Consider the following 61,251-nt stretch of genomic DNA (forward strand, 5'->3'; position numbering starts at 1 on the left):
AAGATAAACCAACGTTTTGAAACGCTTCGGTTTAAAATGCCAAGCTCTTCTCTTTCTCTTCAACTGACTCCATTGGAAAAAAAAAAAAAAGTTCTTTTAAAAAAAATGTAGCGGCAGTTCTCTAGTTGTGGAGCCAGAAGTAGTGGCGTGTGTGGGCAGAGAGGCCTCGCTGCTCTTCCATCAGTCGTTCCTGCCTTCTCTCTGCGGACTGTAAAATTAGAAAGGCTCCGACGTCCGTTTAGTCTGATTGTCTGGGTAATGTGGGCTGTCGAAATCAAGAGAAGCTCTTTGTGAATTAGCCGCCATGCCGCTCGTGGCTTGCTCAGCCTGTGGGTTCTGGCCTCTGGTGTATAATTGAGGAAAGTAATTGTGCTTTGAGAAGACTTAAATCTATTACTCAGGTGTGTGCTTGTCCCCTGGGCAGATGTCAGGGTGTGTGAGCTTTCTTTTGCTGCTAGCAAGGGATCTGTGCCCTGATGGCCATAGGCTACAGTTTGAAAGTTGCAGCATCTTAAACTTTCAGGAGCCGTCCCTGTGAGATCCTGAGGCTCTCTGTCCTTTTCCTCCCCTGGGAATTGCCCAGGTGACCTGCCTCCTCCCCCAGCTCCTTGCCTGTCCCAGGAGCTTTCATCTTTTTCAATCAGTTCACTGTTCAGGAAGACTTTATTTGTTGCATCTTTCCTGAATTTGGTTTTTTCGCACAGTGACAAGCCTGGCCATGGAGACACTGGTCTGTGGTGAGGGAGGGAGAGCCAAGAACAGCTAGAACTGGGTATAATTGAAAACTGTCAACTTTGCAGTGAAGGAGGATGTTCAAAGCATGTGGCTATCTACTGAGGCTTGAGGCTCCTTGGATAACACTGAGTGGAGATTTGGATCTTGCAGTTATAAACAGTCTTTGAGGAGAATGTGTCAGAAGGTCTCCTGAGTGTCCAAACACTGGGAAGTTATCTCGGCTGGAGCGCGAAGGTGAAATGGCAGCAGGACTGGGTGATTTTTCTCTAGAGATGCTACTTGCTGCAGCAGTTCTGCACCGTCTGATGTAGTTGCTGTTGTCCTGAAGATGTCCTAAAGGGACTTCAAAATGGTTGAAATGTTCAAGAACCGGTGTCTCGGAGTGCTCTGTTTGTTCCGGGTTTCCTGCCCTTCCCTTCGAGGTGACTCTTTCCTGGGGAGTTTGCCTGCAGTGGGGGTCTGTGCCCTGGGGGGACCAGCGGTGTCCAGTGAGAAGGCTTTTGGGTAACAGTAATAGCCTGGAGCCCCTGCTGATGGGAGACCGGTGCGGAGAGCAGCATGCCCACCCAGGTGATGCACTCGGGAAACAGTGCAGCCGTGCTCTGAAACTCTCCCTGTGGCAAGCCAGGGCCCCTGGGACGCTCTCGGCTGGGCTGAGACAGCACGGCACGGTTAGGGGCCTGGGACAGGCTTGGGCATCTGGGAGGAGAGAGTAATTGGGGAAAGAGGCAGATCTAACAGGGACCAAATGCCCACCGCAGTGGTAAACAGCATGGACAGAATAGCTGCTTCTGCCCGGCACGCCCTGGCTGGATCAACTTTAGGCAGTTTCTTTATGAGCCCGTGGGTTAAATTCACTGTTCAATTCCCCAAATGTCCTGCCATCCCCTTGGGCCGTTTGTATCTGCTGGTGTTTGCCAGACATTGCCTGAGCTGCTCTTAAACTGCAGCTGTTTTTGCAGGTTCCCAGTTACTGCACAGTTGTTCTTACTGTGTTTATTTTAGTGGTTATAAACTGATTTTTAAAAAGGAGTTGGAACTTGAGCCGGAAAAATCTCCTTTTTCTTCTTCCCCTTCACAATTTGGTTGAGAAGCTGCACCAGAGGGGTAGCAGCTGAGCCCTTCAATATTGCCCCCCCCCTTATGCTTTGAATTTTCTGAGATGTGGTTTCCCAGGGATTTGGGGGTGGTTGTCCTGTACCTTGATTTTAGTAGCTGACATATGTTTGGGGGGTGTCTGCTCTTAATCTTGTAAAATTAGGAACTTGGCTAGGGGGTAAAAAGCTTCAAGGAGACTTTTCTCATAACATTTTGTTTAGCCTGAATGTTTGCAGTCAATAGAGCTATGTGTTTCTTAAAGACACAGAGAGCAAAAAGCTTCTTTAGGGCAGTATTTCAAATTGCTGTGAAGTTCAGAGTCACTTTTGGAGCTAGAAGGTGCCACTGTTGACCAAAACAGTTTCACCATCCTGCATTGTATGGGGCAGGGTCCCTCATGATGATTCTAATCGCGGTTTCAACAACTATGGGTTGAGTTGTAGGTAATCTTTTCAAGAAGTAGTAAGTAGCTTTAGAAGAGACAAATTGAGGGAGAACCCAGTGCGGTTAACTTGATCCTCTGCTCTCATGGTAATAAATGTGTGTTGCCTTTCCACTCTGATCTCTGTTTCCTTCTGTTTGTTCATAAAAGTTACTTTTGCAAGTTGAACTGAAAATAGGTGCTGAAAGTGGTGAATAATCACTTCCCTGGGAATAATCCGCGGCTGGGAAGAGCCAAGGGTTCAGTCCTCCTGCTCTCTTTTGTTAGAGACAGGCTAGCTTTTTTTTTTCTTTTTTTCCTCCCTCCTGTGTGCTGTGTCGAACACTGAACAGTGATTTCTATGCAAGAATTCTAAGGAGAGTCTTTCAAAGTACTCGAATGACCAACTAGGGGCAGCTGAGAAAGGGTTGCCCGGGAGATGCCGTTGAGAGCAGCTAATGCATGGTGCGACAGCTTGCATGGAAGAAAGTGAAGAAAGGCAGGATGGTGATCTGATCTTCCCTGCCTCCCCTTTGGGGTGCAAGAGTGGTGGTCCTTCTTCTGAAAGCTCAGGGGATGCAGATGTGACTGAGATGGCGGGCACAACAGTCACGCTGCTTCTTTTACTCACCACAATGCTCCTTCTAAAGGAACAAGGTGCCGCTGGCCCTGCAAAGTCAAAGTGATAGTGTAATCTGGGCATCAAAGGCTGCACATCATTTCCTACACTCTTTGCAGTGCTCGTGCTTCCCCAAGGTTTTCACCGGGAAAGAAAAGATGTTGCCTTGTGGGGATGTAGCACGGGGGGGAGCGTAGGGCTTCTGGATGCTCCTGCAGCATCACCTGGAATTTAGGTAAAATTCTGTTACATCACTTTAAGCAATCTCAGGGTAAAGCTGGCTTTCCAGGGAGCTTAGTGTTTGTTCCCTTACTCCTCTTCAGAGCTCCCACTTACTGGTTATTCCTCTCTTTGGGTGCATGTCTAGGACCCAAGTGATAATTGTGGGGAAATGCTGAAATACATATCCAGAAATTAAGAAAATAATCTGTCTTAACGCATTCAGGTCACCAGCGTTGCATGTTTAATGGATTGCTTTTCCGGACGCTACTCAACGCGCAGCTCTGAGTTTGTTCTTGCACTCTTCCAGCGCCTGCTTAAATGAGTTTGTGTGAAAATGTGAGTGCTTTCAGGCTGGTGGAGAATGAAAACATGATGCTCCAGTTAGGTGTTGGCAAACTGTCCTGCTGTCTGGAGTTGTGTGGGAGGAGAAATGGTTTCTTGGTTGTGTGACCCCAATGGGGAGAAGAGCAGCTGGGGTTTAACAAACTGGTTAAAATTATATAGGCCCCCAAATTCTCCAGAGACATCTCTCCTTTCCTAGAAGCTTCCTTTAACAAGCTGATTTCTCAGGCTGATTGCTTGCAGATGAGATCATGCAGTGTGTTTTGCAGGGAAAGAATCTGAACTTAGACTGGTGAGCCAGAAAGTTTTAACACACAAGTCACATGCCCAGTGTCCTCATGGCACATACAAAACTAGAGACTGCGAAAGCATCCGTCTTCAGGGTGTCTTTGTGCTCCAACAAGAGCTTTCTGAGTATAAAGAATACCAAGGGATGTTCTCAAGTGCTGGGTTCTGTTGCTTGGACAGCAACAGGAGATAGCAAGGAAGTATTTCATCTTTCCTTAGCTCTGTTTCTCTCTTTAGTGTGTGTGGTGTTGGGATAAGCCCAAGTGAGGGAAGGCTCTCATCTGCCTTAATTCCACAGACATTTTTGTGCTGGCTTCAGCAAAGGAATTTATGTAGAATTGATGATATTTTTGCTGTTAATGCATGAGAACATTCTGAGCAGGGCAGACTTGATGCTAATGTTCTGCTGCAGAGGATCCCACCAATCTCTGGTCCCGCTCATAAGGGATGCTGTTTTCCATTTCTCTTGATGGCAGCTGACTTAAGGTGTCCTTAATAGAAGGGCCTCTTCTTCCAAAATAATCACAGCCGTCGCTTAAGAATGTTGAAAATTAAGCAAAGCTGTTCTAAGGTGATGTTGGGTGGTGTTCCCAGCGTAGGGGAGCAAGCTAAAAAGTTTTGTTGCCAGTAGCTTTAAAGTACAACCCGTTCTCAAGGGCAAGGTAAAAGGCACTTTTCTGATGCCAGGGCCTCTTTGTGCCTAAAATTACTACTACTTCCAAATTAAGAAGGCATTAGTTACACAAAAATAGGTTGGGGGGGGAAGTTTTAATATTGATTATGGAAATAGGAGCCATTTGTTCCCAACTTCTCCTTAAAAATATAAAAATAAAAGGTGGAGTCAGACTGGGTGGGGAAAATTTCAAATCCCAAACATGAAATCTGCCAACATTTTATGCAACTTGAAGACAGGAATGTATAAGGCAAGATGCGTTAAAACCTCCTACCACTCCACTTCAATGTTCTTCTGCCCATAGGGGAGTCTCATTCTGTGGGTCGCTCCTGTGAGCTTGCTTTCTGAAACAAATAGTTGAAAGTAAATCTTACGGCTGAGCACTGACTTGGTGGTATTTTTTTTTCCTGTCACTGAAGCATGTCTGCTCCATGTTTCAGAAGCTCTTCCAATGCATGACTTCACACAGGTATTTTATAGAGGTGGAAAGCCAAGCACATGGAAGTGGAAAACACCTATATGCAGGCTCGTCAAACTTCGTTTGGCGTCCTTGTGAGTGTGTAGTACAATGCAAATTAAAATATCTACTTTCTGTGTCGTATTATTTTATTCCCTAGATCAAATAGTTGTGAACATAAGTTGCTTTGATTCCATGCCCTTGCTGGCTAATAATCCCAGGATCCTTCTTTTAATGAAAAGGACTGGTAAAACACTTGCTGCTCTGATGGATTGCCATGAGGTTGTATATTTTTCGTAGCAGCTCAACCATCTCATTCTTAGCACTGCTTCTGGATGGGATCCGGAGGGGCTGGGTCTGTTCACAGGCTGTCCATCCACCTGGAGACTGGCTGATGATCGCCCTGGGGCCACCGGCTGGGTCGAGCAATGCGTACACATGGGAGGTGACGATCTGTACCCTGAAGAGTGCTGCTTAAACCTTGTTTTGTCCATGAAGCTTCAAGTATGGAGCTGTTAAAACACCAGCCCACTCGGAACTAATGCTTGCAGAATGCGTGAGCAAGGAATTAAACTGGGTGGAGTTGTTCCAAAATTTGGATTTGGGGCCTGTCTGCTCCTAATGCAGCAGCTCTCTGGGTGTTTGCTTGGAAGGGCTCCCAGCATGGATGATGCTCTCCTGACCTGATTTGACTTTCCTTTCTTGATGCTTGGGTACTGTGCCCAAATCTGTCTGCAGAGCTCTGCAGTGCAGAGCTCCTGTGCCTGATGAACCTGAAACAAGTCAGCTCCTGTCAAGAGATGGTAGGGAGATGATCAGCTCATATGTGCCGTGGGGGATGGAGGAGAGGGTGAGAGGACTAGAGGAGGGACAGACAAACAAAGTAAACAGTTGTGTTTCTTCCCCAGGACTGTTGTACATCCTGAGTCTGCCAGCTGCAATTTGCAGGCCAGAAGAATAGGGTGGGGTATTTTCTTCCAACCAGATGAATTTATGCAGTGAAAATGAGAAGTTAGTTCAGTTTCTCTGGGAATAGCATTTAAGGTGTAAAAGTCGTCCCACCCATCAATAACGAAGAGCTGCTGAAGAATGAGCAAATACAGAGACGGAGCCTGCAGAGCACACTGCGTTCGCAGCTCTCTTAACTTTGAAGGATGAGAATCTGGGCATGGTTTTGTTGTATGTATCATTCGGTGGTGGTATCAGTCATTCATGTTGCCTTCTTATGGAGAGCTAAACTAGCAGAGTGTCAGGTTTTGTTGTCTGTCTGTATTACTAGGATGTTATTTCACTTATGCTTGTTTGTTTCTGCCTGTCAAAAAGTAGAAAAAAAAACAAAACAAAAAAACCCCAAAACAAAAAAAATCCAACCAACCAAACCTGTAGCAGAAATAGCTGGAGTACTAGTATTCTCCAATATGAAAATGTCAACCTATAAATGAGTGCTTTTCACTAAGCTCAGGGCTGTTTCTACTGTTCCTGACAAGCGGTCATGTCTTCATGCTGGGTAATGCGATCTTCCAGGAATGTTTATCTTTCATTTCTGCATTTATAGTGGAGCTGAGCTGGGGGTGCTTGTGAGAACATGTGCAGTGTGAGCCTCCAATGCCATGTTACTGTTTGGGATGAGGTGTTGGCCATGCGGGCTATGATTCAGCTGCTGAAGAGAACAAATCAGACTAGCAGAGCTAGCCATGCAGTGAGCTCCCTTGCTGTTTCTCTGGACAAGGGTCCCAACGCTGTAAATTACTCTCATGGACTTTGTTTTTAAGTGCATGTGTTTTGCATTTGTCTGGATTGCGATGGATATTATTCAAATAACCCAACTTCCCAAAGTGTCCTTCCTTTTTCCGTGAGTTTGATGTCATCCATCTACATACGCAGCTAGCAGCAATCTTATATTTTCTCTCATGCTTTGGGATGACCTGGATGGGGCTTTATCCTGAGAAAATGAGCTTTGCTGGCCAGTGCCATGTGCAGATACGATGGGTCGATCCTGGCAGTGCCATGGGCAGACATCTGGGAGGAACGGCACTGATGGCAGTTTCTCTGGTGGCCGATGACCCTCTCTCATCTCGGTGCCTGCTGCTGCTTCCCCATCACCCTCCAGACAGAGCACCTCGTGTAGACATGCTGCCTTCTTCCCGCGGACTGAACCCACCAGTGATTAGATGTGGTTCAGTCTCTGCTACGGCATTTTTTGGCCTCACCCCAGCACTGGAAGGACACCAAATAGCAGCAGTGCTTCTGAGACCTCCCTAGAGTAAAGACTCATAGTGGGAAATGATTTTTCTAGTTGCTTCTAACGTCTTGAGAGCTATTGGCTGTCTTGCGTTTAACCTGTATTCTTGGAATTATTGCAAGCTTTTGTATTTGAATACATAGCTGAAGTTAAATGCCAAAAAGAAATCTCTTACGGCGGGTGTTAATTTGTGCAAGGACAGTCTGACGCAGTGTACTGACCCTGTTTGAGACCTGTGCAATACATCAGGGCACGGATACTGGTATTCCAGTATCCCTGCCAGTACAGAATTAGCCCTGATTGTGTCAGTGCCGACATCTTTGTTAACCAAGCTTTTAATATAATCTAGAAAGATGTCTTCAGAGAAACTTGATGCAAGTCTTTCATAGAACTGTTGGCAATAATTATTCTGCCTCTTATTATTTGCTATCACAGAGTGATGGAAATACTGGTTGGAAAGGACATCTGGAGGTCTTCAGCCTGACCTCCTGCTTGAAGTGGGACTGTCTCCAGCATGTGATTGATTCAGCCGTGGCTTTGTCTGGCCAAGTCTTCAAAACGTCCAGGGATGGAGCAGTGTGCCATGCCGGATCAGCTTTTGTTTGCTTTTGCTTAAGAGTTGTACCTAGTGAACCACCTTAGAATGTGGGTTATGCATTTAGGTTTGAATTACCTCATCCTGCAGGTTTAAAAACATTTAAGTGAACTGTTAGGAAATGTCCCAGTAGGGCTAGTAGTGTAATGTATCTGAATCCTTCTGTCTTTTCCATGCTAGTATGGGAAATGTGAGCAGACCCTAGTGCTGTTTCTGCAGGAAAAGGCAGGGATCCTGTTAGGTGTTTTTCTCATGTTTGCACGGGGTATTACAGGTGAAGCAGTGCTTGTAGGACGTGTCCCGTTGTTGGAATGAGCACATGGGTGTTTTCCCCACCATATTAGCCCTGGTGTTTGCCCAGATAGGAGCTAGGCTTGTCAGGAGATGCAGCATGAGCAGTGCGAGCATCCCTTGCCCTGAGGCCGAGTGGGGGATTGGTGCCGGCCAGCTGTGCGTCCAGGCTGAGGCCACACATACACAAGGCGTGTAGTTGCCTTTTATCTACCCTCCTCAGCCCCTCGCAATGGGAGGAGAGGGTTTTCCCCAGAGCCTGCTGCATTTATTTCAGAAAAAATACAAGGTCATGAGATGAGCGTGCCTGTTTGAGTGCACATCTAAGTTACCCATCGTGGCCCTGAGTATTAATGGGAGCAGAACAGCTCTCTACATCTGAGAAGCAAACTTGCCTTCAGAAATGCCACAAGCTTCTGGACACAGTGGGTGTCCATGAATGGCATGTAGTCAGGCCAGACCAGAGGCCTGCTGCTGTGTCTGGGCTGGGCTGGATTTCTTCAGACAAAACTGCGGATTGCAACACCCTTATGCTTATTTAGGCCAGGAGGCCTTGCTTGGAAGGGAAATGGCTGAGATGCTTCCACCTTCCCAGCGGTTCCCGCTTCTCTAGCGAGGACCTCATGGCTAGACTCTAATCTGGCTGCATCCCTGGACTCTGCATCCCCTTGTGTAACGGGGAGATTCAGAAATGATGTGCGTGCTTCACTGGCACTGAAAATGAGAGCTCCCGTGGGCTGGTTGAGATCTTGTTTGGCATTGCCTTCTGCTCTGGAGATCGATGTTGTATTCCTGTTAGAGTGCAAACCAGCTGTTGTGTCAGATGAGTCTGGTGGTGTGGAGCGAGCAACAGTGTCCTTGGGTGGGTTACGAGTTCTCACTCACGCCGTGCAGAGGGGCCCTTTGGTATCTGCCCGTCTGAACTGTGCACCTGAGAGCACGCTCTTGCCTTTTGTTTCTATACCAGAGCCAGCAAAAAGGGCTGGGAGCGTGGGCTTCTGCAGTCTTCTGGTTATTTGGAGATGATAGTCCTTGCTGAGGAATTGCAGAAATGTGGTGACCACTGTTGTCAGCTGCTCTCTGCGTGCTGGCTTCGGACGAAAGTGCAGAGGTCAGGTTTGGGGTCATACGGCCGGAGGGTCCTGGAGCAACAGCTGTAGAGGACTTCAGGGGTGTCAGCTGGAGCCTGCCGTCGGCTGACAGCTCTTGTTTCCCCCCCAGTTCTTCCACGCACTGCTTATTTTTGCAGGGGTCTGTCTTTGTGCATTGCAGGCGGAGGAGCTGTAACAGCATCGCTGCCCTAAGCTGAGCTCTGCCCACTCGGTGTTCAGTTGGTTTGGTGTCCCTTGTTTTTTGGGAGAAGCAAATGGCCAGTGCTGAGTCTCTCCCTTCCCACGTGCTGCTCCTCCTTGCTGAAGCTTATAGCCAGTGCTTATGGTTTGCTTTGGCTTTCTGCTCATATTCTCCATATATCTGGAATAAAATCTCCAGTGAAGGAAGCTTCGCTCTGAGCTGGACTTGGAATTAATACTCAGACATTGGTCGTCTTAGGTTCCCACAGCTTGTATTTTTTGAGGTGAAATATGTCAACACAGATTCACCTGGGAAACTTCTGGGAGAGAGGAACAGACTTGGGGAAGTATCACCGCAGGTGAGATAGCAGGGCTCTGTCCCCAGCAGTCCTGGGACCTGTGGAGCTCTGCTTGTCAGAACTCTCCTTACGCCGCCTTCCTTGCTCCAAACTCGTTACAACGATGGAGGGCAGAAGGAGCTGGCCAGCTGCAGTGGTGGGGGAGGAATAAGTGAAGGACAATGCTCAGGACATTGGATACTATCTAGTGCTTCAAGAAGAAAGGTCAGCTTGAAAGAGGCGTTGTGCCTGCTGAATATATCGACTGCTTCTAGGGATTAGCTGTCAGAAGCCCAGGGCAGAGGCTTACTAGCTCATGGGAGTTGAGCCCCTCCTTGGAGTGGCAGTGCTTCTCATCTGCAGCACTCGCTGTTGCAGGACACCAGAGGGTACTTGGCTCATTGTGCAGGCGAGAGCAAGGCAGAGAGGCTGGAGGCGTCCTGCTTACGCTGGTCCCGGTGTCCAGGGATAGGGAGGGATGTCTGTTTGCAGATAATGGTTTTCTCTGCCCCTTTCTCACAGTTGCGCCAGCAAAGATAGCCAGGGAGAGTGTTTACAAGTGTGTCCTTGCTGAGCACTTCTCTATGCCAGGAGTTTACTTGTCTGGATGATGTGTTCACTGGGGCTTTGTCAATACAACAACTAAAGCTAGATTGGTCTCGCTCTACTTGTTCTGACCTGGGGGTGTAAGTACTGCTTCCCTTCTCTCCACTCTCATCCCCATCTTTGAGGCAGCCCATGGTGTAGTACCTGGGGACTGTGTTGTTTAAAAGACAGGGCAAATGGGAGGCTGCTGCTGTTTGGATCTTTCCTGGTAGTATTAAAGCTCTGAGTGAGATTTTGGGGGGGCTGGGGAGGAGTTGTCATTCCTCTGTTGCCACCTCCCCAACCATTCTCATCCCTGGGCGAGGGAGGCATGGTGGCAAAGCGGTGCTGAGGCCTCCTCTGCTCCCATGTCCCAGCAGGACAGGGCTTCACTGAGTAAATGCCTGTGCACCCAGAAACAAGCAGCTTGGCTCAGCTGCAGAACTTTATCTGTTGGGGCCTAAGGATGTATCTATCCCATGGCTGGACCAGAGGTTGTGCTTGTTTTAGTGATTTAGGAAGTCATTGAGGGGCAAAGGAGACACCAGACTGCTGTGATGTTTGCCGTCTTGAGGACTCTTGTCATCTTTCTTCAGAGCAGGAAAGGCTTCCCCAACGTGGGGTGGGAGGTGTGTGGTGGAGGGTGAGCGCTTCCCTTGCTCCCCGTTGTCTCTTATACTGCTTGGGGAGGGTCTGTCCCACATCAGGTGTCTGTATACATCACCGCATGTGCTATCACGTCATCTCTGAGCCGTCTTCCGTTATCCTGCAGTGCAGCTTTAGTCACACCTTGTATATAAGGGTGATTTGTCAGTATTTCTCGGAGGACGTCACACAAGTCCCAAACTTGCCCTCTCTGCCATGCCAAGCTGTGCCCTGCTTTCCTCTTTTCCCAGGTTTACAGCTGGAAGTAGATTTCTTTGCAGTGGAAGGACTAGCAGAGCTAGGCTGAGCAGATGTGTCAGCTGGGGTAGGGTGGGAGTGAATGTGCTCTCACACTACAGGTAAGCACAGAAGTGGACTGTGGGGTGGAAACAAAGCACTTCTACAGCAGGCTTCTGTGTTGCATCAAAAGTTCCTGGAAAGTGAAGGTTGGAGCTGGCTTTCACAGTCTTTCACTGAAAGAATAAAAAAGCTTGAATGTGTACAGGTCCAGCCTCCTTAGTGGGACTGTCCCATGCTCTTCAACTCCTTTGTCCCTGCTTAGCTGGAGACTGCTCAGGTGAGGTCCTGGTCCTGTCTGAGGCATTGGTGCTTACTGGGGTCACTGGGCCTGCTGTGGCCTTCTCTGGTAAAGGCACGTAGAGGTCCTGCTGTAGCTGGGCTAGGCAGGCGACTGAAAGGTAAGGAGGGTAAAGACCATGGAGTAGAGTCACTGTAGAAGGATGGATGGTCTGGCAATATCGTTGGAGCAGCCTGTTGTGCTGCTGCTACAGGAGAGGCATGTCAGAAAAGCTTTTAGGTGGTATTCTAGTTAGTGTTTTCCTTATTCTTACTTGGATATGTATTCCTGTGTTTCTGTTGGTAACTGTGGCAGCTCTCTGGCTACAAGTCACAGGTCTGGTTCATGTCTGTCTTGACATTCATTTCTACAATGTGATTATGTAGCTTTTATTCTACAAGAACTTTGTGCTCAGGACAGAGGAGGGGTCTGCTCAGGTGTTCAAGGCCGTCAGTCTGGCTTTAGCTGTTTGTCTAGTTGTCTTCACCTTAGCATCAACATGCTCGTTGGTGTTTGTTCATTTATTTCTCCCAGTGCCACCTGATCATGCAGAGACTCTGGGACAGCAAAAGGCAACTTCCTGATTTCAGTGTGAACAGCTCACCAGTTCATCACTCATGAATTTCAAGTTTCTGCTTTGCTGCTCGGCATTCCACGCTCTTAAGCACGGGAAGAAAACAAACTGTTTGTAAGCCCACTGAAACACTTTCAAGGCATTCTTTTCTGTTTTGTGAGACCACCTGTTACCTCTTCGTAGAACGCTTTTGAAATACTTCTGGGATTCATGATACCATATAGATACCTTAAAAACAGCCAAATTATCCTGCATCAGGATAAACAAGCTTTTGTGTCTAAATTTGTATATGGAATTCAGTATCTGCTAATGGGTCTTCATCTATTAATTGGTCTGATCTTTTCCAAAGCCAGATACAATCTGTTAGAGAAACTATACAAACCCAGCCCTGGCCTGAGCTGGTTCTGCTCCCTTGCTGTTTGCAAACCTGCTCATGCTGCAGAAAGCTGTTCTGTGCAAAACCAAAACAGGGTCTGTTGATGTTATTTCTAGTCCTTTGAGAAGATGACTTACTGGTCACATGTGCTGCTATGAGGTCATTAGGAAGTCTCTCAAATACACAATTTGAGAACCGATGATGCTATTGCAGAAGTATGCTCCCTCTGCGATGTGAGATGCAAAACTCTCTGAAGTACTTTAGTTTGTAATAGCTCTGAGTGGGATCTGTTATTGTACATATTTGGGCTCATTCCAGTGAAAAAAGGACTGTTTTCTGCTTTGCTTTATCCCTAGATTGATTAGTGAATGTATACCGCGGGATCAAGTTACATTTCAGAGGGTATCCAGCAGAGAGCCTATTTCTGTGTTGAAGTGCTGAAGGCAACAGTGAGTCTAAATGCAAGATCAGCAGTTTTCTAGCAGTGCTTTGTGCCTCCACGGCACTGTCCTTCCCCAGGGAAAGGAGCTCTTCAAATCCATTTGCAAGCTGGGCCATTGCTCTTCCTGGTGCCGTGGGGGAATGGGTAGCTTTCTCTGGACCCTTGCTGTTGCTTCTGTGACATGCATCTGCTTTGATGCTTTTATCGACGTACCTCCTGGACTCCCTGTTCCTGGATGTCCAGAGGTACCTTCTGCCACAAACTGCCCTGTGTCCTTCAAAGGGAATCCTTTTGATCGCAGCTTACCCCAGAGGCCTGTGATCCAGCTTGGTCCCCATGCATCATTCTGTTGACAGGGCAGGCATCCTTATTTTGGCAGGAGGTGCCTTGTAAGTGTGTTATCTGAATTAGTAACACCCTCTTGGAGTAGGGCTTCCCAAGCAGGGAGAGGTCTCATGTCTTTCCACCTCCACCCTTACTGCTGGTCATGTGTTTCTGTCCCAAACCATGTATGACCCTTAGGGATTGTCCCATCCCTCTGAGCTGACACTCAAACATGGAAAAATTACCCAAAGAGGGGGAAAAAAGTAAATAGTTTTCTGTTCTTGGTACAGAGGTGGATTGTGTGGCTGAGGTGGGGTAGGGAGGCAGGGAGGAAGATGGGAGCAAGGTGGCATCTGACTGCACATACCACCATGTCTTACAGCTCATAGCTGTATTTTCCAGTTGGGGCTTAGTGTGGGTGCAGTGTGGTTTGTGTCTGCTTCCCTTTATTCTTTTGAATACCCAAAATACCCCCTTCTTCTGTTGATGCTTTTCTGTGATTCCTGCTTGAGGCCAGGTGTAGCATATGGGAGCCTTTGAAGAATGGGCTGAATTGATGCCATTTCCGCTTCTCAGCCTCCTGCTGTGGAGTCCCCGTGAGCGTCACTCCTGTACAACACCGGCATCCACTTCCCACCCTGGCTCTGCTGTCGCAGCCCTGCATTGCTGGCCCCAGGAGGACACTTACCCCTGCCCGGGTGTCTGAATGGGACATCGCAGCCCTTCCCTTGTCGAGCAGCTTCCTTGCAGGAGGCAGGCCAGCACCTGCGTTTCCCAACGGGCAAGTCAGAAAGTACTTCTGCTCTTCAGTCTCCCTCTGCTGTCGTGGTCCTTGCTGCTCGTCCCCTAACTGGGGCCTTATACCAGTGACCACGGGTGACGTTCCTCTCAAATCCCAGTGGCCTTGTCACCCAGGTAAGCGTGGCCCCAGCCAGCTGCAGGCTGCCACACTCCAGGGCTCTCCCACAGCTGCAGCAGTAGCTTTGCAGCAGAGCCCGGCCGTGGGCAGGGGCGGCAGCCAGCGTTGGGGGTGGAAGGGCTTTTGCAGGGCTGTGCAGCCGCAGAGCGGTTTTGCAGCCCTGTGGCTGTGCCCTGTGGTGGTGCCTTACTGGCACGTGTGGGTGGTGTCCCCAGGGTGCCCACAGCCTGCTGGACCCCTGGCCATGTCAGTGGCTCCTGTGGCTCCATCTGCTGTGGTCCTGCTTGTCCTGCCACCATGGAGCCTTAGCAATGTCACCTGCCTGTGAGGTTCCCACTGTCACCCTTGGTAATTATGTTCCCCCAGGGGCCACATTCAGGTATTGAGATTTGTATTTTCCCTCTATTTCTATATTTTAAGTGAAAAGGAAATGAATGTGATGTCATGCAGCTGTCTGACAGCTGCAGTAGTGAACTTCACTCCTGTGGGACCCCAACCCGAAGAAAGCAAATGGGGTGAGCTTTTGCGATGAACAGGCGTTGAGCCCTCGTGTCACTGCTGGTTTCTCCCTCATCCAGGAACAACTTTGGAAGTCTGAACGACTGAGACGTGCCCCGCTCTGCTCTTTAGTTGCAATAATCCCGTTGGCTGGAATTGCTTAGTAAATGACTAGTTCTGGTTTTGGTTTTTACCTTTCCCCCATGGATGCCACAGGCTGGTGAAGAATGAACGTGAGGAGCCCGGCGTGGCGATGCCCTTGCCGGGATTTTTCCTGCGAGTGCAGGCAGCTGTGTTAAACAAGAAGGTGCAAGCTGGCTCTGCGGTGCCGTGCCGGGGCCTGGCTTGCCCCTGGGACTACACGGGCCCTGCTTCCTGAGCAGGAGAGCTGCTTTATGTTGTGGTTTTACTAAATGAATTCAAAGCTTGGCCTTCCTCCAGGCGAAGTCTGGGCCAAGTGCCAGCGGAGCAGCCCCTGGGGAGAGCACTGGAGCAAGGAGGGGCCAACAGCAGGGAAGAGCTGAGGAATCCAAGAAGGCAGATTTGCCTAGAAAACAGCTCTGTTTCCATCTGCTCGGTCAGGAGTTGCTATAGGAACTGGGATGATAGAGGCAGGGCCATCTCCTGGGCCTGTCTGTGTGTGCGGAGGGAGGGAGGAGTTAGTCAAGTTTGAACATATCATGTGTGCCGGTGGAAAGTTGCAAGGAATGTCGAAACTACAGCCTGGCTCAACCTATGGAGTTCAAAAGAGACATGGCAGTTGTTCCCTGTGCTCAGCAGGCCCCGGGCAAGGCAGGTAGGGTCCTTCCAGCTTAACTCGGCTCTCAGCTTGCAATCAGCTCTCCCCTCGCACGTTTCTGTCGTTGGCTAAAGCGCAAAAGCCTTTGGAGACTTGCTGGAAATGGAGGGGGGTTTGTAGAGGTGGCAGCACTGGGAGGTGAAGGCTTTCCTCCCTGGGCTGGTAGGGAGATGGTGGCTCTTTGTGCCCTGCTTTTCCTCCTGCAGCTGCCGGAGCGTTCACCGATCACGGGTATTCCCGCAGCGTTGCATGCCTGGGGCCCTCTGGGACCCGCAGGATCTTTTGTTGGGTAGAAATGTGAAGCTGGATGGTGTCGTTCTCCCAGACAGAAGTGGTTTCTGGGGCTGTGGCTCTCCAGGAAAGCCCGTGGTGTTTGAGCTCTCAATCAGACGTGCTCGCCTGAAATGATTCAGGGCTAGGGCTGAGACAGATATGCAAGAACTGGGGCTGGTAGCGAGTTGCTTCTGGACAGTGGGAAAGTGGGGGGAGACGCGCTCCCAGCCTCCGAGCCCTGACGGCTCCTGCCCTGTGCAAGTTCTGTGGCTGCACGTCGCTTGCGTTCACTCACCTCTTTTCCTGAGGACATGCAGACCTCCCTGTCCCCTCCTGATGCACCTACTGCAATTTTTGTCACCGTCAAACTTTCTCAAGACTCACATTTAGCCTAAAACACAGGAGTATGAATGTGCAGGAAGCTGCTCCAGAGGATCCTTGTTGTAGGGTTAACCGTGGGGCTCTCTAGTAGCAGCCCTTCCAGATAAAATCTGATTATTTCCCCAGTAAACCCATTTTTTCAGGTGCTGAGAACTTCCCAAAATAGCCGTGTTTCCACCAGCGCGTTCCAGGATCGCTCACTGCTCCACAGGTATTTATTTAATAGGTTTGGCTGAAATTTCATCTGCCCTTTTTGTGTCACAGAGGATAATCTCTGCTAAAAAAAAAAAAGGTGGGTAGTGTTGTTTCTGTTTTTGAGAAGCTGCACAATAAGCCGCCGAACACTGAAATGCGATCTCTATACACAGACGCGAAGCTTGCCAAACTGGATTAGATCACAGCCCACCTACTCAGGCACCCATCTTATCTCGGGCAGCGGCTGCTTGGCACATTGCACATGAAAACCCAAGAGCTTGAATGCGGACAAATGTGGAATAACCTGCCTGTGGAGGAGATAACTTTCTGGTCACATTAATTACTGGTTTGCTTATGCCTGGCTGGATGAAAATTTATATCCAGTGTACTCTTTCTTTTACTCTGCTAATGGAATCGCAGATGTTCTTATTATGTAGATCCGCTTCCAATATTTTATTGAATTACTCCCACATTGCTCTGTGGCAATATGTCCCAGAGGCTTAATGCGCGTGGTATGCTGTGGAATTTCATTTCCTTAGTTTTAATTTGTTGTTTTTTAATTTCAGTTCATTTTCAATATGGAAAAGAGGTAAATGGGATCCTTTTTTTGGTCTAGGCATCATTATTTTACATATTTCTTTCTTCCCCCTCGTCTCTCCTGTTTCTCTTTGCCTCAAACAATCCCAGGATTTTCCTACAGCTACCTGCCTTCTGTGTAATTGCTAAATCTTATTCTCTGTGGGCTCCTGTTTTCTGGTCTGTCTTGAGAAAATTTGATCAGAATCAGCCATTCTGGCTTTCCATAGCTGTGAAATGCTGCTAGAGTTTTTTCAGTGTTCTTGTCTTTTCCTTTGTTTATAAGCAAAACATTTAGTTTGATTGCTTGAAATACATTGTGGTAAGCAAAGATCTTCTCTGAACGGTCTATAGTTATACTAGGTATTTTGCTGGAACATTTAGTTAATTGAAATTTCATCTCTGTACATGAGAAGTTAAATTTTATCTTGTAGAGTTGTACTAGGAAATAGTAAACCCCCCAGAACATGGTTAGACCTGCCTGGAAACCCTCACTCCAGGCTTGATGCAGCAATTTCAGCGGATCCATGAGTGTTGCCCCTCGCCGCTCCCATCTTTGCCAGGCACTACATAAGTTAAACTTTAAAACCACTTTGTGTAGTAAACCAAGTTTGCTCAAGCAGAGTGTAGCAACCATGCGTACCCCGATTTCCCTTTCTCAGTTGTGTGCACTGATGCACATTCTGCTCAGCCTCTGAAGAAGTGATACCCACTGGGGACACAGCCTGTCTTGTCCCCTCTGGTTCAGGCCAGTGTGCTGTGGGAGGGAGTAACACTTCCCACTTGCTGCATTTTGGTGTTTGGAGTTATTTTATTCTGTAGAATGCAGAAAGTGATAATAATTTGTTCTTCTTTCTGATATCAGAAAAGCTTCCTCCAGTTTGGTGTCTTTTTGTAGATGCATGGCATGACTTTTTACGCTTATAAACAAATAATTTGTTGTTCTTTCTGATATTGGTAAAGCTTCCTCCAGTTTGGTATCTTTTTGTAGATGGATGGCATGGCTTTTCACACTTACAAAACACTTTTTTGGTAAGGTTACAGTAGTACTGCTTGAGCTGAGGGCAAGGTCCATGTTCCAGTGACAGGTGCACTGAATTTTTGTTTTATGAATACATAGAGACATTTTATAAAACTCATAAAACATAGTTTTTGGTAGTATCAGCATTTCTGTGGTGGTTTGATGGAGGCTAGATTGCCAGCTAAATTAGTAGATGTTCCAAAATAGTGTTTCTGGTTTGATTTTCGCTGAACCATCTCTTAGAGTTTGGCTTTCACCCTTGCAAAAACCAGCAGCTTTTCAGCTTGGTGCTGGGTCCTACATGCTGATGTACATGACTTTGTTGGCTTCCCTTCTGGTTTTGCAAAGAGTCGGTCCCAATAATCATGTTTTATCTTTTAAAAAGAATCCCCTGGGAACATTTTGCAAAAACAAGTTGTAGATAAGTAGCTGTTACTGTAAACTAGGTATTCTGCAAGGTAGGTAATTAATAAGGAAAACTAAAGATGACTGAAAAAGCATAGCAAATATGTCGCAGGGCGGTGAGAAATATTTTAGTATCTGTATAACAAAATAAATTTCATCAGTGGTGTTTATATTGTTGGGAAAGGTTAAACCCAACTGATTGCTAATAACAATACCAAAAGGTAAAATGTTTCCTGTGTTTCGGGGGAAGCTGGATGATGTACTCTCCTTTATGAGGATATCGAAATACCTTCCGTTGCACTGGTAATGAGGGAGGGCGTTAAACATGAGATAACATTTTAAAGTCTTTGAAACTTGAGCAAGATTGGAACCTGTTTGTTTAAAACGAATTGGCAAAGCAGCTTTCTGAATCCTGGCTGCTGATGTGTAATAAATCTGGGAAGACTGAAGGAGTTCCAGAGGTTTGGGAAAACATAAATGTTGTGGCAATATTTTAAAATAGAGTGGGAGCAGGTAACCAACAGGCAGTTGAGACTAACCTCCTTCCAGAGCAAAATCTGGGGAAGCTGGTGCATTAGTAAATCAATGTCAAATTAAAGAAGGAACATGCTCGGTGATCCCTGTGTTCTGATGGAAAGCAGATCACGTCCGAAAAGTCTTCAGATTGTGGTTTTTAATGAGATTCCTGTACTGTTTGCCAAAAGTAACTGCGTTGACATCATATACCTGGATCCCGACTAAGTTCCCTGCTGTTGACCAAACGCTGCTCCTCCCGGGAGGCAGAAGAGGCTCTGCTTTGGGAGCAGGAGCGTGTCGGGTCCCTGGGGCAGCTCCTGGGCAGAGCGGTGAAGGCAGGTCCCCCTTGCCCAGGGCAGGGTCTGATCTCTGGCATATCCTTCATGCTCTACTAGGGTGGCTTACCACTGCTGGTAGCTGGTGGGCTCTGAGCTGAGAAGCACTCCCCTGAGCGGTTTTGGTAGTATCTGGTCTTCATTTGCTGTTAATGTAACCAGTCCCTGCCCTCTCGTTGTGCTAAGGTGGCTGTATCTCAGTTTCCATTTTGCTGATCGGTACGGTGTTGAATAAGTTGATTTAGAAAGTGCCACCTGATACCTCTCAAAAATAGTTAGCAGTGGGAATGTGATCCACACAGGTCTTAAACAGACAGCCATGGAGTAGTGCTCCAGCCATGCTCTGGCATCAGTATGGGACAAACTCGGTTATTCCCTGGTTTGCCCATGAAGAAGCCAGTGGGAGTCAGCAAAATCCGACCAGAGCTGCCCCACTGCCTGCGCAGAGCCTCGGTCTCATGAGTGGTGGCTTGGGAGAAAATGTTAAGTAACTTAATACTGAAATTTGGCTTTACTGAGGAGGTTAATGGAGCCAGGGTGGTTTAATCAGGACAAGAGAAGGCTTTGGGATGCCTAAGAGCAGGTTACCGAGAAGACAGAAACAAGCTTGTTTCTGAGGTGCGTGGCAGGAGGGTTGGCAGTGAGCATTGACTGCAGTAACAGTAACTGCCTTGGCATAAGGAGGGGTGAAGTTTTCCCTCTGCGGACAGTCAAGCAGGGGAAGAGATTGTCCAGAGAGGTGGGGAGCATCCATCCTTGGAGGCTTTTAAGACCCAGCTGGACAAAGTCCTGTGCAGGCTGCTCTGAAATTGGTGCTAACCCTGCTTTGAGCGGGAGGTGGGATTAGATGCTCTCCTGAGGATCTCTTGCAGCCTGAATAATTCTGTGACTCAGTAACCTGATCTCCTTCTGAATGCAAGTTTGAGTACAGTTAAGTAAAAGGTTATGGTGGAGCCCCTTGAGGACGGGGAGGGAGGAAGGTGGTTTAGATTGAGTGTTCTTAATACTCCATCTGTCATCTGTGTGGTTAACATGTCATATATATGGTTGCTATGTGAGACTCTCGCAGTGGAAGGTTGTAGGTCTTGAGAGGACTATTGCTAACTTGTAGTTGATATGTATTTAAGGATAGTTTAAAAGAAAAAGTAAGCAACCTCCTCAAAAAGCTGGAGAGAGACATGCCAGTGTAAGGAATAGAATGAAAATGTCGATGTGCCAGGTGCTCTTTGGTGCCCGTTCTGCGTGGGAAGGAAGCGGGTAAGGAACAGTGATCGTTGCTGCTTGGGCAAGGAGAAAGGAGATAATCGGAGCTTTTTGTTTGTGCACATCTTCTGTTCTCCTGCCACTTCTGCCCTCCCTGCACCATCTGTCCTACAGAAACAGCGGGCTTGGAGGCTGCTCCTCAGTTGAGGGGACCTGTATTTTGGAGGGCTTGCAGGAGTGCAGCGAGGCTGCCCCTGCCCCTGCTGATGGGTTTAGGTTTAGGGTTCCTGGGAGACAGTGTGTGTTCATGTCCTGTGTAGAGTCGCGACGTGCCTGGCAGGTCTGCCTGGGTCATGGGAAGTACCTCCAGGTTCCTCAGTTGAGATTAGGGTGAGGGTACTCTGTGCTTGAGTTGGTGGGGAAGGGGTGGTTCTGTTTTCGGGTTAGCTGAGCTAAGAAGCACCCATTGTTACAGGAATTGCTTTTCCTTATCTTTGGCTTTGCCTTTCTAATGGTTTCTAATTTTGGCCTGGTTACTTTGATGGATTAAATTACATTTGTTCATTTATCCCTAAGTCTGGTTTTGCGACATAAGTGCTCTGTGCAGTTTCACAAACTGAGGACACCCCACTCCTGTGGGACTGGCATACAGGCAATGGGAAAATGCTGGAGGATTTGTGGGTCTCCAACTCCTTTGCAAAAACACACACACCTCTCTCCAGGCTGTAGGTAAGGCACTCGTTCATGCTTGGGTCTATGGGCTGAACCTTCTGCCAGTGTTAAATGGCTATTTCATGGGTGACTGGCATGCTGTTTTTCTCCTAAAATCTAGCATGCGTGAGGTGTCGCTCTTTTCATAATAGCCCCATTAGATGTTCGGCTACAACGTGGAAAACGAGGTTCAAACCCTCCTCAGCCTCAGGGCAGTCCTACCACCCACCCCTCAAGAGGGTGACCACAAAGTACACCCAGACCTCAATGTTGCCATTCTTCTGCCACCGCCTCAGACCCAGCTCTGTGGTGTCCCTGTCCCCACCCTATGTGTCACTCCCACATGTTGTCGTCCCTTTCTTAGCCCCATGTGTTCTTTTGTGTCTTTTGTGGTGACAAATCTCCTAATGCTACCTCAAAGATCACGCTGGAGCCTATTCCTGTCTCACTTTTCCTATTGCTGTATCTTAGCTCTCTCTGCATCTTGATTATCCCAACCCTTTCACCTAAAATCTGGTTGCTTTTATTTGTCCAGACATGTTGCTGCTCTGGACATCACTTTGTGGTGTCATTGTTCCTGCCCTGCGTCCCCCACCACGTTCCTAACGTTGCCATGGGTTTGTGCTCTTTCTGGCCATCTCTCTTGGTGCCCGTATCGAAGAACTCCTATTGCAGCTTCATGCTTCATGCCAGGATCTTGCTGGGCCTGCCCAGCTCCCCTCTTACTGTCTAATGTCACTGTTTGCACTTGGTTTGTCCAGGTGCCACCCATGTGTCATGCAGAGATCTCTCCTGAGGCCACCTGGTTGACTGAATCTAGGGATGGGCCACAGAGACTACGCTCCGAGTTCACCTAAGGGAAAACTTGTTGCCGCCTTTTCACAGGGCATCCGCACGTGCGATACGGCTGTCGTGATACTGGTCCCATTCATTCACCCTTCAGGGGCTCTGCTGGAGTGGGTGCCCGTCTTCTCAGGCCGACAGCCCTGCTCTGCTTTTTCCGATTTTATGGCAGTTGGTTTCATTAGAAGATACTGCTTTTCCTTAAGATTGTTGTCCCTGCGCACTCTTAGCCTGATGCTGGCCGAGTTGCAAAGGTGGAATCTTTGTTAATGGTAAATAGGAATCTGTAGGGAGGACATGACTGGCGCTTAAAAGCCCCCTTAAAAAAACAAAATTGATACCAGCAGCAAGAAGTATTTGAATTGTAAACTAAGCAAAATGTTTCAAGAAGTGATCAGAATCCTTTCTGCTAAGCATTTTCATCAGTGAGTTCTGTTTGGTCCAAACTGGAGCTGCATGGGCTGTAAGTGTGTGCTCCAGAGGAAGACTGCTGGGTTTGGGGTATCTCAGATTAATTCTGAGGCAAAGAGAAATGTTCTGCCATCATTCTGGAGCCAGAAAAATGGAAATCACACTTTCCAGCCTCTATTTCTTTAGGCTTCAGATATTGTTCCAATTAGTAGCTTTGCTGCTTCCTCCTTGAATTCCTTTAGGCAGGCTAGAAGATACTGTCCAGTCTTCCTGACTGTTCCTGAACCTCTTCTGAGAATGCTTTGATTTAGGATAGATCCTCTTCTAATACCTACAGAGTGCATCATACACACAGCTATGAGTCTTGATCGTGACCGTGGAGTTTCTTGGCGCGGTGCTGGGCATCTGTAATGGGGTTCCTGCAGCAAACCCTAAGGTCCCACTCCGAGGTAATGATCTGCGAAGGAACCAGTTAAAACAAATGCCTGTTTCAGTTGGGATCTAGAGAGGCTTGCAAACATGCCAGACCTCCGTAATGGATCTCTGGAGGGAGAACAGTACCTGGAGGAGCTCCAAGTCCCACCTTCTTCAAGCACATCACTAAAGAATAGCTCCCTCCTTCTCCCACTGTGCCCAGCGCTTTTGCTTGCAGGCCCCATGCTGTGCTGGGGACAGCACTGGGTCACAGCCGGCTGTTTCTCTGCAGAGAGATGGATTGGCTTTTTAGACATGGTATTTACTGGGTATATTGGGAAAAACTGCCCTCTTTTGCATTTCTTACTGAGTTTTTCAGCAAGTAGATTTTTTTTTTCCACTCTCACAATGATTGTAACAGGATTTTATTCTCCTGCAGCCAGCTGTTAGCAATTAGCAACTTGATCCATTCAGTCCTGAGAACAGAGTTTAACACTTTCTTGCCTCTGTGAGGATGTTGCTAATCCTGTTTTTGCTGGTTTCAGGCTTGTGCTGTAGTTTTGGCACTTTCTGTATATGTGTGGGCAGGTCAGGAAGAAAGGCATGAGTACAGCAAGGAACTCTAATGCAGCTGAAAGAGCTGCAAAGAAAAGCATCGAGTCGTCTACCCAGGAAAAAACAAATCGTTAGGAAGATGATTTACAAGCAGTTTGTACAGAGGCTTGTATTTAGTGGTATATTCCAGTGTGTTCTAGCACTTGGAAGTGTGCAGTTTGGGAAACCAATCTACTACTAGCTGAGATTTAGACTCAGCAGAAATCAACATCAGTAGTTCTTCAAACAGTGATTTCCGGCAGTATGAGCTCCTGAGTGGAGCTGAGGCTCCTCTAAATTGCGAGACGGGAGTGAAAAACACTCTTGGAGTCCTTGCTCAAGAGGAGCACTAGAAGATGAGTAATGACACTGTTTGCTCCCTGTGTGCAGCACCTCTCCCAGGACTCCCAAACGTGCATTTTGGTGGTCCAGGACTGGGAACCAAGTGTGGTGGGAAGAGCAAACCCAGCACAGTCTGAATGCAGCTGCGTAGGGCTGAACTGCCGGAAATAGTTCGTCACTGCCACTTACAAAGGTGAGAATTTGTCTTGCCGAACTGTGGCCACCTGGGAGTGTCCAGGCCAGCCATCTAGGTTCCCTTTGTCATCAGTGGAGATAGCCACATCCCGAGAGGATTCATCCTGCTTATCTTGGACACTTTAGGCAAGGGCCAAATTCAAAGCTAGCTTTTGTAGGCACAGAGCTGCAGACAGGTGAGCTCTAGAGCCAGCTCTCAAGGTTTCCTTTTCTCTCCTGGAGGCCAGGCTGGCCTTTATGGCCACAGCTTCCAGTTTTGGCTTGCGGTTCCCCCAAGCCACACTATTTTGGTGTGACCTGCTGAGCTCCACGTACCCATCAAGTCCTAGGAAGCCCCCAGTTCACAGGGTACTACCTGCAGCCCGCAGCATAGGGTGGGACAGATGACTGTCTGAGCCACCCCAACCCATACCTTTCCTCCAGTGCTGTTGCTGGCTCAGTGGCAGGAGCTGACATGGTGCTTAGGCGTTTCTATGGGACTTTACTTGTCCACCCTCCACCCCATTCCTTCTTCCCTCCTGTTATCTTCTACATTTTGATTGCTGCATTCAGGTGGCTAAATGGTGTGACTGGCTATGTGGCAGTACAAGAAGTGTAATTTAGAACATGGCATGAGCTTTGCATAAAGCAAATGGGCACTTAAATTACGGTGTTTGGTCTGTACCTGGTCAAATGAGATAATGCTGCTATTTGTGTTACACAGCACATTATTGCTGTGACATTGGCGTCTGTTGACATGACTCACTCGCATGTCATTTTGAGAGGATGAGAGAAACTTCGCACAACTACTGTATTGTCAAAAGCCAAGATCCTTATGCTGAGTTTCAGCTTAGTACCTTTCACTTGGGGTGGTGGCCGATCCCAGCTGGGCTGGGGGCTCTGTGCTGATGGCAGGGGATGGGTGCTCCTTTGTCCCTCTGCTCCACAGCAGGCAGATGCCCAGGCATCTGTTGTTGATCCTTCTTTGATGGGCTTTTGGATCAAATGGGAAGCCAAGGCATCTGAACACTTACAGTGTTGTCTGGGTTGCTCTCATTTCTTTTTTGCTTCAACAGCAGGCTCTGGTCCTCCCCTAGCCATGTGCGATTGCTGTTTCAGTGCTCTCTGGCCACCCTGGCTGTGTTACAGAGGGAAATCCCCGGGCATTTTGGTGGGTGCTAGCCTGCATCTTTACAGATGCCTGTTTGCCAGGATCTGTTTCTAGGCTCTGAAGGGGGTAATGAGGGCATGGAACACGTGTGTTCTCATCCTTTGCCATCTGAGGGCTCTAGTACAGCTGGCAGCTTTTAAACCTCCAGCTGAGAAGTCACCAGGGAGATATCTCCACGCTGCTCTTCTCCTGCCAGGGTCTCCTCAGCATTGTACAGCTCTGTTCAGTGGCTGGTCCAGCATGGGGACCCAGCGGAAGGACCTTCTCTAGCCCAGGCTACACCTCCTCCAGAAACGTGGTTAAAGTTAAAGCCTTAATGTTCATGACACTCTCTCATGTCCTGCAGGAGGATGGTCTCCTCTAGTGCTGAACTCTATGCAGTTCCCTTTGCAAGTCCTGCTTTGGGAGCCTCTGCAGCACCCTAGCAAATCACCTGCATAGGTGATTTAACATCCACCAGGTCTGTCTTCAAACTCTGCGAAAATGTCTCTACAAAATCTCCCTCCGCATGGCTGCAAGAAGTCTCTGCTCCATGGTACTTGCAGTCTGTCATGGGATGGTGGGAATTGGTGTGTTTGCATTAGAGATCACTGCCCTCCATTTCAGGGGGGAATAAATGACCCTGGATGCACACACATCTTGAATGCTTGGTCAGAACCTCTTCTGATTGCCAGACCCTCCTGCTGAGATAAGGGCTACCTTTTCTCTCTAGTGCTCTGCTTTTGCACGTTCACCACTCAAGATGCCACAAAATCACAAACCCTGTGGTCACCCCGCTCCCAGCCTTGGCCAGGGTGCTCACGTGGAGCACAAGAGGTAGCTGAAGCAGGAGGGGTCTTGGCAATTTTAAGGTGGTTTTTGGGTTTGCTTGCGTTGTCGCATGGCTGGGCACAGCACCACCGGGCAGTATCCGCTGATCATTAGTTTCCCGTCCTGCATGAGCATTTGGCTCTTTTCCCAAGAAGGCCCTTAGTTGTTTTTCAGGCTCAGAGCCATCTTTTCTGACGGAATCCAGCAGGGACAATGGCCAGTAGCAAATCCTTAGGAAAGAGAATAAAAACAGGGCAAGCCTCAGTGATTCTAACCCTGATTTAGCTTCTGGGCGTCTAGCAATCTGCGGCTGGGGGATTTCCTGAGCCAAAAGTTTTACCTTCGGATTTAAGAAGCCATGGTGTATCTTTCTGTTGTGAATATATCCAATTGTTTTGGTATCCACAGCAACTCACGGCTGTGACTTGTACAGTTTAATTATGTTGGGTGGAAAAAATACAGCCTTTTGTTACAAATCTCTGAGCTAACGGCATCTGACGCTCTTGCGTACATGTACGCACTGGCATAGCGATGGTCCCTTTTTTATCCTCTCTTCCTTTACTAACAAATCCTAACATTCAGTTTTGCCTTTTTACTACCACTCTGAGGATTCTTGAGCAAACACCCTCTGGTCCTGGCAACTTTCCATTTATTGATTTGTTCTGTTTTCTTTTTGCCTGACATTTCAATACGAGGCAGAGCCTCTAACCTGCCTCTGTAAAGCTATCTTCCAGGATGGGAACCTCCCGAGGCTCTTTGTAGGACACAAAGAATTCACATAACTGCTGATATGACCTTGTGTTCCTTTAGGTGTTATCATGGCTTTCCACTGAAATTGCCAATGTTTAAGCCCTTTGCTATTTTCCTTGTTTCCAAACAGGAAATTAAGTGTGCTCGCATGTGTGAGTGCACATGCTCTCTTGGCAGCAGTGTGGACATGTAGGGAGAGATTATTCTCGCCCTGTTTTAGACCTTTATCTTAAGGTTGTGTGACAAGTTCCAGAGGGCCCACTTGGCTACTTGGAGTAGCCAGCTGGTGCAGATAGAGGTGTGCATTGGGTGGATAAGCCCCACTTGGGGAGCCTGGTTGGACTATCCAGGTTCATTGTAGATACATCTTCAGTACTTGTTAATATAATAAGAAAAGTGAAGAATCGATGGGGGAGAGATTACTTTGCATTGGACTTGTTTAAGAGCAGTTAAGAGAATATGTCTGCACAGTTGTCATGGCAGCTGAGCTCCTAAAAGCTGAATTACATTAATAGCTTTAGAGCTGGTATGGGTAGTCAGGCAATCATTAGTTTTTCACTAAGCCTCTGATCAGGTGATGGGTCAGAGTAGGGTTGAGGTCAGGACACTCTTGAAAGCATGGAAGATTGCCCAACCCATCACGAGGCAATGACAATATAGCAAGTCTGCAGCACAGAGAAGTCCTGTATTTGGAGGACTCTCATCTTCTCTCTTTGCTTTGTCTTTCAGAAATGTAGATGGCAGCTGCTGTCTTTGAAGGACTCGCGCCCATCTGACCCTGCGCAGCGCCTCCGATTGCTACCATGATCTTCTGCATGCTACTGTTGGCCTCACTGCCTAGGCCATCTGGCACCGAAGTCAACCCTGGTAGGGAGCTGCCAGGCTGGGAGAGGACTCTAATCTTCCACCTTTCATATGTTTGTTCTCAGCCTTTCTTTGCCCTCTCATGGTGAATGCATATAAACATAACGAATGCACGTAAACGTAATCGCTAACTTAGTCCCTGAATGTCCTCCTCTGGACTGAGTTGGCTGGTCTTACTTGACAGCTGTACTGGAGTGAAACACCTCTCCTGACGGTCCCAGGAGGGCTCAGGCGCATGGATGTACTCCTTTCTCTGCCCACCCAGAGAGTCCATGCTCTCAGCAGGCCTGTTTTGAGCTCTGATTATCTCGTCATCAATTTGACCATGTAGCCTGCAGCACAGACCTGGCTTTAGACTGGCTCAGAGATACTGTGCTCACTGTGGAAAGTAAATTACCAGTTAGCAAAGCATAAGCTGTAGCTCTCCAGTCAGCAAGAGAGGTTCTGGAGAGAGAGGTGTGGAAGGAAAGGTAGAAAACCCTACCTGGCACAAAGCTAGGGTAGAGAGAAGGATACGAGCCTATGAGTCCCTGTGGAGGGCATGACCTCTTATCCTACAGCATTTGGCAAGTTATAATCATGATGGAGATGAGTAAGATAATGGTCTGCAATATATTGCAAAAAATTCCCGTAATGAGGTGGTTTGAGCTGGAAACAGTCTGTGAAATAAGTGAGTCTAATCCTTTTTCAGCTTGGCCAAAGGTGTGGTGAGGCAGCAGCGCTACCCTGAGGGCCTTTGTTTGCTCTGCTGGGTCCGGCTTTGTTTGGTGGAGCCCTTTGACTGTGTCTGGCTCCGACCTTGCTCTGGCCTGTGGATCTCTGCAGAGGTTTGAGGTTGTGCTGCAACCACACAGAGGTGAAGTAAAGCTTGTGGGGGAGCTCAGCTGGCACTCATGGGGTTGCCATCTGGTTCTGATGGTTAAAACTAGTGGAAGAAGAGGGAAGACAGCAGCTAGAGGGTCAGTCACATGCAGATCCCTTGTGGTGGTGGTAAGTACAGAAGTTAGCACATCCTAAGGTGCGGGAATAGCTTCCCCCACCACAGGATCCTGGGATGTAGGGTGGGCGCTGAGCGTAGGGCTGTGGTCCCACTCTCCTGCAGTAATCTTTGCCACCAGGAAGCAGGCATGTAGCTTTGCTCGCACTTTTCAGTTCTGCCTGTGACTTCCTCAAGCAGCTTTGTGTTCTCGGCTCCCACAGCTGCTCAGCAGCCTCTCTGTCCCAAGGGGCTGTGCCCTGTTCCCACCCAGCCTCCAGCACACCCACAGCCCAGCCGATGCTCCTCGGTTGTGATGCCCACAGGCTCCACTGATTATCTTGGCCTCCTGATCTGCTCCAGGAGTGGTCTGGAGCACCTCCTGCATTGCCTGTTAAACCAAAGGGGCTGCTTTGTGGATAACTTCAGACCTGTGTAGGAAGGATCCTGTGCAGTCCTTTTGCCCAGCATCAGTTGTTTGACCTCATTAACAGAGGTGAGCTGTGACATTTTTCTGAGCCTCCCTGTATCCTGTCTGCATGACAGGTGAGTGTGTCCCTGAGCGTGTAGTAAAGGGTCAGGGATGTCTGAGCAGGAGTCCTGGTGGCACCTAAACAGAAGCTAAGAATGGTTTTGCTCAAGAGGATGTGCATTTTGGTGAGAGTGTCATGCTGCTTGTTTTGGTGAGAGCCACAGCCACCCACAGAGTGCATCCCTCGATGCAAGGGCCCCTCTGGCTTCCATCTGCCAGCCGTGAGTTTGTGAACTAATGAGTTCTTTGTTCAGGATTGCAGTAAGTCCCAGTCCCCCAGAGTCTTTCCCAACTAGCTAGCTCTCCATCTGGCATTGCTGTAGGGTGTGCACTTGACCTTTTAAGTAAGGTGTGACCAGACAGGAGTCCCGCTGCAGAAACACAAAAACACTTTCTGCTTTCAGGTGACAACTCAACCCTTTTGGAAAAATCTTCGGATAATGACCCATAGTTCAGCAACATACTAGCTTTCCAGCAATAGATCAGATTGTACTGGTCTGTGGTGGGACAGGTAAGAGTGAAGACAGTCGAGGCTAGTTTGGTTTACTAAACTTACTGTTCAGTATCAGAGCAGGGTTAGAGCCCTTGGTTGGCTTTCAGCAGCCACAGTCATCATGCCGGATCCCAGCCAGACACCAGCTGCCTCCCAGTGAATTCTTCTGTAAACAGACCTCTTAAGAAACCTCAGACATATGCATGTTCTGGATGAGACCAGAGGCCCATCCAGCTTGGTGTCCTGACTCTAGTAGGGTCCCATTCCTGCTGCTTCTGGAAGAGTGCACAGATGGGCAAGCACCCGGCGGTGCTTTACCCCAGGTACGCTCTCGGCTCGCTGCAGTCTGCCGCTTAGGAGCGTTCTGAGCTAGCACTTGTGTATTTGCCTGTGGTAGCTGTGAGTTTGTCTAGCTGATTTTTGGACCCATGTGAACCTTTTGGCATTTGGAGTGTTTAATAGATTAAGGATGCATATGTTGTTTTTGAATTCTGCTACCTGATCTTTTGATGCCTCCTGGTTCTGGTATTTTGAGACAGTGAGTAATTGTTCAGGATATAAATGATCTTTGTCATACTTCGCTTCAGTAACCTCTTTTGTAATGACGAGGCTGCTGATCTTTCCTTTTGCATCATCTGTGTTGCCTTCTCCTTCATTCTCCCATCAAAAGGCAGAGTAAGAGCTCTATTCCATATCTGACTGGCATCTGGCCATGAATACAGACAGTGGTGTCATGGTGTTTTCTGGTTTGTTTTGTATGTGTTCCCATAATTTGCTTTTTTCTATATTAAATAATCTGGTATCATCAGCAAACATTGTCATCTCACCACCCATCTCCTTTGCAAGGTTATTTAGGAATATATAGAACATCACATGCTCATTGGTACTGTGCCTGACAACAGCTGCAGCCGAACTCTATTGAAACAACCTCTGTTTGCAAACATTTCTACATTGAAATCTGTCAGGTAGTTATTCCGCCTGCGGTTGTTTATTCTCTGTGGTGGTAACAACAAGGTGGGTTTCATGCCTCTGTCTTTTCTTGTAGCTTCTGAAGCTGGTGAACACCTTTATCCAGGTTTGGTAGAAGGGTAGCAGTCCTGAGATACGGAAATGAGGAAGACCCCTGAGGCAGTGCCCTCGCTCAGGGAAAGGCGGGCAGGACTGCTGATACGGCAGCAGGCAGCGTAGCTGTGGGGATGCCAGCCGACACGCATGCCACTCGGGAGTGACTGGAGCATGTGCTGGCACTTGCCTGTGTCACTGCAGACAGGGGAGGAGCTGGGGCTGTTGTGGTGGGGCTGCTGTGAGCTCAGAGGACAAAGACCAAAAATCTGTAGGAAAGTCCATTTCCTTTTTTTCTGGGATTTGCTGTTGACTATGTTTTTGTCTTTTAATTGTTTCATTATTTAATCCCATACAACTTTCTTTTTAATCTGCTGTTGATGTCAGTCTGACAAAAATATCGTGCTTGCCTGTTTTGAATACTGAGCCTTAATGAATACATGAAGCTTTTGAGTTTTCTGAAGCATCTCTAATATTCCAAGACATGTTTAAAAACTTGTGTCAGGGGAGAGAGCTTGGCCAGCTTGGATTTGTAAGCTACATCTGCACTGTCTTTGGTGTATTGAGCTGTATTGAGCTTGTAGAGCTCTGTGGCTTGAGCCAGTTGTGTCTGTACTCCCTGGAGGCGCCAAGTTTGAGAGTCTTCTCATGCCCGGAGAGAAATGCTTGCTTCACTCGAGGCTGGAGGCAGGGAACAGACCAGGATGGGGCAGTGTGGATGGTCAGGGGCTTGTGCTCAGATGTAAGCTCTAACCTGCAGTGACACGACAGAGCAGATGTTTCCATAAGCTAGTCTAGTCATCTGTAATAGAAGCTGTTTAACTTCTCACTTGTTACTGAACTGGTGAAAATAATAATTGTTCCTATTTGAATGCAAGTCAAGCATCCAGTTCATTCCAGAAGAAGAAAAATCTTTAACAAATGCTTCCTTTTTAGGTTGCATCATTATTGATAAATAATTTTTCATTGTAAAATAGGGCCATGCAACCAGTAACACTAGTATGGTTTTGGATTTCATGTTCTTAAAATGTTTCTTTGTAAAGTTTTTGCCTTGCCAGGACTCTGCTGAATGATACTAACTGTGAGTGTATTTCATTACTTATAATTTCAGTTTATGGTAATTACGAAGTATTTCATCCTTTTTATTTGCATTCTCTATTTTATCATTACCATGTTTATTCCCTAGGCATGATAGTCTTTTAATTAAACTTGTCTGGTGACTTAGAAAGAATTGGTACTGACCTCTTTTTTTTTTTTAACTTGCTTGTGTTCCCATTTTCAGCTATATGCCGTTACCCTTTGGGTATGCATGAAGGGACGATACGAGATGAAGACATCACTGCTTCCAGCCAGTGGTACGATTCCACAGGACCCCAGTATGCACGGTAGGTTAATCTCTGGCAAAAAATGTAATCTTTTTTTTTTCTTCTTCTAGATATCCAATATGTGATTGAGGAAGAAGTTCCCTCGCCCTTAAAGAAACCTGATTGCTTAGCTTGTTCACTGCTTCCATAGTAAATCTAATTAGTGCATAGTGAAAGACCAAGAGGCAATGGTCATGGTCACGAGCTGTAATACAGGAAATTCTGACTCAAGAAAAAAAAATCCTTCCCCAAGAGAATGAAGTGGTGGGACAGGTACCCAGAGAGGTGGTGATGTCTCAGTGTTTGGAGATGTTCAGGACTTGGCTGTACAAGGCCTTGAGCAACACACTGCAGCTTTGGACTTAGCCCTGTTGTGAGCAGGAGATTGGACTAGAAGCTTCCAGAGGTTGCTTCCAACCCTCATCTTCCTATAGTTCTGTGAATAAATCTCTAATGGATTTGTGACTTACAGGTCAGCTAGGGACAGTGCCCCTGGGATTCTTGTGGAGCGCTTTAAACTAAATTATAGGAAATCATTTACGAGGATGAACTTTTCAACAGCATCCTATTGAGGAAATGGGCTGTGTCCACTTTGACTCAAAAACCTGAAAACTGCAGAGTTAAGGAACTGTTAAAAAGCAGCTAAATTATTTTCTTTCAATGTCAAGCAGTAGTACAGTCTTTCTCACAAGCTTGGCTTTTCATTTTTTTGTCATTTCATTTCTCTCAAAGCTACTAACTGATGATTTGTGAAATACTTACAAATGTAAGTTTCCTTAGAATTGTTTATAATGATGATATCAAGCATTCCTGTAGTTTTGGTGCAAGTCAGATATGAATTTAGGTTAACTATGATACTTAAATTTTTTATGATTAATTTGGGCAGTCCAAAATCATAAAATTCTTCTAGTGCTTGGTTTATTTTTTTTTTCCTTAGTCTGTGGTAGACCAAAGATGTTCAGTGTCATGTGTTTCAATGGAGTTTGAACAAGCCTGTAGGTCTGAAAGCTGAGAGACTTATTTTGTTCTCCAAAGTATGGCCTATCTCCAGTTCTGCAAATACTTCAGGCATCACTTACCATCTGTTATCATCATCTCTTTGCTAGGGCAGCTGGATGTCCACAGGGTGAAGACATGAAGGCATGCTCTAGCTGACCTCATTTTGTTAGAGGTCATAGTTGTCATATGTGGATGTCTGTCCCTGTTATTTCAGTCGCCCTTCCTGCCTTTCTTATAACTTCTTCTACTTGCCACTTCACCATGAGAAAGGTTTGCACAAACAGCTGACCAGCCTGCGACAAAAATCTTCTCTAGCCTGTGCCTTGACCTTCAGCATCTCCTTCTGAGTACTGCCTTCCTTGATGCAGGGGGGTTGGCACTCACCAATCCCATCAGTTAGAGATGGGATAGCTGTCCGAAAGACAAGGGCACTTCAAGGGCTTGCTGTTGGCTAAGAAATAGCTGTTGCTAAAATGCCCATATGGTCTTTTTGTGTCTGGGTAAGTTTTTTGTATTTAAAACTCTCACTGCCTTGTGACTTGCACAGCTGAACCTACAGAAGCCAAGGTAAGGCAGTGTTTCCTTCAGTGGCTCCACCTGCTGATTGCTACAGCACTCTGCTCGAGCTCCAAGGATAAAAGCTTTAATCTTTGCAGCTGGTGCCACAGTGTTCAACTTTAAAGCAAAGACCTTCACATCATATGCCTAGCAGTGCCCTGCACAAGCAGCTCTGCTGATTGAACGAAAAGTGAAAGATGTGTTGAGATGACCCAGAATAATTTGTAGATGGGCAGAGCTTTTCTTTCTGAAATGTATTTTTAAGATAGCTCCTCTTTGTGATTGTTAGAGCTGTAGGAGGTAGTCAAGCAGAGATTCAGGCCTTGCTGTATGGGGTTTAGGAGAAGCGAGCGTGCACTTTGCCAGCAAGGTGCTACAAAGCACGCAGCGTGCAATTACCTACTGAGTGGCATAGTTGTTTCTGATCAACACGAAAGTATGTGCCTGGGAAAGAAGTTACTTCTAACAGTTAATGAAAGATATCCAAGACTGAGGGTGTTGTTCTGAACAGGGCAAAACTGGCTACAGGGCTCTGATAAGTCTCAGTCGACCATCACCCCAAAGGGGAGAGGTATTTGGTAGCCAGCTGTCAGGTCTCACTTACTGATTTGGTTTCTTTCCACAGTTACTGGGAAAGCTGGATCCTTGGAAGTGACATTTTTTAATGGCTGTGGTTTTCCCCTCAGGTTACAAAGGGAAGAGGGGGATGGAGCCTGGTGCCCGGCTGGCTTGTTGCAACCAGAAGATGTACAGTTCCTTCAAATTGACCTGCACAAGCTCTTTTTCATCACCTTGATTGGGACTCAGGGACGGCATGCCCGTGCCACAGGCAAAGAATTTGCCCGTGCTTACCGAATTGACTACAGCCGCAATGGAGAGCGCTGGATCTCCTGGAAAGATCGTCAGGGCAGGAAGGTGAGTGTAATAGGAACTGAATCGTGGAGCACGGAGAAGTCAAGTCACAGAGAACTAGACTGTAGAAGGCACATCCTTGAGGTACTGCCTAGTGCATCGTACTTTATCCTGACTCTTCTCTGTCAGGCATTCAGCATCCTCTGCCTTAGTTCTGTGTTTGCTGTGATGTTGGACTGTTTCTTCGCCTGATCTGATCCCCCAAATCCCAGCCATTGCCATGACTGAAAACTGTGGCTTTTCGCTACCATTCTGTCCATGTTCAAAACATCTCTACCAGACAGACACTTGCTTCTAAATTGGAAGCTGCAAAGCAGATACCTGCTTTGTGATTAAAAAAAAAAAAAGAGGGGGTGGCAGGGAATGGAGATGAGTTTCTGGATGCCTCATAGCGGTGTTTAATGTAGGGAGCAATGAGGAGGAGAGAATTTAGAGGGTAGGCAATGTGCTGAGCACACACACTCAAAAGAGGCTTCCCTGCTCACCACAGTTGTCTCCTGCTATCTCCAGACTTGAGCATGCAGCTCAGCACTGGCTCTGCTCTGGTCGTGTTCGTAAGCCTTTATTAAACTTCCCCTGGGCAGGAATCCCCTTCTGTCATCTGCAGTTTGCCTGACCTGATCACCCTGCCTCTGGCTGGCTTGTGGAGTCTGAAGACCTAAGCCAGACTAGAAGAGTGCTGTGTGTGGTGATGTCTTCTAGTAATGGGGGTGCTTTGGAAGTCACAGTGGGGTCTGTATTGCAGTGTTAGGTAATAGCTTCTAGCTTGTTAATGAATTATTTGCTCACTCAGACCTTTGATCTGCTATTTGGCTGTTACCATTATCTTGCCCAACCGTCACATTTTGGTGTGTGCTACAAATGCTGTGTTTGCAGGAGAGGAGGGGACGTTTAAACTCCGTGGGGCTAACTGTTCTTCGTTGGTACTTTCTTAGGTGAAGTCTGTCTGCATCTCGAGTTATATCAGAAATCAATTGGTTACATGTCCACAAGCAGCTAAATGCTTTTTGTCTCCCACCCCAGTCCTGTGCAGAGCAGTGTTCTTGGGCACTCAGGACTATGTTAGTGCCAAGTGTTACAACTTAGTATGGCTCAATTTTTGCAAGATCTCCCTCTTAGGCCATAATAAGGTAATGAGCATGTATTCAGCTGAGTATGATGCTATAATTTGAGTCATCCTCTATTCTATTCTGTGTATGTGGAAGTCCACATATATTCTGTCAGTGTGTGTACCTGTTCCCCATCACATGAGACCAAAAAGTTTTCCCTCCTGGTATCCTTAGAGAAGATGCTTCTGCTCCTCTGCTCCTGCTGTTCTGGACATGACATACACAATGGGGTGCAATTCCTGCCCTTTCAGCTCCTCTCTAAAATGACCTTCCATAAAACATACTTTTCAAAATGTGTCACCAGTATCCATTAGTGAATCTGTATTTCAAAAGCACTGCTGTCTGGTCAAAAAATTTGGTAAAAATGTCCTGTAAAATCATTCAAGTCTTGGAATGAGGTGCAGATGGAGGTGCAAGATCCTAATCTACTTATTTGTATCCGTTAGGAGGCCTCTTCCAGTCCTGCAGTTCCCTGTCACTGAGATTTCAGAGTGTGACTATGTGAGCCAGTCCTGGCATGTCTCTGTCCAAGGAGATCAGATGAACGGTTTCAGGGGGAAAAAACAAAAAAAAACCCCAAAACCACCCCCAAAACCCAACCCCTTCACTGTGCTTTTAAGTTTCAGATCTCACAGGATGTTGCATCATCAGATATGTAGCACATGCTGCTCTTCACCAGGAAAGTCACCACCAGCTCTAATTTTGATCAGTAAAGGCAAAGGGTCAGGTTGCTGTCCCCTTGTCTCTGACACCAGTTAAGGATGGTGCTCTCGGTTGGCACTAATGTCGCATAGTGCAGCAATGTTGAGTCCCGGTCTCTCATCAGCTTCTGGCATCAGCCATCTCCAGTTGTTTGCCAGCAGTACCACTTCATTCCTGATGTTGTTGGGAACACTGATTGGCATCAGTAGTGGCCGGGACTGGAAACTGGAGCTGAGTTTGTTCCACACACAGCTGATCACTGGGTTTTTGGCCCTGAGAAACTAAGTGTGCTCAACAGCAGCAACCCCACCTTGTGGAGGTGCTATGCAAAGTGCATCTTCTCTTTTGCTTCTCAGAAGATGTTCATGCAGGACAGGCAAAAATGTCAGCTCTTCCAGTACAGAGCTGGTGCAAAGGTACCTTTTCTGAGGGGGATGGCTGAAGGTTTTTTCCTCTTACTCTGTCCATGTAACACATTTTGGCTTGACATATCTGCCACCCCAAAGATTCCCCAGCAAATGATAACTCCAGAGGATCTGTTCAACTCCTATATGAAGGTGTGGGGTATTCTGCCATACTTTGTCTCCTCTTGGGTTTTATCTCCTATCAGCAAGGTCTTGGGGAGCCAGCTTAGATGGCTTCCAGGTCTCCTGTCTTAGGCCATCTGACAGCTGAAAGGGTTAATCACTATCACTTGGTTCCTGAAGTCAAGGATTATTTATGTGTCCCTGCTTCACTGGGAGAATTCATGGGTGTTTTTCCTAGGAAGCGGGATCTTAAGAGGCTGCAAGTTAAAAGCCTCTTGAGGAGCTGAAGAGGATGAGGAAGCGAGCTTACTTTTTGGCTTTTCTTCTGTTTTCTTTGGTCAGCTCCTGGGACTGTGCACCTTTGTGGAGCTGTCCAACCAGGTGCGGGAAGCTGTTTCACAGCTATCCTGGTGCAGTCCAGAAGACCACCAGATATGACTCGCTCTTCAGGGGGATGCAGTCTTCTGAGTGGCTTCCTTTTGTGGTACAATAAGGTCTTTCACTTCTCAGTGGACTCTCCAGCTACATTCACTCTCTGGAGCTCTTCCCTGCTGCCATGAAGAGGAAGCAACCTTTCTGCTCCCTTTTTGGCCTCTCTCATCTTTTAAATTGCCTGTACATCAACAATTGCAATCCATGTGGTCTTTTGAGTAACCTTAGTCTCTGATTCATCCTTCTCACCCATAACATCTTTGAACAGGAGCCCTCACACTTACAATTCAGACTTTTGATATCAAAAGTGTTCTTATTCTGTTTCCATAGGTCCATATCCTTTCAAAAAAATCTCTTAGGCACATTGTGTCCACTGCTGGGGGATTGATGGCTTCATCTGTTTCCGTCACACTGACTGTCAAAATAGTGGACTGTTCCCAGAACCGTATTGAAACTGAGGGGAAGGGGAGGGTGAAAGTCCTTGCTGTATCAGACTGCACATCAGCAGGATGGTCTGACTGTGGCAATGCTGAACGCTTCAGTTCAAGACATCTGCTGTGCAGCTGCTTGCATCTTCATTCCCCAAACGCTGCAGCACCTCTGGAATTTTGTTGGCTTGTAGAAAAAGGATATCAGGACCCTCCACCAGGTAACTAGTGATGAGGGCAAGTGCTCAGTTACCTGCTGTTAGAGTGTACGTGGAGGCTCACTTGAAGAGAGGTTACATACTAGTAACTGGAGCTCTCTGAAACCTATAGTCCACGTGTACGTTCATCTCCACGTGTACATTCATCTCCTGCTTGCCTTTCTCCTCTCCCTCAGAGTACTGCCTGCTGTGGGTCTGCAGTGGACAGGAGGTGAAATGGCAGCACCCTTCACCCTGTAAGCCATGCACCAGGTAGGAGGAGGGGAGCAGCAGCAGCTAATCCTCTGCAGATACTGCATGGGAACGCTCCCCAGTCTCAGATGATAGGGTACAAGTACACCGCTGTTCATATTAACTGCACAATAGGGAGAAGTTACTGATAAGGAGCTCTCTTCTCCAGGTGATCCAAGGCAACATTGATACTTATGACGTGGTCTTGAAAGATCTTCGGCCTCCCATCATTGCACGTTTTATCCGGGTCATTCCTGTGACGGAAATGCCAATGACTGTCTGTATGAGGGTGGAGCTCTATGGCTGCGTCTGGTATGGTAAGTAGCAATTTCTATGCCTGTCACTGGAAATAGTCCTTACACAACGCTGGCTGGGACCCACCTGCGTCCCCACGTATGCAGAGGGAATCCCAGGCCCATGGAACTGCTTCTGTTGGTCCACAGCATAAATAAAAGGATCATATGGACAGAGGTTATGGAAGGCTGCTGCTGCTGTATTTCTGAGGTATATGGCCTTCTTTTTTAGATGGTTTGGCATCCTATAGCATCCCTGAAGGAGGGACAATAGCGGCTCCTGGCTTCCCCATCGTTTATCTGAATGACTCGACCTATGATGGCTACCAGGAGCGCAGGTGGGAGAAGTTGTCCTGTTCTCTCTTGGTCACTGTGCAAATTATCTCTTCTTTCCTGCTTACCCTGTCACTAGTGTCTTGTATCCCAAACACTTGTTTGAGACCTCCAGAGCTGCAAGTTAGCCTACTAGTTCTCCAAAGCATCATGGCATCGTTGTTCCAGGCCCTTTGACATGTTGTTAGTTGCTCCTTTTAAAGGAAGGCATGGGCTCAGGATGCATCAGATTCACTTCCTCCAGCTGACAAAGGCTGGCAGGAAAGAAATAATTTTTTTGTTATTGCAAGTTGTTGTTGCTTCTCTTTAAAGAGAAGAGTGTGTCCTTATACAGCTAAGTGCTGTCTTTGTTCATAGCTTCCATCTTGACATGATGTGATGACACAGTCCTGATGTGTCTCATTGCCTTAAAGCCCTCATTGCTCGTGGTCTCTGTGACCATTCATTGCACTGGTTTCTTTGTTGGCTCAGGTATAGCCTTAAGCTGTTGTTGATACTGCAGGTCATCAGCTGCTGCTACTCTTCTGTTGCCCCAGATTGGAGTGGGAGAGCTGGCTGGACCTTCTACCTGTGGAGTCCCAGTGTCCCTGGAGCAGATGAAGGTCCTTGCCCTCTTCATTGCCTTTGTTGCTTCTGCAGTTTGATATCTGAAATGCATTCTCTAGCAGACTGCATCTTAAACTGTTGCAGGAGGTCTCCAGGGTAAACTGGGCATCCGTGAAAGTGTGCAACACCTGAACTCTAGGCCTGCACTTGATACCTGTGAGCTTCTGGACAGATTTGAGATACTGTTTTTGAAAACAGAGCTCTGATGGACTTGAAACAACTTGGAAAACTGCATCACTCCCTGTGAGAAGCTCCAGGTCAGCAGAGGCACTACTGCCGATGTGGTATGAGAGGAAGGTGGCTGATTACTCACTGTAAAGATTTCTAGGGTATGATGCTTTTCCAATTTGGAGTCAAAAAGCCTAAAGTAACTGGATTTTGACAGCTCATTACAAGGTCTGTTAATTTTTCACATCACTGAGATTAGTTAGGTAGGGTGCCATGTTATTCACATTTTGAGGTGTCTCTTTTTTACCCACTAGTTGACTCTCGTGGAAGGAGAGTTCGTTAAGAGTCTGTATCTGAAATGTTAAGTAACTGTCTGAACTTTCAGACATTTAGTGTGACCACTTTCTTTGCTGTAAATATAGATTTGAGTGTGTTTCAACGGCTTGAAACATCAGACAAACTTGGGCGTGGGTATCCTCTTGACACAGCATATCCCTGCCCGTGCAGGAGTGTGCCTAATGAGTGATCTGACAGTGTCTTTTCAGGGACCTGGTGTCATCCATTGACTTAAGGTGCTTTTATTGTATGTCCTGTTTCAGTTCTCATTAACTTCCTGAAAATTTTTACTGTTGCCTATAATTTTTTTTTATGCTTAGAGGTGATTTTTGTAAATGTATTTGTGTTTTATCACGCTGGAGGTTAAAATAAGGGGTTCGAAAGTACATTCTTCATGCTTGTAGGGTGTTGCAAGATATCAGGCAACAATGTTTTTATATGTTAATACCTGATGCTTTCAAGCTGCATTGATAGAGTAGGGATTGGATATTTATAAAAAACAAAGGGAGTGGGTTATGTGCAGAAAGGTGTAGGTGTTGCACTTAGCTGTCCAGCACTAACTTAGGAAGCTGGGTTTGCTGGGGAGTGTCAGGGAGCTACAGATGCAGGTACAAGACCCAATGTGCTAAGCAAGGAGTCTTTCAAACTACTTAACCTCTAGGTCATAGAATCATAGAATCATTTAGGTTGGAAAAGACCTTGAAGATCATCAAGTCCAACCATAAACCTAACCCTGCCAAGTCCACCACTAAACCGTGTCCCTAAGCGCCTCATCCACACGTCTTTTAAACACCTCCAGGGATGGTGACTCCACCACCTCCCTGGGGAGCCTGTTCCAATGTCTGACAACCCTTCCAGTGAAGAAGTTTTTCCTAATATCCAGCCTAAACCTCCCCTGGCACAACTTGTGGCTGTTTCCTCTTGTCCCTTCACTTGTCATGTACCTGACTGGCTGGAAGCAGGAGTCTGCCTCTTCCAGCTGCTAATCCTGTTTGGGAGTTCAGAGGCATGCATACCTGTGCAAATCCTAGTGACAGGAGGGCTCACCTGGCATGGACTTGGGGACCTTCAGTGTATGTAGCAGCAGCCTAGCCTGGGTTACAAAGACTGCCTCGAGGTAGCTGAATGAAACAGGTCCAGGGAGCAAGTTCAGGCGCTAACACAGCTGAACTGTTTGCACTTTCCCTGCTATAGGACAAGGGACATGGCAGGGATAGCTCCCAGAAGGCAGGTGGGTCAGAAGTGTACCACATCTGGCATCTTCTACTCTGGGACAGTACTGGAAAACTGTGTAGTAGGCTCTGCACTCTTGCATAGAAAGTGGAATGAGGCAGGGTCCTGGGCAAAGAGTCTGATCAACCTTGGAAACGGAGCCGATAACGCTCTCTTGCCCAAGGAGCAATGCCAGAAGTAATGCCAGTTAGAACTGGCTGTGGCTGGGTGAGCTGCCCGTGGTCTCACTGTTCTCTTTCCTGCTTTTCTGTGCCTGCCTGCAAAACTTTCCCCACTGGTTCCCCCAGGGCAGGATGGAGCAGTGTTCCTCCCATGCAGTTCCATGGTGAAATGCTGCAATTAAAGCTCTCTGTTTGGAGAGCATACAGTGTCATTTTCTGTAGTCTCAGTTTTCATTCTCAAGAGACTCTGCTTGTAGCTTGGCTTTGCTGTCAGTGCTTGATATCAATGCAAAAACTTCTGCATTTTCCCAAGCAGGGAAAGGTTTTAAAAGCCTAGCCTGAACAAAATAAAGGTGATGTTGCATAAGAACAGGGAATGAGTTCTCGTCCAGGATGGGTTAAGAGTAAGTAAACTAATGTTTTCCTGGTATCAGTTGGAGGACCCATGTGCTTTCACGTTTGAGCTCTCCTGGGTGTTATTTCTGCCTAACAGTTGGTTCTTTCTTGCTAGGCACTTGTACGGCGGTCTGGGCCAGCTGACGGATGGCGTGCTAGGACTGGACGACTTCACGCAGAGCCACCAGTACCGTGTGTGGCCAGGCTATGACTATGTTGGCTGGAAGAACGAGAGCTTCAGCACAGGCTCTGTTGAAATGGAGTTCCAGTTTGACCGACCGCGGAACTTCACCTCCATGAAGGTAGTCAGCGTTGTCCCTTTCCAGCAGCCTGGGGCAGGCTTTGGGTCTGGGTTCTTCCAGGTTACCCCTTTGGGTCCTGTTCCCAAAGCAGGAGGAAATAAGGTCCCCAACAGCAGGGCCCACCAGAGGCAGAATTTTAGCAGATGTCCCAAGTTCGCAACGTAGAAAGGTGAAGCAGGGGAGCACTTGTCTTTCCAGAGCTCAGACAAACTCCTTTCAGTATTTGGCTTGAAGGAGTAACAAGCAGACACCTGAAGCAGTGGTTAGGCAGCCACTGTTGGCAACTGAGATGGATTTAGGATGTAGGCTGCTTACTGTCTAGCGCCCGCCTGACCCGTGCGTTGAAGGAATGCAGTTGTGCTTCCATTTTGACCAAAAATTTCTTTGGATGCCTCGAGCTATGCTTGTGCTGTGGGAAATTACTTAAACACACAGGGAAAAGGATGAGCTGAACTTTTTGAGTCTATAGTAAACAGCAGAATCTTTTAAAAAGGATTGGTGGCTTTTGTAGAGATTTCAAATGAAGGAGAACCCACCACATCCTTAAGTAAATTGTTTTGGTGGTTACTTACCCTAGTTTTATTTTGTCTATTTTTAACTTGCAACCATTGGCTCTTAGCCTGCTTTTGCTGGCAAAAATAGGAGTCCTGCTTCTCAGAAATTTTCCTGCTTCTACACTGTGATTAAACCACTCTCTTAATCTTTGCTTCAGTAAACTAAGTTGGCTGAACTTCTCAGTGCCTTCCCTGTGAGATCCAGGGTCATTTTTGTAGCTATCTTCCAATCCTTTCTTTCTTTGCTGTTACTCTTCTGGAGGTATAGAAACTGGAACTGGATGCGGGCTTTCTATCAAACCACATAAAAGAATGGTACCAATTTCCTGCTGTTGGACAATTCTTCTTTGTTCATGAATCTTGTGATCATATTGGTCCTCCTAGCCAATGGAGAGGGAGCCAGTGTTCATTAAGACTTTGGTATCATGCTAAAAGTTATTAGTGTCCAGGATCGAAGTCCAGTGTAGAAAGCATCGCTTAGATTTTGTTCCTGAGTTTACTACCCTGAAATGAGTCAGTCCCGAAAACCTGTTCAGCTCAGATTATTTGAGGAAACTTTCATTTTTTTTTTTCCCCAATTTAATTTATTGCTGGTGATTCTGCTGTCTTTTTCAGATCACTGAAAAAGGTAGTAAATAACCTTGAGCTAGGAATACATTCCTGCTAGAAAAACACCTACAGAGGAATGATTTGTGCCTTAAAATTTGTAAGACTTACTAGTTGAAAGTCTTTAATCAAATTAATACAATTCATGAGTTCATACTATGCTAATTGGAGTCAGATGTTATAATGAGTAAATCAAATGCCTTATAACAATCTATTAGGTAAACATAGCGATCCTGATCAACCAAACACACAAGCTCATGCATGAAAATAGCTACTTCATTTAGTATTTCTTTATAAAGCTGTATTGATTAGCATAAATTATTTTTCATTCTTTATTGAATGTTGCCTGTTTCAGCTTTGCATTTATTTTGTACAGGCTAGGTGATCTGTAAATAACTTTTTGTATCTTCATACCTGTTAGCTTTATTCCAGTTTTCTGAGCTTTCCCAGTATCCAAGAAAGTATTAAAAATAAATGTGAGCAAATATTGCAGCTGCATTGCAAATTACTTAGGTTTGCATATTATAAAATTGGACATTAGTAGGCGGTGTTTGGAATAGAAAGTGTCTCTGTATCATTCCAAGATGTGAACATGTCCAACTCCTGTCCAAACATGGCACAAATCGTATATTGCAGGTGTTAAGCTTTCCTGCCTTGTTATGGTTGACTATATCTCCTTATGGAATAGCATTGTCTAAGCTTCATCTGTTCCTAATTATATGCAAATACTCTTCTTTTGTCTTTTTACTGCTCATCAGGCCTGTCATCCTCATTACTGCTTCACTGCTATTCACTGCAAGACCTCGCAGAGGCCAAGCAATTAATACGGTTCCATGCTGCACTTAGTTTGGAAACTGTTGTTGTCACAGTTGCTAATACTCCCCAGTCATTAGGAAATAATTTCTAGAGTTGCTAGGGAAGGTCGGACCACCATGGCTATGAAAATGGAGTAGACTGAGGGATCCTGAAGGCTTTAAGGGTCACCTTATTCCTTCTGGTTCCTGGTCACTGGCCACAGTGCCAAGATACTGTGGTCCAGACCTTCAGGAGTGCATGGCAGAACTTACTGTCATGTTTGTTTAAAAAGGCACAGGGTGAGATTTGCATTGAAGAAAGACAGTGGAACGATATAAAGGGTCCTTACAAGCCTTGTCCCTCTTCAAAGCCCGCTTCCTTTGGAAGTGCTGGAGGCCTGGGAAGAGCGCCAGGTTTTTGGTGTTGATGAGTCTGCAGTGCCGCAATCCAGGAAGGTGGAGATGTCACTTTTGTTCTGGAGCCTCTTGGTTTGGGTGCAGCCCAAGAGCAGGAAGGGGGAAAGTTGCTACCAGCTTTTGGGAGGGTAAAACAAACCTCCCAAATACGGAGGTGTGAAGTCAGCCTGAAAGCAGGCTATGTGGAGCTGTAACTCAGAGATGAGAGAGGATGCCTTTGTTTTAGTGAGGTGTTAGCTTGGCAGCATAGTGATTGCAGTTTAAATTCCAGCGTCATTAGCTAAACCAGTGGTGCCATTGCAGCTGGGACAACCTGATGATGAGCCACCAGGAAAGGCTGATGGATGCAGGCTTACATGATGGTTTTCTTAAAACTTAAATCCTCAGTTGTCTTCAAGGTGCAACCACAGCAGAAGAGCTGCTGTATGTCAGGGGTGTCAGGGGAATATTTTCTTGAGCTTGTACCATTTTTTTTTTTGAAGAAATTAGCTTAGACTGCAGATGCTGAAGGCTTTCTAAAAGAGGCTAGAGCCTAAGTGTGGTTTTTCTTTCCCCTCAGGATATATGTTCAAGGAGAATTGGTCTGTGAGGCTTTAAATTAGTACAGGGTTTGTTTAATATGGGCCTTTTGAAGAGCCTGCCAAAATTTGACCATTAATGTAGCTTTTGCATGTAAAGTTAAGAGCTATTTCAGAATCACTTTTTGCACAAATGTTCTCACTGCACACTACAAGTGGATGAAGCTATACTGGAACAAGCCACTCATTCTGGGTTAGGAGTATTCATACAGGGAGATACTAGAAATAGAAAATCTTCATGAACAGAAAATCCCTGGGGCTTGATTTAGGTTTCAGTAAATCTTCCTCCTGTCTGATTGATGTGTTCTCTTCTTCCTAGGTGCATTGTAACAACATGTTTTCCAAGGGGGTGAAGATCTTCCAGAAGGTGGAGTGTCTGTTCAAACCACGCCTGATTGCAGACTGGGAGTCCGAACCTGTTGGAGTGGCAACTGTCTTAGATGACAAAAACCCTAGCGCTAGGTTTGTGACTGTCCCCCTCAATCAGCGCGTAGGTAAAGCCATACTTTGCCGCTTCTACTTTGCTGACACCTGGATGATGATGAGCGAGATTTCCTTCCAGTCAGGTCAGTATTCCTCTGGTCAAGCAGATCTGGCGAGGCACAGAGAGCAGAAGAGATGGTGTGGAGGTGCAGGACATGTGGGGTTAACACAAGCGTAGTGCACTGTGGGGCTGCACGATAGGAAAGAGGAGGTAGTAGAAGCACTGAGAGGGTTGGAAGGGCAGTGCAGAGGCAGAAAGGTCCTGCCTACAGTGGATTCTTTTCAGGCTGATACTAATGCACATGTGCAGAAGTGCAACCAAAAATTGGACTACAGAGTATTTCTTCTTCTTGAGAGAGTTGCCTGCTGCTTATGGGGTTGATTTTTACTTTTTTTTACCAAGTATATTGTTATGAATAACTTAAGTATATCTACAGATGATGATCAAGTTGGCAGATCATGAAAAATAAGAGGCTGACTTTCTTTTTTTTCTCCTGAAGTCTTGACTATGACACAGAAGTCAGTGCCCTGAGGTGCTTTAAAAGACTCTAGAAGGGAATAGACAAGAGTCCTGGAGAAAACCACCAGCACTGACAGTGAAATGATCTGGCTATAGCTTCCTACTTGAAGGTCCCTAATCCACTATAGTGAGAGGGCATTCCTAGGGAAGGAGCTCTGATTGCGGCTTGCTGCTTCTCTTGCTGATAGCAGACCTTCCTGGCTACCCTCTGTCACATGTGGGGCTAGGCAGACTCTTTGTCTAGCCTGGGATTGTGATTCTTATAATTATGCTAAAATGGAAAAAAAAAAAGCTCTTGCTCCAATCCCCTGTGTCTGGCCAAGCTCAGGGAAGCATCCTGCACCCGCTGGCGGTTTGCTGCCAGGTCAGGATGTACTCGCTGCTCAACACAGAGGCTCTTTCCTGTAGGTGTGCTGGGAAGTGCTGAGTGAGCAGGTATCTCTGCTCCTGCTCTTCGTGATCTGCTGCGTGGGTCTCAGCACAGTCCTGCTTGGGAAGGCAGGAGTGGTGGTTAGGATTGCACTGACCTCTGGCAGGAGCACAGAGATTGTTGGACTGACACCTTCCCTTCCCTTCCACAGACATGGAGAGCGTGAATCCTAATTTCGTTACGGTAGCCACAAGCACAACAGATCTCCAGGAAACAGAGTGCAACGTTACTGAGGGGACCTGGGGTAAGGACTTCTGTCGCTTAGCCATGCCAAGGGCTCAAGTGTCAGGGGATTTCACAGTAACATCATAGTTAACCTGGTCTCTCCCTCCATTTCTGGAGATCTGGGTATGGCCTGGTTATTGCCCTCATGCACAGGGCTCCATCTTGCAGTCCTCCGAGCCTCAGCTATTTCTTCTTCCATTAGCTGTCTGAGGCTGCCTCAGAGCAAGTGGGCTGAAGGTGTATACGCAACCAGTGAAACTCTGAAAACTGTCTGCTCTAACATGGGTCCCTTACAGGAATCTGTTCCAATGCTAAGAACAGTCTTTGACTGCAGAAGTCCTCTGCACAATTCTTAGCTGTGAGCCTCCAAAATGAGAATTTCTGATAAGAGCAAAATGTGAATGCAGCTAATGTTAATGCTCAGGAAGCTGCCTAAGATCTTTTCTGCACCGGACTGTAGGAGGGGACATGCAGGAAGTTAGCCAGCACAGATAACAACCTGTGCTTTGTTAACTCCAGATTCTTCTTCATTCCTCTATGATTGCAGAAACCACATCTTCTGTAACCAGCACCTGGATAGGAGAGAAAGCAGATGACTCCAATACCTCCATCCTCGTGGGCTGCCTTGTGGCTATTATTCTTCTGCTCCTGATGATTATAATCATTATTCTTTGGAAGCAATATGTTCAAAAAAGGTTGGAAAAGGTAATACAATGGGGCTGTTTTGCAGACACAACTTCAATACTAAGCATTAACCCTAATGAGCTCAGAATTGTGTGGAAAGCACATGGTTTCCCCAGCTCCATAGAGTAGCTAAAACTCTGCTCTCACAGCAGGGGAGGATGCCAGCCCTATCCAAGCTGTTACTGGAAATTGCTGTGGTTGCAGCCAATATGTTACTTAACAACTGAGCATCGCTTCAGCGTTTTTCTTTCTCTATTTTGCAGGCCCCACGTCGAATCCTGGAGGAGGATGCCACAGTTCGCCTCTCCTTCTACAGCTACACCATTGCCAACAACCAGACGCAGATCCACCAGTCAAATCCCACCTATGAACGTGCTTTCCCACTGGATTTGGAATATCACCAGCCAGCTACGCTGCTCCAAAAGCTTCCAGAGCTCTCCCAAAGTGCAGAGGATTCAGGTAATGTAATTGTCAGTCACCAGAAGTTATGTGTTTATTCTTTTATCATTTCTTTCAGATATTAAAATGTGCCACTTCTCAGTGTCTAAGTGATCTTCTCTGACTCCTGTGCAATACAATACTAACCCAGGGATCTAAGACAACGTTCTGGAGCTCTGAAACTTTTTAGTACGTAACTTTGGCAGATGGAGCACCAGCCCCACTAGAGGGTGGTGGCCTTTTATTGTTCTCTTCAAAGACTTGGTTTATATGTTAGACAGGTCATCTTTCAGGAGCTGGTTTTGGCAATCACACATCCTGTGTCTCATCAGCCCCTGGGCAGTGGAGTCGCTGCCTGCAGCACTCGTGGTCTGTCCAGACTGGCTGGTGGAGAAGACCTTTAGCAAAGAGCATGGGCTCTTTGAAATTCCCTTAGAAAAAGCAGGGGGAAATGGAGCAAAGAATTGTCCATGGTGCACTGGCTTCCAGCCCCTGGGGAGCTTTTGGATGCACACAGAAGGGAACGCATGTAGAAGGGAACGTTTCCAATAGTGCTCAGTGATGGCAGTGCTGATTAATGAATGGAAGAGCAGTGCTGCATTCCTCAAGCACCAACAAGTTGCTAAGATCCAGCACTATACTACACAGGGAGACTGATTTAGATTGAGTCAGGATGTGAATTTGAAGCAGAACAAAAGTTCTGTGTTGTACTGACCATCCAGGGAGCTAATTATAAAGAGTTAGGCCATTATATTTAGGTGAATAAGCTGTAAGAGATAGCATAGCATGCTAACAGAGTACATGGAAAACAGAGACCCTGATCAGTTCTTGTTGCAGAAGTGAATCCAGAGCAAGCTTGATGTTGCAAACAACATCCCTGCATCAGGTAAGGGGAACAGATCATATTTAGGATGAAACAGGAAATCACTTTAGACTCATGCCTCCATGTCTGGGCAAGAATTTTAGCTCTCATAACTGGATAGAGAGGCAGCTGTTCAAGATGAATTCACTGGCACCTCACAGGTACTCTGGTGTCTGCAGAAGTGTGGCTTGCTCTGGTTTAAGCCCTAGTTAAAACGAAGGAGAGTATTCCATCTGGGTGTACCTTGGTCTGAGGTAGTAGGTGTGCAGCTAGGCCAAATTCCCAGAGGTCTGCAGAATCGAGAGGATTGGAAGCCAGGCCATACTGATTTTAAAGGAGTGAGTGACTCTGACTCCACCTGTCTTTGGTTTCCCCTTAGTGTGCAGTGGGGACTATGCTGAGCCCGACCTGACCAAGTCCACTCCTCACCAAGGCTTTCAGAACAACGTTCCTCACTACGCCGAAACAGATATCGTCCACCTGCAAGGTGTGACCGGCAACAACATGTACGCGGTCCCAGCCCTCACTGTGGATTCACTTACCAAGAAGGACATCTCAGTGGGTGAATTCCCACGGCAGCAGCTACGACTCAAGGAGAAGCTGGGAGAAGGACAGTTTGGAGAGGTACAGCCATTCTCTTCTACACTTCCTTCAATAGAAGGGAGGTGCCTGGCACAGTGAAACTTCTGAGCTGCCTCTCTGGCACTGCTGCATATTTGGGGGCTGAGGGACCTGGATACCAGTATTTTATTTAATACATGTCTTTGCTGTTGGGGAAAGCTGATGATAGGCTTCAGAGAGCCCCATTCTGCACCTTTGAGGCTGCTGCTTGGTACCACATGAGCCTTTCTCAACAGATGAGCTTTGTGAACTTTTTTGTTCACTGTCTGTATCCCCATTTACAGCCCTACAAAAGGCCTGGGGATGTGAGTTCAGACTGTTTAACAATCTTCCATGGACATATCAAACATGTGATGGCTGTCACCCACCTTTGGGCATGTGAGTTTGAAAACTCTAGCAGTGACTCCAGCAAAGACAGATTGATCCTAGCTGTAAAAACAGCTTTCACATTAGCAGGTGGAGGTTTGGTGGAGCTCTGCACACTGACCCCAGCAAAGACAGGCATTTCACAAGCACTGTGGTGCCCTCACATATTCTCTAGCACTGCTGCTTGCTCAAGCCCCAGTTTGTGTCAGAAGCCTCAGGCAGCACGATACATGCATCTGTCATCTGCCAAGCTTTCTCTTTACTCCTTGAGCTCCTTTCAAGCTGTGAATGTTTCCACCTTGCCTTTTTTTCTCTCCCTGCTTAATTTCCACACTATCCCTAGTTCCCTACTAAGCAGGTCTTCCCCTCTCCTGCTCCCACTCTTCCACTGTCTCTTTTTTTTTTTCCAGCTTTTGCTCACTTGCAGCCTTATTCTACCTGTCTACTACATTTTGGCAAAGCACAGCTCTTTACTGACTACTTCCTCCTCTGTGATGTGTCCATCTTTATAGTTCCTTCCTTCTGACAGCACACCTTTCCTACCTCAGCCTCTTCCCTGTCCCCCTCACTTTTTTCTGGATCACTCTGTGTATGGGGAAGGTGCTGACATCCTCAGCTTCTTCACCTGGCTGTCAGTGTAGCCCCTTCTGCTATTGCCTGGATCCTGCCCTTTCTTGGGCTGTGCTCCAAAAGTGAGAGAGAGGCTTTTTTTTCTCATTGTTTTGTTTCTGGTTTCTCCTTCCCTCTCTTGTTCCACTCCTTCTAATAACTGTCAAAGCCTTCTCTTCCTCCTCCTCCTTTGTGTTGTCAAACAGCAGCAGGCAGGCTCTCCCATCTCTATTTTCCTTGGAGATTGATTCAGAGCCTGTTCCTCTCCTCGCATCACAGGCCCTTTCCCTCACTTCTGCAAATGTGCTGCATTGCATTCTCCTGTCTCTCCTTCCCACCTCTTTAGTCTTTACCAAAGAGGTCATCATCATATGCTCTGCTCCACTGCTCTGGCTTAGTGTGCAGTCTCGCTTCTAGCAACGTGGCTCATTGCTTTTTTCACCTCTCCACTCAGACCTTTCTTCCCCTTCAATCTTTTTTCTTCCTTGCTCCTAACCATCCACTCCCTGGACTCAGTGGCACGTTACCTGTGGTTGTAATACATGTGCTTAGTACCGGGGCTCTCTTTCCTGTTCCTACTCTCGTGACTGTACTTTCACCACAGTCGATTTCATTCTCCATGTAGCTGCAGCAGCATCTTTGTACTCTTGTTTCTCTTCTGTGGGTTTGTCCCATTTTCTATGTTGTCTCCTTTTTCTCCTCACCATGCTTGTCACATAAGTTCTTGGTCCTTTCTTCCTGTAAAATTCATTAAGCTCCCATTACGTTCCCCTCACTGCTGCAAGTCTGACTGACGCATCCAGTCTGCTCCCCTCCTCCAGTCCTTTTTCCTATCCCACACACTCGGGTCTGTCTACTTTCCCCACCCCAGCATCTCTTGCCCGCTTCTTCATTTGAATATTCATTCTGATAATTTCTTAAGCAAGTGTCTTGTCACCCCTTCTTATACAACCTGGGCAGTAATTTTAGGTCTTTATTAATTTATTTATCTGAGGAAACTTGGAATTCTGTGTACTCATCAGGGTACTCATCTCTGCATATATTCGCAGGTGAGGTGTTCACATTATGCACACAAGGACGCACACATACACACACATGCTTTTCTCTTCTTTTTTTTTTTTTTTCCTTCTGGAATTAGAGGACTTGGATAGCTGTCTGTTATTCCTGGATGCTCCTCAGTTAAGTTTGAGTGGTGACTCAAGCCAGGCTGCAGAACAGTTCTGGACCTGTATGGCCAGTGTGGTGTGCTGTACGTGCCAAACCTGCTGGAGCCATGCTGTTTGCATGCACGAGCAGAGTAAAGCAGACAACTCCAGGCACAGCGGCCTTCCTGAACATCTCCAGTACTTGCTGGGCGAATTAGACTGCCCCAGTCGTCTACTGCACCATTCTGCTCACGTGCAGTAAATTCAGTGCACTGGGGGATGCATCAGGCCGCAATCCATGTGCGTTCCTACATTGTGGGCTATATAGCATACGTACACATTTTGTCCAGTATCTAGGGCCAACCTATGGGCTATTTCTGATCAGAACAGTGTCACCTTCATTAGATCGTTCACTTGGTCATTCTGCCAGTGGTGACCGAACTGGTGACCTCAATGTGACGTTGTTTTCCTCTGGTTTTCTGCCTGTGTATGCTCTCATAGTTGCCTCTGCCTTCTGCCCCACAGGTGCACCTTTGTGAAGCTGATGGCCTGCTGGAATTCCTGGGAGTCTCACCGACAGAATTTACTCACCAGCCGGTTCTCGTAGCAGTGAAAATGCTGAGATCAGATGTCAACAAAACAGCCAGGTAAGCGCATCCGCAATGCCAACCATCTGAGAAAGAAAGCAGATACTCTCCAAGGAACAGCTTCACATAGGTTAACCCTGGTGACTTCTGTAAGAGAGTGTCATGTGTCTCTGTATGTTCTGTGTGTTCATGTAACAAACAGGACACAAGCAGGGAGTGGGGGATAGGAGTAGACATAATGTCGAACTGAAATGCTGTATTAATGCTGTTTGCTGGGGAAGGGGCCAGTGTTGAACACAAGTGCAGAACCAGCTTTCAAACTTGCTGCGTGCAGAAGTGTAAATGTCTCTGAACTGAGATTTTCTTATATGCCACTTCTGCTTTCCTTAGACAAAGGAATAGTTTAGGATTCGAACCTGTGTTTTCTGTTTTACAAGAAATGATTTCCTGAAGGAGATCAAGATCATGTCACGGCTGAAGAACCCAAATATCATCCGGCTTCTGGGGGTGTGTGTGCGTGATGACCCACTGTGCATGATAACAGAGTACATGGAAAATGGAGACCTCAATCAGTTCCTGTCACAGAGGGAGATCTACAGCAAATTTGCCATTTCAAACAACATTCCCTGCGTCAGGTAAGAGGAGCTGCCCATCTTTGGGACAAATCAACAATACAGAGCTACCAGTTCTATCTGCTGTGCCTTCCAGGCAGTGACCTTCCTCCAGCCCGGCCACTGCCACGGCACATGCTGCGGACACCGGTCCCGCTTTGCGTGGAAGGTTGTTCTTGAGGCCTCTGGAGGTCTGCGTTCCTGTGAAATGTCCCTGACTGTGGGCTGTCCTGGTCACGGTGACCATCTTAGATGTATTGTTTACCGATGTGACCATCTGTTTATGTTGGTGGGCTTGCATCAAATATTTCATTCATATGGGAAGCCAATTGCATTACAGCAAAAATTTTGGGATGAAAATTAAGAATGTCTCTTAGGCTTTTAAGAAGGTTCATATGTTTTCTGGACGTCTAAAAAATACTACATGAGGGAAGTTGAGTATAGGAAAGATTTCATCAGCCAACAGAAGGCGAATATTTGGCAAAGAAAACCATTTTCTGTCAGTGGTGGCACTTACTCCCTCCTCTATGGGAGGATTAAATCTAGCATAAAAGCATCTCTGCTATTGCAGAAATCCTTTCCTCAGAGGAGAGTTGTGTGTAGGACTAACATGTATTCTGCTCGATAAGAAACCTGCACTGATCAGAAATGGCTGCATTGCTTAGCCTTTGGCATGTACCCCCACAAAGGATTAGATTTATTTATAACTAGAGCAGGGCAGTTAGGCAGAGCCAGTTCTGTTGATGGTCTGGACAGGAGATGCCTGGGTCTTGCCATGTCGAGACAACACCAGTGTTTCTGCCATAGCTGGCGGTGGTCAGTGGTCCTGTCGGGGAGTGTTAAACTGGCATCCTGCAGAGTCAAGACACACCAGGAACTGTAGGATGGGAGAGGATTTACATCTGAGTAGACACATTCCAGCTCTCTCCAGTCTCCTGTCCCTTCTGCACTTCTGAAACAGCTTTCACCTTTAGGCTTGTGGCTTTTTTCCTGGCCAAAGCCTCAAACTATCCATTCTTCTTTGTCTCCTCCTCACCTCTCATCTGACTTTCAGCACTGTAACATTATTCTTCCTTGGTTTCCATTACTTGGCTCTACCCCTAGTTTTTCTTTCTCTCCAGCTGATCCTTCAGCCTCTCCTTTTGTCCCTTCCAGCCAGATACAGTTTCACGTTGAAGGAAGCTGGTATGACTAGCTCAGATATCTGTCTGTATAGGAGTTGTTTGCCGAGAGTGAAATTAATTCCCCTGCCGAAGAGTGCAGCTTGTCTCTGTCGGTGCCTGTGGGTGTCTGATTGACGTGGCAAGGTCCAACCATCCTATCCATCTCTCAAGCTCAATACTTGGCGCACCAAATGTGGTAACCAGCCCTATCCTGCAGAGAAGTCACACATTTTTAAGTCCTTGTGGCTCTTTGGTATTTGAAATGCATCTCCCTTCTGTCTCTCTGTCTAGCAAATCATGAAGATGAGTCTGCCGAGAGATGCCTCTCACCCTGCCCCTCTGTATGCAGAGCTGCATGTGTCATGCCCTGCAGAGCTTGCTGAGCAGAGGGGCAGGGAGCCAACGGGTAGCTGCTGATGGGACCCTGCCAGGGTGCAGGTGGGACAGGAGAGACTGGGCTTCTTGACTGGGAAGAGAACAGCCCCAGGCAGGGAGACAACTGGAGCTGAGCAGGGGGAAGGGAGAAGGTTGGGTCTGGAGGCTGTGCCCGCTCCTGTGTGAAAAGCCAACAACCAGGTTAACGAGGTACAAGTGGGTGGCGGAGTTCCTTCTCTGGGAGAGCAACAGGTCCACCCAGATCAGGAGAAACGTCGAGCTGACTGCGGGACTGGGCCAAGTGTCACCGAGCCGAGTTGTGGTGTTCACCATGCTGAAAGGCTGGGAGGGGAGTGGTGCCCAGGCCCTCCTGTCAGCGCTCTACCGGGGCGAGGGGCTGCCTTTGAATCTCAGCAGTAGCTGAGCTATTCATTAGAACAGATAGGTTGGATCTATTACCGTTATATGCATTACGTTATTGTAATTTAGTTAACAGGGTAGTGCTCTTCTCATTGCCATCAGAACACAAAGAGGAGGAGACTAAGACTTTCTTTTTCTGAGCTTTGTCAGAGAAATACTAGCTGTGAACAGTTTATTAGATTTGTTGTGACAAATGCTTGATTGTGTGAAGCATTTGAGCATGTACAGTGGGAAACAAGCCGAGCATCACAGAATAATAGTGTGTGAAGAATGCTGAAAGTCAGATGGTCCAAACTTTGTCTGTGTATTGTGCAACTTTGTTAATGTTATCTTCATTTTCCTAATGGGGGAATTAAAATTATATTAGATGGAAAATGCATCTGTTTATTTTGTCAGTAATAGTAAACATATTTTGAAAAAAGTAAGCTCTCCAATGTTAAGTGACATGCTTATATGAACATAAACATGCAATAGTGGCAGTGTTTGAAATACCAACCTAAGCAGTTTTTTAGATATGAGATTCTGAGATTGTACAGCTTATTTTGCCATGTTCCTCTGCAAAAAGTTGGTGCTTTGATGCATAAACTCTGAAAATCTTGAGATTAGTGCTTGATATTAGAAAAACCTAAGGGACGTCAAATTCTAAGGGCCCTGAATTTCAGGGACAGCTTGTCTGATCTTGCTTAGTCAGCTCAGGAACTTGGCTTAGCCTGGCAGGTGGGGGTGTTAGTGCCCTGAAACTAGGCAGTTTAGTTTCACTGTTAGGGCAAAAAATAAAATGACAGGTCACTGTAATACATCAAATGCAAGGAAGAGTTGAGCGTGGGGAACTCTATTGATTTTTCTTCGTTTTGTTTTCTTTTAATGCAGCTACTCTAACCTGCTGTACATGGCCACCCAGATTGCCTCTGGAATGAAGTATTTAGCATCTCTGAATTTTGTGCACAGAGATCTGGCCACTCGTAACTGCCTGGTGGGGAACAACTACACCATCAAGATTGCGGACTTTGGCATGAGTAGGAATCTTTACAGTGGGGATTATTACCGTATCCAGGGAAGAGCTGTACTGCCCATACGTTGGATGGCCTGGGAAAGCATCCTCCTGGTACAGACTGCACAAAACCATTCTCTCTCCCTTCCCTTGATTTTTCACTGTGGCCCTGAAATAGTAACACATGTATGTGTAACAGTCCTTATAGCATCAGAACGTATGCTACAGATGGCCCCAGGTGAGATGTCCATTAGGCCGTGTTGGACATAACTCAGATCCTGGAAAAGGAGCGTGTCCTTGCAAATACAGCACAGATTATCTGGGGTATAATTTCTGTTCTGTGTCTGGCATTGAGGATTCCTCCTGGAATCATAATTGCCTTTCTGTGCAATTTCCCCAGCTGTGAAGCTGAGAGGGACAGGGACAGAGCTTCATGAGTTTCAAGTGCCAAGTGTGGTTTTGAGGTTGGGGTTTTGTTTTGTGTGTAAGGGTCCTGCTGTCTGCCCTTAGGAGATTGTTCAACAGCCCAAACACATCCAGTCTGGAGGCAGTTCCTTAATATTCAGCCCCATATTTCTTTCTCAGACTAGTCGGTGAGATCACCTGGTTATACTTTCTTACAATGCCCCCTCTGAGTACCCAGAAAAATTGTAAATACCTCTGCTAGAAAAACTTAGGCCTATCAGCCTTTATAAATTCACCCTATTTTCCTGGTCACAGCTGCATCTAAACCATAAGTCACTCCCATCTTCCTTGTGTGAACATCTTCCAAACATTGACAGACCTCTAGGGTTGCCAGATGAGCCTGGGCAATCTGGGTCTTGGATGTTTTCTGCCCAAACAGGCCCTCCAGCCCCTGCTTGTTGTCTGTTGTTTTCTGAGCAATCTTTAGCTGCTTTTTACTTCCTCAGAAACACATTGTTCCAAACACGGCCAGTTTGGGCACACTTTCCAAAGACAGAAAACAGGGACAGCAAGCAGGCTGTCACAGACTTCTTACATGTGCAATGATCAAAATTATCTTGGCCTTTCTCTAAGAGTCTGGAGTCGGCTTCGGCTCTGCTTTCACCCTGAGGGCTTTGTTTCCTGTTCAAAGGCTTTTCTGTGCTGTACTGCTGTGTTTCTGGTGGAGGTAGGCAGCAGCTATCCACCCCCTGCCACAGTCTGTTTTCCTACTGCTGCAGACAACTACAGACTTTCCCAGGAGGGACAGTAGTCTCTGTTTTTGTGAGACTTGCTCCCTGTTTCACAAGGTTTGCCCTGGTGAAAGCTGCCCCTTCTTAGAGCCATCCTGTGGGTCCCACAGACATGCTGCTCCTGCCCCACAAAGCAGCAATGTCATACATCAATCCCTTTGTGCATTGCCAAGAGCAGGTCACCTGCTCTGCTGTCTCTTTTTGAGAGTGTTTTCCCAGGTATGAGTTCTGCATCCTTGTGTTCAGCTGCAGAGGGCGTAGACTGAAATGATTTTTGCTGAATGTGCGCTGTGAGCAACCTGGGCTTACAACATCCTTTCTGCTCACAGGGCAAGTTCACCACAGCCAGTGATGTCTGGGCATTTGGGGTCACCCTCTGGGAGATGTTCATACTGTGTAAGGAGCAACCGTACAGCCTCCTCTCAGATGAGCAAGTCATCGAGAACACAGGAGAATTCTTCCGGAGCCAGGGCAGGCAGGTAAGAAGCAAATGTGACTCCCTTTCCTTCACTTAACCTGGTCACATCCAAGTGGATCTCCACAGGGCCTTTCTGCTGGCGTTACATCATCTGCAGAAGTCTCTGCTGCTATTGCTCATCTTTTCAAGCACATCCCGCCTCTCTTTCGCCTCCTCCAGACCCATTGCGCTGGCTTTCCTCTCTTGGCGTCCACTGGAAGAACCTCTTGGCCCTGTCCAGTGCTTCTTCCTTATAAGCCACTTATATTTCAATCTGCCCTTGATGCGCTGTCCTCCTTAGCTTTTCTGGGCTCTCGTACACAATCCTTTTGCTCTTTTTCTGTGTCAGATCTCTCTCTGGCTGGCGTTTTCTCTGAAAGACGAGGAAGGAGGTGGGGAAGGAGGAGTTGTTAGTGCCCAGGGGTTAGATACTCCCTGTAATATCTCCATATATGCTGAGAGAGGCCTTTGGCCATCTCTAGTTGCTGAAGGGTTTTTCTGTGTCATTCTGTCCTCTCTTACTAACTCCCGGGCAGGACTGTGCCCTGCACTGCTGCTTCCTTCAACAGACACCAGTGATGATGCTAAATAGAGCAGGACAATCCAGATCCTCAGTACTGAGGATCACTGTACCCAAAAAAGTGTAGTGCCAGTTGTTTGCTGTTCTCCCAAAACTCAGCTTTAGCACCAAGCAAGTCAAGGGGAATAAAATAATGGGAGGTTTTATTCACTGTCTCCTGAATGCTAATGATTTAGTGAAGAGCCTAAAAGATGCGTATTGAAATGGGGGGGGGGGCGCGGGAAATTCTGCCAAGCTGTGCTTTAGATAAGCTCTAAAAGGTGTTTTTTCTGTCTCTGCTAACAAGCTGTCACGATGCTTAGAAAGCCTCATGGGTTGTCTACGGTGAGTGAAAGTATTTGGATTGTATTGTGGTAAATTTGGTTTTGGTTTGTGTATTGCTGTCACTTGGAAGACAAATTTCTCTGAAGCATTCATGTTTCCTGAGGGACAAAGAACTGTTTTGTGATCAGCTCATCAAACAAGTTGGCAAAGTTGTCCGCGGTGCCATTTGAGATGGCGTCAAAGCTCCATCCAGACTTCACTGCCAGATTCATGCTTAATGGACTTCAAACATTGCATGATGGCCGTGTCTTGTAAACCTAGAATGAAACTGTCCTTTTGTTTTTAATTTAGTGGAGGTTCAGTTCTTTTATGAAAAGCCCACTGAACTAGCTGTGTTTTTCTTCTTTTCAGATCTATCTCTCCCAGACTCCTCTGTGTCCTAACCCTGTGTTTGACCTGATGCTGAAATGTTGGAGCAGGGATATAAAAGATCGTCCCACTTTTGACATGATTCACCACTTCCTGCTAGAACAAATGGAATCAAACATTTGACTCCAGAAAAGAGGCAAACTGTTGAGAACAGAGTGACTTTGGTGTCTCGTTGCCTGTACCTCACGGGAAGATGGTCAGGCCACCGTGCTCTCCTCCCTTGACTGTTCCATATTTAAGTTGAGAAGTCCATGGCAGCTGCTCATTCTATTGGCCATGGTCTGACACACAGGACCAGAGGATCTCATTTGGTTGAAAAATCATCTCCTCTTCTGAATCATTTCCTGGGAATACTGTGAGAGGGGTTTTATTAGATACCCGTACACCTTTGGGCAAAACGAATGAGTAAAACTTTACGAGGACTTGGAGCTCTCTCCGGGGTGGAATAGAAAACTACCAGTTGGTGAGAGCACGACCACTCAAGAACAGATTTCTAGAAGTAAAGACTTCAGTCTTCTAAAACTATTCCATTGAATCAAATGGAAGTCTTGTGCACATTAGCAAGTGTTTCTGTATGCTTTTGCTACAGACAATATGTATAGTGAGAGACTAGAAATGTCTAGAGCTAGGGAATGGTTTAACAGACTTGAGAACTGACGGAGCTGGATTTAACAACCCTTTGGAAGTAATGCTACCAGGGTCTACGGAGGATGCTGATACAAGAGTCCAAGATCATGTTCTTTTTTCCTGTGGTTGTTAAGCACTGCTTTTGTTATATATGTGCGTTTTCCCCACACTGGATTTTTTTTTCTAGAAAAAAAAAGTTTTGAAAATGAATGTTAAAGGTCATAGGAAGGTCACTGCGGTAGAAAATCTTCTTTTGACCTACAAATTAAGGCTAGGGTAGGGAGTTTGTATTGAAAAGTAGCTGATACTGTACTACTGTCACTATGTAGATTTATTAGCCTAATGAACTTGTAGCCACAATGGACTGATGTGCAATTAATCCTGTATAAGTACCCATTAATATGAGATCTCTAAGTCAATGCTGTTACATGTGCAGAGGGAACGTAGGTTTGTTGAAACCGAATGGCTGAGAGCAGAACCCGCTATGTCACTTGTCGTAGCTCATGCGAGAGGAAAAGGAGCAGAGTATGGGTTGTCCCCTGGCACGCGCGTGCGCACACGCACTCAGATACGTTATTTCTAGCATCAGCGGTTCCTCTTCAGGCCTGCAGCAGGGTCCGTGCTATCGGCCAGGCAGATGCACTTTGGCCCAGACTCCTTTATTGCCGTGATCAAATCTGGCATCGGGAGATGGGACAGACATATCCCCTTCGTTTGGGTTTGAGTTTTATTTTGGGTGCTCCCTGCACAACGTAAGACAATTTACTCATTGAACTTGGGGTTGTTTTTTGTTTGTCGTGTCACAAACGGCTCATTCTCTGGAGGGTTCTAGAGGGCTCTGAAATCCATTTGGAGTGAGTTAGAGAATTCAGCTCGTTTCTACAATAAATCCATTGTGGATTTACCAGGTGCCTGGGGAATACTCTGCTATTCCCTCTCTAATCGTTTAGCAAGATACTTAGGACCAAACCAAATATTTCGTAAGCTGGGAGAAGATGAAAGCTCAGCACTTGGCTTTTTTTAAACAGCATCCAGCATAGCATATGTTTCCAGTAAAGATTATAAAGATAATTTTTATCTTAGCCACAAGCATGGTGTGAACGGCTGTCTGTCCTACGAGCTCTGTAAGAGGGCACTGCTGAGAGAGGGAATGTCAAAACTGTTATAACATGAGGATAATTGTTACATTGATAGAAAAAAGCCTCCTTCTGAATTGGCAGATGCCAGGATGGAGCATGACATGGCTGTGTCTGCTCCCCAGGCAGAGCAAGCTCCATTGGGAAGTTTCCCAGTTGCAGCTCACTGGATAGGACCATGCCCAGGTTGTCCTGCTGCAGACCCGGTGTGGGGTTCCCCTGGCTGCGTGTAGGTGTCTCGATCGAGCTGGTCCTCTGAGCCCCCTTTACGCGATAAGGAGCCGGAGGGTCCAAGTCATCTCATCTCCCTGCGAGGGCTACACGGGCTCAGGTGAATCTCACCCCCAAATAGGTATCTTTTTCCCCTTTGACTAGAGGGGCCCAGGGTGAGCTGCTGTTACACGTGTGCGCTGTCTGGAGCTGGGCGATGGGAGTCAAAGCCAGCGTGGTCCCTGCTGCAGCCTGTCGGGCACTGGTGGCTGGCAAACCGCGCATCGATTGTATTTCTGGAGTATTTCTATCCTGTCCCAGAAAATGTACCCAAGTAATACGCAGCCGTGTGTGTGATCTCCTGTACTTCTAGAGACACCAGAGCGCTGTAACATCACCCGGATGGGCTTTGTACTTCTGTTACGTCAGGATGTGCTGTTCCTCCATTGACATGTTGACATACAAAGTTTCTCTCTTATCAATAAATTCTAATGATAACCTTGACAAAAGTGAATTTCTACTTTTTTTACCCAGGTGTCTGCTCTGAGGACCGATATTTTGGTCTGATTATTCAGTAGCTCTTTGGTAAGTCTGTGAGCCCCAGGTTTGGAGTGAGCTTTGAAGGGAGTTTCTGAAAATGCTGGGAAGATGCTGGCCTGAGCCTCCTCAGGAGCCGAGGAGGATGATGGACCTGGAACAGCCTGGGATTGTTGTTTGGTGCCAGGAATACGGTGCTGCATTTCAGTAAGCAATTTTTTTTCATGTTCATATTAAACTCGGAGGAAGATCTAGGCTGGGAGGGACCTTTGTAGGTCTCTAATCCAATTGTCCACTAAAAGCTGAGCTAACTTGAAAGCTGCATTGGGGTGCTCTGGGTGTTCCCCAGCTGAGCTTTGAAGATCTCAAAGAATGGAGATGCCACCATGTGCCAGGGCTGTGTGTCTCCCGTGGGGGAGAACTTTCTCCTTGCGTCCAGTGGGCCTTCCCCTTGTTGCATCTTGTGCCTGTTACCTCTTGGTCTTCAACTGCGCACCTCTGAGAAGAGCCATCATACCCCTCACCACAGACCCATCCACCCTGCAGACCTGGGGTTGCTGGAGGGGTCTGCCCCTGTTAGAGCTCAGGTATTTGGGCAAACTCAAATATACTTATAAAGGCTGA

General features: G+C 46.8%; 1 protein-coding gene across 1 annotated transcript; it reads left to right on the plus strand.

The window, feature by feature from the left end:
* The first annotated feature begins 27,271 nt into the window (after positions 1-27,271).
* On the plus strand, positions 27,272-60,551 carry LOC104259140 (discoidin domain-containing receptor 2). Its single transcript, XM_009814455.2, has 16 exons — positions 27,272-27,344; positions 31,687-31,789; positions 34,012-34,240; positions 38,054-38,201; positions 38,410-38,515; positions 41,526-41,712; positions 44,981-45,227; positions 46,246-46,338; positions 46,867-47,024; positions 47,267-47,462; positions 48,683-48,927; positions 51,570-51,691; positions 52,069-52,266; positions 55,071-55,305; positions 56,717-56,866; positions 58,100-60,551. Exons 1-16 carry the CDS (start codon positions 27,281-27,283, stop codon positions 58,238-58,240), a joined length of 2,622 nt encoding a protein of 873 aa, XP_009812757.1. The 5' UTR covers positions 27,272-27,280; the 3' UTR covers positions 58,241-60,551.
* The last annotated feature ends 700 nt before the right edge of the window (positions 60,552-61,251 follow it).

The sequence above is a fragment of the Gavia stellata genome, chromosome 24 (genome assembly GCF_030936135.1).
Source record: "Gavia stellata isolate bGavSte3 chromosome 24, bGavSte3.hap2, whole genome shotgun sequence".
NCBI classification, from domain to species: domain Eukaryota; kingdom Metazoa; phylum Chordata; class Aves; order Gaviiformes; family Gaviidae; genus Gavia; species Gavia stellata.

What these genes read in the sequence shown, in the direction of transcription:
- LOC104259140 (XM_009814455.2), top strand. Translation starts at nt 27,281, where the DNA reads ATGATCTTCTGCATGCTACTGTTGGCCTCACTGCCTAGGCCATCTGGC. An exon ending in AAGATCGTCAGGGCAGGAAG is followed by an intron (nt 34,241 to 38,053) that starts GTGAGTGTAATA and finishes TCTCTTCTCCAG; the next exon opens with GTGATCCAAGGCAACATTGA. An exon ending in CGAGATTTCCTTCCAGTCAG is followed by an intron (nt 45,228 to 46,245) that starts GTCAGTATTCCT and finishes TCCCTTCCACAG; the next exon opens with ACATGGAGAGCGTGAATCCT.